The 72089-nt window shown below is 41.8% G+C and overlaps 1 long non-coding RNA gene across 1 annotated transcript; it reads left to right on the forward strand.

The window, feature by feature from the left end:
• Positions 1-11324: 11324 nt before the first annotated feature.
• On the forward strand, positions 11325-53544 carry LOC138763400 (uncharacterized). Its single transcript, XR_011357528.1, has 2 exons — positions 11325-11479; positions 52859-53544. It is a non-coding gene; the product is annotated as an uncharacterized lncRNA (long non-coding RNA).
• The last annotated feature ends 18545 nt before the right edge of the window (positions 53545-72089 follow it).

Consider the following 72089-nt stretch of genomic DNA (forward strand, 5'->3'; position numbering starts at 1 on the left):
GTCCACATTAACCTTCTCCAAAGAAGAGGACTAAATTAAATAATTAATTAAAATCTGTGTCATGAACAACACTTTCCAGCAACCTTTCTTATTTTTCCACTATCTTTCTTTTTCTCTTCTCACACATTTTTTTTTGGGTGGGTGGGGGGTTGGAGGGCTTGGGTTACAACCATCATGCAGCATAAATTTGACTACTTCTGTATACGTTTTTTTTAAAATTTGTATTTGATTACATGTATGGTCTAAAAAATTTTAAATAAAATATTCCCCAAAAAAAGGGTGTTCTGGTTCAACCTCTGACCCATCCCTTTGCAAGAAGATTTGGCATTTGTGTGGTGGGGCTTGGCTTCACATTTTTGGTCTTCTCACATTTTGGATTGCCTCACAGTTGCCTTAGTGAAAGAATCAGCCAATTTTAGCATGCAGCTTGAATGAAATCCCAAGTTAGTTTTTAAAAAAAATGCTCCTGATGCTGCAACGATAACTTTTCTCTCAGTTATTTATCTTTTGCTGGTTCTTAACTGAATTGCCTTTGACATTTCATGATGCCACGAGAGACATTAATTTGATGTATTGCTTTTCTCTTGCATGGTCTAGTTTATTTAACCTATTATATCTGTTGCTAACTTCAGGTTTTATGTAATTTCTGATTTATAGCTGATAACAGAATTAATAAGCAAGAAGCTCGGACAAAACATGTTTCTTTTCATGGTAAATGGACCCATAATCTACTATAAAATTAAATATTAAAATGTCAATGAATAATTTAACTCCTTTACATTTCACTCGCTATTGCTCATTGCCTATGAGTTGCCTTGGAATTACTTAGAACATAAAAACATAAAGAAGGATGGTGGTGCTGTGCCAACTGTGCCAGCTCTACCAACTGCACTAATGTGCTGCCATTGCGTGGCATTGCAGTGAATTGATGTCATCCTGATTGATGTTGAGTCTGGATATTTCACAGCTTTTTACAGGAATTGCTCAGGCCATCGAGCAAACCATCAACTCTGCTTCTACCAGTAATCAAATGTGCTAGAGAAACCCCAACAGGTCATGCAACAGGTACAGGAAGCAAAAGGCAGCTTTCGGTATCTTCAAAGAGACTTGGCAATGGAGCAGATGCTGGGGACTGGTAAACCCTATTTATACCTCCTGCTGCCTTGGGAAAACAACCAACTTAGACTCATCTCACCCTGGCCAACACTGTCCTTCCCCCTCCCATCAGGCAAGAGAAACAAAAGCTCGAAAACACAGATTCGAGGACAGTTCCTTCCCTGCTGTTAGCAGACCATTAAGTTAAACCCTCATGAATAAAATGATGCTGCTCTTGCTCAATTTTAACTTAACATTTTCATTGCAACATTATATTCTGCTTTTATTTTGCACTCTCTGTGAATTACCTGGACAGCGTATGAAAAAAAATATTCACAGTATCTTTGTACATATGATCATAAACATTCCCAATTCCAATAAGGTGGCTGAATTATAGGACCCAAGTGGTGCAAAGATAATGGACGAGTTCCAGAATATATTTTAAATGATCTCTTGATCAGTCGGTGGAGGGGAAATATAATAAGCAGAGGAGATCTCCAGTTAAAATACTCTGGCCATACAAATGCCACCGCTTTGGTATAAATTGTAGCCCATGGCCTGGGCCAGAACCCTAGGAAGGTGCTTGATACTGATGATAAGAGGAATGTCATCTCATTTGATTTCAGTGTTTGGTAAAGCTCATTACTCTCAGCTGGATAAATATCAATCCCCAGGCACAGATGAGTTAGACAGCACCAGGGGAATGGAGAGAACAGTGCTGCAAGTCATTGCACAGCAGGCTGTAGTAAAGAGAATCTAATGAGTTTCAGTTGCACTGGTAACTTAAAAAAAGACAACACTTAGAAATAAAAATGAGCTGAGGAAAGCAACACTTCTGAAGGTATCAAAAATTAAAGATAATTCTACAGAGGTCGTCCTTCCCTCTGGTTATTATCATCTATCATTATTTTGGGACTCACTAAGCATGTGATTCTAATTGCCAAATGCTGGTGTAAATAATAAAATATCATTGTCAATTGGATGATTTTTTTTTAAGGTTCCCCCTTTTCAATATTACAAGCTATATCAAACCACAAGTAGTAGAGGGTCAGAGGCCATGTGGGAGGTGGCAAGGGGTTGAGAGAGAAAAAGAAGCAGAGAGGTCCAAGACAGAGATTGAGAAAGAAGGACCGAGAGATGGACAGGCAGAAAGTATCTGTATTGCTCCTGTAATGGATTATGTTATATTTTATATTGTATATAGATATGTTTTATAAGGAGATAAATTGTGACAGGTTTTTTAGTTTCGGTCGCATACAAACATTTCAAAACAGATCTCATTTAAAATGCCAGAGCTCTGCTCAAGCCAGGTGACTTTGCAAGAACTTTGAAGAATGCCTATAAGGACTTCACAAGTAGGTGTTAATTGGATATGCTGTGGAATAATGGATCATGTTTTGGAAAGCAACAGATGAATGAGCTCAAGATTGGGTCTGGTGCCGCAGTCTGAGTGCAGTTTGCTATTCTAAGAGGGTCATGTGGTTTTCTCTGTGAGAGAGAGAGAGAGAGAGAGAGAGAGAGAGAGAGAGAGAGAGAGAGATAATTCAGTTCTACAGTTCAGCAGCAGCAGCTGAGACTGGAACAGGACAAGCTGGCAAGCTTGTGGAAAAACCCCATTTTGAAGATGGGTTATGAGTTCTTAGTTCAGCCTGGTCAAAGACCTTATGGTCCGTATAAGAGGAGATGGATGGCTGTATAATGTTTCTCTTGAAATAAGGGAAACAGAAAGGAAAGCCCTGATGACCTGAAAGAAAGAGGTTATCATCTGGAAAACCCTGATGAGACAAGTTTCTTCGGCAAGACACTGAAGTGGCTGATCAGAAGGAATCAGTTGAGGGTGTCCAACGAGAAACAAATCTCTCTCTGAAAACCAACAAGAACCTTTCTGAGTGGTAATCATTTACATTTCAAGCACCAAAGCCTGGTGAACTAAATAAATGTTAAATTCTGTGGACAGAATAAGAATTGCCTTCAACCAGTGAACTTGGAGGAATGAGAAGTGAGATTGGACTGTGAATTAATGAACTTTTTTGAACTTATATACACATTACAAACATGTGTGCTTAGAATTAGAAGGGGGTTAAATTAGGTTAAATTAAGTTAATAGTAACAAGTTAAAGTTTGATCTTGTTTCATGTTTAAAAATAATTAAAAGCAACTTTTGTTTAAGTAACCATTTGCCTTGGTGAATTTCTATTGCTGCTGGGTTTTAGGGTCCTCTGGGCCCATTACATTCCACAGATACATACTGAATCTACTTGGAGATTTTGATGGTAGTGAAGACAGCTGTGTTATTATGTATTATAGTTTTGTCCCAGAGAGATTTAATAATCTTAGACAAGGATTTGGGGTGGGGTCTGATTTTTGAGTTGAATCTCCTGTTGATGAAATCATTGTCTCATCCAGGATATTGATCCATACTTCAGGATCACTAGCCTGTTAAGTATGAAAGGTTTCTAGATGTCTAGAGTCACAGGCAACTTTACACATATCTTTAATTACTGGCTTTGAGAGAAGATTATAGACTATTCTTCCATATTCTACAGCAGGGTTTCCCAACCAGGGGTGCTCGCTCCCCTTGGGGGTGCGAGGTAGCATTCCAGGGGTTGCGAGATAACATTTCAGTGTTTTTTATAAATTCATACTCCTTCATTTTGGATAATATGTTGGATGATGAAGAGCTGAAGGAAGATCTTATTGAACTGCGCACAAATCGTGTTCTTGAAATGCAGTTTGAAAGCAAAACTTTGGAACAATATTGGTGTTCGGCAATGGACATGTTTCCAAGACTTTGTGAAAAAGCACTAACTGTGCTCATCCCATTCGCGACGACATACTTATGTGAGTCTGGATTTAGTGCCTTTTTGTCAATCAGGACAAAATCTAGAAATTGCTTGGGTGCACAGGCAGACACGTGGACTGCTATCAGCAACAAAGGGCCACGTTTTGAAAAACTCTTAAGCAATAAACAGGAACAAAAGAGTCATTAAATTTAAATTGGCTTATGAACATTTGACCATTAGTTCTTTAATTTTTTTTAAAGAAATTTCATGCATGGATGAAAATGTAAATTTTTTGTGGGGTTTATGCAACTTTTAATTTCTTGTAATATTTTTTCTTTTCCATATGTTTCATTTTTGTTTTATATATTATTAAAAATTGATTATACAAATTTGTTTTTGTCCCCTTCACCTTTATTGTTAAATAAATTATTACTTTAAGAGGTGCGAGAACATATAAAATCTTTTAGGGGTGTGGGGCATAAAAAAGGTTGGGAACCACTGTTCAACAGTATAGCTGACTAATTGCTGGGCTGTCAATTGTCTCCTATCTTCAAGGGCATTTATAGAAGGACCAGCATTGGGAGGATGTCCATTTTCCATGTACATTATTTGAATTTAATTGGATTTTTAATTTCATTTTGGCCTTCTAGCCCACAGGGTTCAACTGCCCAGTCCTAATGCCAACAGCACCATACAAGCTTTAAACGGTCTGCTAAAGATCCTGCAGACGCAGAGGTTTTATCCCAAGATGGCAGTGCCTATGCTTGGCAACAGCCTTGAGAGGTGTCAGACTCTGGGGGATGAACAGTCTGGTGCAGGGCTTGAGAAATGGGAAGAACATCCCCATTGAGAAGGACAATCAAAGGAGACAACCTTACAGGACAATGACAATGACACGGGACCAGCAAGGGCTCAGCAGCTGAGGGACCATTGCAGTCTGCTGGGGACTTGCAGTTGGGGGTACTCAGGTAGGCAGTGGACTGCTGGAGACAGACTCATGGGAACAAGGTATGGGAACTGGAATTTGAAAGAGTGCTAAGGGCAAGCAGAGCTCATAAAAAGCCTTGGGCGTTGAAGGATCGTTTTTGAGGTTTGGGTCTGGAGCTTGAGTTGCTGATGGATCGAACAGGAGTCTGTGCAGCTACAGAAGCAGGGGTGAGTATGAGGTGAATCCACAGACACTCAGTGATTCTGAAGGGTATCTCTTTTGCTTCTCTTTCTCTTGTACTGCATGGAGTGCTGGGCAACACCAATGGTGACTCTTTGTCTGCTTTATGGCAGGCAGAAGACAATTTTATGCAATATTACATGTTCTGCAATATTACATAATGATAAAGGAATCTTGAATCTTGAATTTTGAAGTATCAGTTTCCATGCACTGAAACTTGGTAACTTTGTCAAATCGCAGCTCTCAGCAGCATCTTTATTTCACTACCTGAGAAGACAAGAAAAAAGAAAAGTAAGACCAATGGGAGGCTGCAGATGTGGAAACTTGGAGTGTAACAGAATAAGTTAATAAAATATATGTTTAAAAAGGGGGAAATAAGATCAGCTAGTTCAGGTCACTTTTCACAAACAAACTTCACATATAAAAAACAGAAAGAGAAACCAAGAGAGAGAGAGAGAGAGAGAGAGAGAGAGGAGAGAGACAGAGAGAAGCTGAAGCAGTCATTGCAAGGCTGCCAGAATGAAAACCCTGCAGAAGACCCCATTTCAAGATGGGTTTTGAGTTCCGAGTTCAGCCTATTCATAATCTCTGTAGTGACTGGTTGTTGTGTTTCTCCCGAAATAAGGGAAAAGAAGAACTCTCCGGTAACCTGGAAGAAGTCACATTTCTTCGGAAAGACACTTCAGTTGCTGATTGAAGGAAATCATTTTGCGTGTCCATCAAACAATAAACCTCTCTGTGCACCCACTGAAGACCTTTCTGACTGGTATAAACTTAAGAGAGCCTGTTGAACTTGGAGAAGTGAACAGTAAATGACTGGATGGTTAAATATTGAGCTTATTATCCTGCATGAAGAAAATAAAGCCAATTTTGTTTAAGGAGCCATTGTCTTGCTGAATTTCTGTTGCTGCTGGTATCTGAGTCCTTAGGGCTCCCGTAACGAGCAACACCCAATCTGCCGGAGGAACATAGCAGGTCGAAAGCATCAGGCAAATTGTCAAAGCGGGAAATTTAACTGCCTTTAAAAGACTGTCAAAAATAGCGAAAAAGAGTTAAATTTTGCATGTAAAAGGTGCCATTACAGTAAAATCTCTGTTATATAGAATTCAAGCAACTGACAACCTCAAGCAATGGGTAAACACAAAAGAGGAAAATAACTAAATAAATCATTAGAATAAATAAAAATGAATAAAAATTGTTTAAAATTGTAACAGTAAATGTTCTCTGAAGTAACACATAAACCTTGAAGATAATGCCTTAGTTGTGGTTTGCTCATAGGAACTGCTTGAACAAAGTTCACAAGACCTCAAGATACAGGAGCAGAAGGAGGCCTATTGGTCCATCGAGTCTGCTCTGCAATTCTAATCATGAGCTGTCCATTCACCCACTCAGCCCCACTCCCCGGCTTTCTCCCCATGAATTTGTGTTGCCCAGGTTGATGCTGCTTGCCATTAGGGTGATTCTTAAAATGTCTCCTAATCCCTGCTTAGTAAGTGTCTTTATTTTTATTAGCATTATTATTAAGTATATTAGTAAGGCTGATTCTCTAAACGTGTGGAGGGTGGGGGTTAATTATCTATAATATTATTGTTCTTTCAGGCGGTTCCATGGAGGGGTGGAAAACTGTAGATGCAGCGACGGTTAAATGTTTTCAAACAATGTGACTGAAAATAAATGAAGGTTTTTTTTCATGCACGTGAAGTTTGTTCAGTATTTTTGTCTTTTAAACTGTTCGGTATATTAGTTAAGCGTTGTAAGAATGAGTCTGGGAATTCAGGTAGACGAGAAAAGTCCAAGGTGAAGACATTAACGTATAGGAAAGATACGCTGACAATGACTGAGGGAAGTGTAATAATCCTTGTAATGGAATAAATGTGTACAAGGTACTGAGGGAGGGAGCCAGAAAAATATAAGGTTCTTTACAATTATAAATGAAATAAATTTCACAGAAATAAACTTGAAAAAAAACATCAAACAGCCAGAAAACAGATTCACAATACATTTTGTGTGAATGAAACTGGGGAAAGGAGCATGTAATGAATAGAGAGAATGACAAAAACAAAAAATCATGTATGAAAGGGGAAGGATTATTAGGAAGCAATGAGGAAATACGACAAATAATGTAAGTATTCTGCAGTCTGAAGTAGGAGAGTAATAATGAGTGACCAGCAAATGAACAAAATGGAATGAAGTGAGATGATTTGAATATAGTGTAGCAGGCTGCGCCCATCTGCAAGCGAACAGGGTCATAGAGGTGCAGACTCACGCGGGATTGGAAGCCCCGAGACACTGGGAGCATTGCCAGCTCTCCAGGCTGATGTAACAATGATCCTGAGGACAGCAAAGTATCATGGAGGTTGTACTTATAAGGTCACATGGGAGTCCCTGTAAAATCAGTTTAACCGACTCACAACGACTACTGTGTCTTTGTTCACTACATTTGATGACCCCCACGGCCTAAATCAGCAAATTTGGGCCTCACAATGAATGATGCTAATGCATTCTCCTTGAAAGTGCCTATATTCTGGACCTCACAGCCTGTTGTCTGGTTCCAGCAGGCTGAGGCTCAGTTTCATGTTAGGCTGACACCACAAAACACTATTACATGGTCAGTTCTCCAGACCAGGAGACTGCCGGCAGGATTGCTGATTTCCTGCAGCAGCCCCCCCACCAAAGACAGGTACGAGGCACTCAAAGCGCTCCTCATGTGCACTTTCGGACTCTCCCGCAGTGAGCGAGCAGCAAGGCTCTGCTGCATATGGAAGGCCTGGATGACCACACACCGTCTACCCTCATGAGCGACATGCTGGTGCTGATGGACGGTCACAGACCCTGCCTGCTGTTTGAGTAGATATTCCTAGAACAGATGCCTGCGGACATTTGCCTGCTCCTGGCTGACAATGACTTTGGCGACCCTTACAGGTTGGCTGCCCGAGCCAATGCCCTATGGTAGGCTAAGCAACCCGGGGAACCTGCCATTGACTACATTGCTACATCACAGGCCAATCTATAATGCAGAGCAGCCATTGACCAGGTTGTTGCTTCATGCCAGGGTGATTGTACTGCTCCAATACCAGAGAGAAAGCCTAACACAACTGGGAATAGTGATGCTACTACCATCAGTGCTGGGGTTCTGCTGCCCTTTACTGCAAACCACCTTGCTTGGATCTGAGAAACACTTTGGCCGACCGTCATCGATGGCTTTGACGGTCAGCTGCAGAGATAGCCTGCTCTATCTTTGGGACTGGCATTCCAGTCAGTGATTCCTGGTCAACACAGTAGCAAAAATCAGCATATTTGCCTCCCTCAAGCCTGGACACTCGTGTGGGAAAAATGGGGCTTTGCCTCACTGTGGCTACCGGCAGCAATATCAAACATTCAGAGTGTGGAGCTTCCCTCGGGAATTCGGCCCCTGCTGGTTTAAATGGACCTTCACACTGGCAGAAATATCGCAACCCCTGCTGGATGCAGACTTCCTCTGAGCCCAATGCTTCCTCATGGTCCTGATAGGGCGCCACTTTGTGAACTCTAAGACCTTCCAATCTTTCCCCTACACCAGGTCACTTTACCGGCACCTCATCTAGACCCAGTGACGTTCTCTCACAATTCTTATGCCAAGATCTTAGCAGAGTTTCCGAGTGTAGTCATCCCCTAATTCTCCTCAGCCATGCGGAAGCATGGCATCCAGCACCATATCCCACAGAGCGACCACCTGTACATACCCGGGCCGGCAGGCTGCCTCCTGACAAGCTGCAGCTCGCCGAGGAGGAGTTCTACAAGATGAGGAAATGGGGATAGTACAATGCTCCAATAGTCCATGGGCATCCCCCCTACACATAGTACCCAAGGCATCTGGTGGTTGGAGACCTTGTTGTGATTATTATTGGCTCAACGATGTCACATCGGCAGACAGAAACCCAGTTCCCCATATCCAGGATTTCACCTCCAATCTTCATGGCACGAAGATATTTTTGAAAATTGGTCTGGTTAGGGGATACTATCAGATCCTGGTGCAACCCGAAAACATCTCAAAAATGGTGCCCATCACTCCTTTGGGTTGTTTGAGTTCTTGTGAATGCCTTTTAGGTTAAAGAATGTGGCGCAAACCTTCCAGAGGCTAATGGACTCGGTAGGAAGTGGCTAAGACTCAAGTTCATAGATGATATTCTTATTGCCATCCGCTCCCATCAGGAGCATAGCACGCACCTGCGCCAGCTCTGCCAGCACCTAAGCACTTATGGACTGGCGGTCAATCCTGCAAAATTCCAGTTCGGGCTTATGATCATCAATTTCCTCAGGAACCACATCGACCAACATAGGGCAGTGCTGCTCCCTTCCAAGGTGGAAGGGCTCACTCAGCCTTCCACAGTCAAAGGGCTGCAGGAATTTTTAGGCTTTCTACCAGCAGCCACTCTTCAAACTACTTTCTGGTCAACCCAAAGACCTGGAGTGGAATGAAGAGATGATTGCAGCTTTAGACAAAGTGAAAGATGCGTTGGCCAATGCCACCATGCTTGTGTACCCATGAGACAACGTGCCCATGGCCCTCCTGGTCGAGACATCAAACACGGATGTAAAAGGCATCCTGGAGCACCTGGTTGATGGGATTTGCAAGCCACTTGCCTTTTTCAGTTGGCAGTTGAGGCCACCAGAGCAGAATACAGTACGTTCGACTGAGAATTCTTAGCCATTTACCATTTCCAGAACTTTCTGAAATGAAGAGATTTCACCGTTTTCATTGACCACAAGCTCCTGACATTCGCCTTTGCTAAGAGGTTGGATTCTTGGTTCGCAGGACAATAAAAGCATCTCTCCTACATCTCGGAAAGCACCACTATGATCAGGAACAGTGCAGGCAAGGGAACCTTATGGCAGATGCACTCTCCCGTACATCCATTCAATCAATCAGCTCTTTGGCTCCTGGGATCAACTACACCACTCTGGCAGCAACACAGTTACAGGATGCTAAGGTACTGCCCTATCATACTGCCATTTCAGGCTCAAACTGGAGAATGTGAGGTTTGGATCTTCCGGAGGTATGCTTCTTTGCGATGGGACTATCAGCCAAGGAGATGTTGTGTGTTTGACACCATTCATCACATAGCGTACCCATCCATACGTGCATAAACAGGTCAGCCTCTAGGCCAGAACTTGCATACACTCCCAGACCTCCAAGATTCAGAGGCACGTCAAAGCCCCACTCATCATTTCCCCTGACAGATGGTATGTCAACCACTTGCACATTGACATCGTTGGTCCCCTGCTGATCTCCATAGGTGCCTCACACCTGTTCACCATGGTTGACAGGTTTACCAGTTGGCCAGAGGTGGTACCACTCTTGGAGACACCCATGACGTTCTACACCAGGGTCCTCATTGCTGATTGGATAGCCTGTTTCATGCTGCCAATGGATATAACTTCAGACAGGGGGCACAGTTCACCTTGACACCATGGTCAGTGCTATCCCAGCTCCTTGGCACCCAACTACATTGCATCAAGGCCTACCACCCACAGTCCAATGGCCTCATCAAGAGGTTTCTCCGCCAACTGAAAATCATTCTGATGGCTTGACTCAATGGCCCCAGTTGGTCTGACAAATTGCCGTGGGTGCTACTGGGAATCCGCATGATGCCAAAAGAAGATTTGCCCTCGTCTTCTGTCAAAGTTGTGTATGGAGCCCTACTTACAGTCCCAGGGGAATTCGTACTACTGGCTTGACGACAGGAAGAATTGCCCACAGCTTTCCTGATGTGACTTCGGGAGAAAGTCTGCTCCCAGGCGCTTGTCCCAACCTTACGCCATGGGCTGACTGCCTACTATGTCCCAAGGGAGCTCAAGGACTGCCAGTGTGTGTTTGTGTGCAGGAGGTCGCATCATACTCTGCTTCAGTGTTTGAATGAGGGTCTTTACAAAGTGCTCCGACACAATGGAATGACATATGTACTGAACATTGGAGGCAGGGAAGAAGCATGCACCATTGATCACTTCAAGCCGGCACATGTTGACCTGGAACAGCAGGTGCTGGTAGTGTGAGGGGAGGTCGCTCACCCAAACAAAAGATCTTTATGCAACTAATGGACTCATCACCTCCTGACACCACCTTCTGAGGGGGGGTGGTGTGGTCATGTGTCAATTGCAAGCAAACTGGGTCACGGAGATCCAGGCTCGCGCAGGGCTGAGAGCCCCCGAGACACTGAGAGCATTGCCAGCTCTCCAGATTGACATCACAATGGTCCCAGGGGCAGCAAAGTATTATGGGAGTTGTGCTTATAAGCTCACACAGGAGTTCCAGTAAAATCAGTTAAATGGACTCACACCGACTACTGTGTCTTTGTTCACTACAATAGCAAGGATTTTCAATCTTGCCTCATTTTTCATTATAGAAGCCTTGAAGAGAAAATAACTGTATTGAACAACACCACAGGACCATAAGGTAAAGGAACAGAATAAGATGTTCAGTCTAACGAACAAATCAGGTCTTATTGCATCAGGTAAGCTAAAATGAAAGAAATTGTCAGGCAACTACACCAAAGGACGATAAAATTTCTGAGTCCAGATAAATTGTATCCACAGGTGAAAAAAGTAAAGAGACTTCAGAAACTCAAGTATCAATCTAAAAAATGTAATAAACTGAAGGAACTGTGCTATGAGACTGCGAACAGAACGTGTAATTTATACCTTCAAAGGGGGATGGGGGGGTGGAGGGGAATGTTAGCTTAACATCAGCAGTAGGAAAATATTGGTGGAAGGATCAAATGACAATGATAAAGAGAGAGTTAAATGAATATTCAGAAGGGTTTTACAATGGGAATACTTAATCAATCTCTCTCAATTTCTTGATGCATGTTTATGTGGACTCTAGCCATGAAAGACCTCAACAATGAAGACACTGTTTACATCTGATACCACACGGATGGCAGTCTCTTCAATCTGAGGCACCTGCAAGCTCACACCAAGCCACAAGAGCAACTTGTACATGAACTACTCTTTGCACACGATGCCGCTTTAGTTGCCCATTCAGAGCTTGACATCCTGTTTTGCGGAAACTGCCAAAATTTTTGGCCTGGAAGTCAGCCTGAAGAAAACTGAGGTCCTCCATCAGCCACCTCCCCACCATGACTACCAGCCCCCCCACATCTCCATCGGGCACACAAAACTCAAAACGGTCAACCAGTTTACCTATTGTTGGAATCTAGGGGTTAAAACAGTATGAAATAAATGATTAATCAATAAGTTTATTTGGACTGCATGAGTCAGGGAAAGAGGAATGTGGCTAAGTGGCTGTCACAGCATGGAGCAAAGTTGGCTGAACAAAATTGGCTGCTCCCAAGATACAGGGAGAGGATATGCATAAAACGATTTAGGAGGAATGCTTAACTGAAGGAGGTGGGAAATAGCACAGGAGACACAGGCCAGATCAGAACAAAGAATGGCCCGCAAGAATCAAAGGGAATGGAAAACCAGTCTAGGAGGAAGATTAAGGCACGAGGAGGTGTTAAAGAGAACAGCAGAAATTGGCCAGACAGGGACCGAATGGTGATTAGAAATATCTGGGGATGAGTTAATTTCAGATCTAAACAACAGGATAGTCTGGCCTGGAGGATTAACATGGGAATGCTACACCCCAGAAATCTGCAAAACAGGAGATGACTTGTGATAACCCTTATGCAAAAAGATCTAGCAGGGAAAACAACTTTTGTTCTGTGTGATAAGATTGACCTATATAAACTGTGCCAACTGGACAATAGGGGTCAGTCTCGGGGAGTAGCTCACTGGCAGGTGACCTATGAACTAACAGACTGACCCAGAGCTCTGTTAAGTTTTATTCTTGTGCTGTGCTGTGCTGTGTGGTGTAATAAACTGACTGTTGAACCGAATACCTTCTCCTATCACTTCATTCAACGAACGCGCTGGACTCAGCTCACACATAGACTAAATTAAGAGTAAATAAATTAAAGCCAGAGTCCAACACTATCTCGGCTGCACCATTTCAATGGATGCAAGGATCGAGAACGAGATAGACAACAGACTCGCCAAGGCAAATAGCGCCTTTGGAAGACTACACAAAAGAGTCTGGAAAAACAACCAACTGAAAAACCTCACAAAGATTAGCGTATACAGAGCCTTTGTCATACCCACACTCCTGTTTGGCTCCGAATCATGGGTCCTCTACTGGCATCACCTACGGTTCCTAGAACGCTTCCACCAGCATTGTCTCTGCTGCATCCTCCACATTCATTGGAGAGACTTCATCCCTAACATCGAAGTACTCGAGATGGCAGAGGCCAACAGCATCGAATCCACGCTGCTGAAGATCCAACTACGCTGGTTAGGTCACGTCTCCAGAATGGAGGACCATCGCCTTCCCAAGATCGTGTTATATGGCGAACTCTCTACTGGCCACCGTGACAGAGGTGCACCAAAGAAGAGGTACAAGGACTGCCTAAAGAAATCTCTTGGTGCCTGCCACATTGACCACCGCCAGTGGGCTGATATCGCCTCAAACCGTGCATCTTGGCACCTCACAGTTCGACAGGCAGCAACCTCCTTTGAAGAAGATCGCAGAGCCCACCTCACTGACAAAAGACAAAGGAGGAAAAACCCAACACCCAACCCCAACCAACCAATTTTCCCTTGCAACCACTGCAACCGTGTCTGCCTGTCCCACATCAGACTTGTCAGCCACAAATGAGCCTCCAGCTGACGTGGACATTATCCCTCCATAAATCTTCGTCCGCGAAGCCAAGCCAAAGAGGAAGATTTTTAATAAAGGACTACAAAGTGGTCCTCATGTCAGTCAGCAGGGTGCTGGATACAAGGGCCAGGTAGCAGAATAAATTGAAGGAAGACTACAAAGCAAAATATATGGTGGAATATAAACTAGTTTCTCAGATTACTGGCAAATGGCAGTTGTGTCTCACAGGAATTCATCTTGGGGACAGTTGGTGTTAATTGCTTTTGTAAAGGAATTAAACTGCAGAATGATGTTCAACTTTCCAGATTGTACCAAACTGAAGAGATGAATATTATATGCAGGACTGCTGCAATGCACAACACAAACAGATTTACTCACAAGGTACAATAAAAGTGAATCAAAGTTATCACAAGTATCACACAGACAGTGCAGTGGTACAGTTAGTCGGGCTCTTGATTTGGCCTCAGTCCTGACCTCTGGTGTTGCCTGTTGGACTTTGCATGCTCACCCTGTAACTGCACAGGTTTATTTTGGGTGTGTTGATTTCCTCTGACTTCTCAAAGTCGTGTCAGTGACAGCTTATAGTGTACATGTCCATGCTGTGAGATTCCAGTGGCAATGCAATTCATTTTTGCTTCGAATGATCAGGGGACCAAATGGTCCAGGCAAACTGTATGGGCCTATCTGAGAAAAGAGTAACGTGAATCATTTATGGCACCAACTGAAGATGGCCATAAAGAGCACAGGCAAAATAAAGGTAGGGTCCCTTCCACAGTGTTTACATACTGGAAATGGGTCATTTACACAAACTTTATTTTTCAGTTGATTCCTAGGGTATAAATATCTCTGACAATGAAGGTATTTATTGCCCTTCACTCTGGCCTGAGCAGGTATAATAGGTATGAGACCACTGCATTGTCAAAAAATGCAGACTGTTTTCTTTCTCTGAAGCACATGAGTGAACACTGTGGGTTTTTGCAACAATCTAAATATGTATTTGTCACGATTAATGAGATGAGCTTTATTTTAAATTCCAAATTTATTTTGGGCATGAATTTAAATTCCCCAGCATTCACAGAGCCTTTCAAACTTGTGTCTCTGAAAAAGTGATCAAATTAGCTGGTCATCTTAACCACTATATCATTGTCCCTCTGTCAGAAGGTAACCCCTACTTAAGTCTCTCCTGGCATCACATCAAATACACCTCAAAGATTCCATGAAGCTTTCAACATTTTCATGTTATCTTGGAAATCTCTGGTGAATAACTGCTCAAAATGGAGAAAACACATTCAGGATCGTAAGGAAAATCTTTGAAACAATCTTTCTTCTCTACTTATCTGATACTGTAAAATAAATAGTTCAATCTTGCATGACAAAAGTGTTCACCCTCACTCTGGCCTTTTCTCAAACGTCCCCCACTCCTCTCACATCCAAAAAAAAACGGCCTGCTCTTTTATCTCTATCTTTTTTTTCCTCTTCAAATCCTGAAACTTGACGCCACCTCCCAAATGCCTACATTTTCTGGTCATGTTCGAATCCTTCATGACATTTTTACCATCATAATGTTGAATTTTATTAGAGTCAGAGAGTCTTACACCAATTAAACAGGCCCATGAGGCCTAGCCTGGTCTATGCCCAACCCTGGGCCCTCCTGCTTTTGTCCCAGTTGCTCGTATTAGGCCCATATCACTCCAACACCCTCCTGTCCATGCAGTTATCCAAAAATTATTAAATTCAACAAAACAGTCCAGTGTGAGATTAAGGTAATTTATGCATTCTTGGCCTCTCTGTAAGCTTTCTACCTGGCTCAACATTCAACACATAAAAACAAATGCTGGAGAAACTCAGCTGGTCAAACAGTGCACTTTATGGAGCAAAGATAAAGATACACAACCAACATTTGGGCTTGAGCCCTTCATCTTCAGTACTGCCCCCTTCCTCCTTCATTCTGGAACTGAGCAACCAGTTCCATTATGATCTATACACTCATAAACAGAAGAACACCTACAGAGTATTCACTTTTCAGTTCCACGTCTTTACCTCAGTTATCCTCTGAGTCACAGGCCTCCAGTCTGTGAAGCAATCATTTACTACAAGTCTCTGGCTTCTCCCATCCAGCCATTGCCAAATCCAGTTTACTACTTGACCATGAATACCTAATGTTGGAATCTCTTGTTTCGTCTTATTTATAATATTGAACACAGAACATGGCAGACCTGAACCAGAACCTTTAGCCTATGTGTCTGTGCCAAATGTGATGTCCAACTTAAAATAAAACTCTGCTGCTTGCACCTGATATATATACCCCTTCATCCTCTTCATATTCATGTGTCTATTGCAATTGTTCTCTAAAATAATTTTTTGCTAAAAACTCCACTATCAGTTATATCCGGGCTTGTTATTTCAGCTACCAAGAACTGTACCTTCCCTCTTGTAGGTGAACTTGAAATTACCCATAGCTCATATCCTGGCTTGCATTAAATCCCTTTCATCCTTTATCTTTCTCACCACTTACATTTCTCAAGTAATGCTTCCATTTCATTCTGATGCACTCTGTCTCTCCAATCTCCCCCAGTGCTAACATCCTCAGACATCTATTTTAATCACTCCACAACGATGACTATGACTTCAATGACAAAAACTCAAAACCCTTGAAATTCCTCTAGAATTCAAAGGACTTTTCTATCCCTTATGAAGCTTCTTAAAACTTATCTCTTTGAACAAACCTTTAGCCAGTGTACTAAACTCATCTTCTCATTCTGAATGTGCCTGTAAAGTGCCTCAGCCTTTTTCACTATTAAATCCTAACCTCACCAATGGTTATAATCCCTGACCTGTTTAATTTTCCCTAAGGCTTAAAATCTCTTGGTTCTAGCTTTATTCAAATGTATCTTTAACACCTGCTCTACTGTGCCCTTATTATTTTATAATTTAGACACCTGAAATATTTGCTGTGTTCACATTGTGGTCTACAGGAGAAACACAGCTGGTCATGGAGGATCCATGGGAAGTAAAAAGCAGACAACATTTCGGGCCTGAGCCTTTCGTCAAGAATCTAGAAAAATAGGTAGATCTTCACACCCCAACAGAGGCAGCCCAACTGCAAATTTATTAACAAAACAGCATCCCCTTCAATCCCCACCATAATGTCTTTTTCCTCACAGTCTGAGGCACTGTGCATATGGTAAAGTTTATTTGGTTTTGCCTTTCATTTTCTTTCCTCTTTGTGTCATATTGGTATTGGAGTTGAACATGGGTAAAAATTAATCACTTGGCATCAGGGCCAAATTACCTGTACCTCAATCAGCATCTTGCCTTACAATTATTTGGTTAAAGAACATAAAGCCTGTCCTGGACATAATGGTGAACAAAATGAAATGAATTAAAGTCACTGTTAAAAAAATGGAATCAATGTTTTAAAATAAGAGACTTTTAGTTTAATTAGTTTATAAAGATGACTACAAGCACCAGTTAATGGTCTCATTGCTGCTACAATTTACTTTCTCAGCTATCCTCTCATCAACAGAAACAAAAGAGTATTTGTGTTAGTGGCACAAGCGTAAATGCAGGAGGCAACACTGCCATAGAAGAATGACAAACAAAAAAAATCAGATGGGCTGCAGTTACATTGCCTCTTGAGCTAAATTGGAGGAATTAGATTCTGGGTCCATCAATACTTGTGATAAATCTAGAAACATGTTGTGTCTTCAACCATTGCCCGAGAGACCGATGAGTGCTACACCCTCTTAGAAAACATGCCAAAGATGAGTTGAAGATGTGGCATTCTGTGCTGATAATTATCTACTAATGTCACACATGATTCAAATATTTGCTTATAAATATAGCCTGGGGATTGTGGAGTACATTTTCAAGCTTAACATTGACATTTCACACTAGCTCTTCTTTGGAGTCTTGCAACCTACTCAGCTATATAATTTTATTTCCCACTGACACTGAATGGGCGATTAAGCCTCCTGTTTTAGTCAGATCAGATACAATTCATCCCTGTTTCACGCATGGATTTAGTTCTAGAAACCATTCTGGAAGGCAAATAAGTCTGATTTTACTGTTGCCATATGCATGTTTACTCTCTTATACTTTGGTGGCAATAAATTCTTATCCAATCAGATTCCAATCATTGTATCCTGCATTAATAAAAAAATCAATTCCTAGTTTAAATAGATTTTACAGGTGAAAATAAACAAAAATTAACTTAACATTAACCACACCATTTAGTTTTGAGTGTTTTGATAAGGGGTGGTGGTGGTAAGATGCTAAATCAACTGAAGATGATGGGACTGGGAAACTGGAATAGGTGTGCTGGTGTGGACAAAGTTGATGCTGTTGGTGGCCATTCAACCTTTCTCATGAACTTGTCTAGGGAGGATTACAAAACAGGCTTTTTTAATGATTATCACAATTGGCCTGCCAAATCCTCTTGGAGGATTCTGATGAACTGGTGCCTGACAATATATCTTCTCAAGGCTCTGCAATCTTGATTCAGAATGTCTGAAGACCTTAGCCAAGTCTTCCATTGTAATCCTTTTTGTGTCGTTCAACCTCAGATGAATCATTTACTGGGCTACATTCTGAGCTTGCTTCATCAACTCTTGAGAGGGGAATCTCAACAACATTTTGACATCACTGACTTTCATCCTTTGGTTAATATGCCCAAAGCCCTTGAAACCACGGCACAGTTTATTCTAAATCCTATTCATACTCATTGACTTTATCTCTGCTCAGGATGCTTCAATTTCCTTGATGATATGGAAGCACTTCCACGATTCTGTTAAAATCTTTCTGTCCTCCCTGCTGTTGCATCATTGTTGCCTCATGCACATACGCCTTGGTCCCTTGTTTAGAAAAGGATGTATGAGGGTTGAAGATAGCTTAGAAGATCTCAGTCAACAAATTCCTTGGAGAAGAGGATTGTCTCTCACGGTCAGCTACAATGGTTAGAGATGCATTCATAAATCTTAAGAAGAGTGAGAGATGATATTCTGGAAACATCAAAAATTGTAAGGGAACATAATATAGATGTTGAGATGCTTTGTGAGTGGGAGAGCCATGAACAAGGGGCAGTCACAAGATCAGGGATGGTCTTTTTAGACTGAGGTACATGGGAAATCCTTCTCAAAGAGTGTTGAATTGGAATTGAATTGAACTGTTGCTTGTCAAGTGTACAGATATTCAATGAAGATCTTTGTGCTTTCCAGGCAAATCATCATAATCTACATAGAATAATGGGTTAGTGCAGGAATAAAAACAAGGTGAACAGGGTATATGTTAAAGAGCTCCGTAAAACAGTGCAGGCATTATCTTTTACTCATTGGAAATCAGTCAAGAGTCTGAATAAAGAAAGATAGAAACTGTTCTTAAACCAGGAGGTGCATGTTTTCAAGCATGTATCTTCTGCCTGGTGGAAGGGGAAAGAGGGTGTGAGCAAGGTGGGGGAAATAAATCTTTTCATATGTTGGCTGCTTTCCTGAGGCAGCATGAGGTGAATGAGGAGTTGATGGAGGGGAGGTTGGTTTGTTGATGGCCTGAGCTGTGTTTACAATTCTCTACAGTTTCTTGATGTCTTCAGCAGAGTAGCTCCTGAACTGAGCTGTGATGCACCCAGATAGGATACTTTCTGTGGGGCATCTATAGACATTGGTATGAGGACATGTGTTGAATCTTTATGCCAGGGAGATGCAGAGGCTAGATCACTAGAGTTACTTCAGGAGAGGTTTGAATGATCAGGACAATCTCTACTTCTTATGTTACATAAAAGAAATATCTCTGGTTTTTTTGGTATGTTATTTTTTGTAATTTTATTTAGTATCTGATTTAATTCTTCCCAAAACATATTTACTTTCGTACATGCCCAAGTTGCATGTAATGTTGGGCAAAGTTTCAGAGAAGAGATGACTGGCCTAGATGTTATTAAATGGTGTTGAAGGCTTGTGCAACTGAATGGCCGACTCCTTCTCCTGTTTACTCATGTTCTTGCAGATAGTTTGAGCAAATATCTGACTTGGGTAACCGGTCTTGAAGATTGTAAATAGCTTTGATCCTCAGTTACAACAGTGGTTTGTTGGTTAACATTTAATCTTCAGGTGACAATCAACCAAACATGCAGAGCATTGTCAATAATCAGCAGGATTTTGAAGGATCCTGTGACCAGGGATTCTCTACTCAAACTTTAGCATTGCTACAAGCAACAAAGTGAGACAATCAAGAAATACAAAGATAACTTTGCCATCCTTAAATGATGTGTTGTTCCTCAAGTTCATGTTTGGACTCAACTTGGCAATGGATGTCATCAATTGAAAGTTTATTTAAAGGATAAATTGGGAAACAGCTTGAGATTACCTGAAGGAAGCAGCTTTGAATACGTGATTACAGGCACAATGATAATTAAAATATTTATAACCAACATGTACATTATGCTGCAAGATAAGGAAAATGAAATAAACTATAAACCTAAGCAGAAGTGGGAAAAGGATCTAAACATAAAGATAAAAAATGAAGTATGGGAAAAGTTATGATCTGGAACTATGAAGAACACAATAAACACAAGGTTACGCATGATACAGTAGAATTGGTTACACAGGGTATATGTTACTCCTCAAATATTAAAAGAATGGGATTCAACATTATCAGATAGATGTTTTCACTGTAAGAAGGAAATGGGAACAACATTACATGCAACTTGGGCATGTACGAAAGTAAATATGTTTTGGGAAGAGTTAAATCAGATACTAAATAAAATTACAAAAAATAACATACCAAAAAAACCAGAGATATTTCTTTGATGTAACATAAGAAGTGGAGAATTAGGCCTCAAATTGGATAAAGTGCAAAAAAAAAATTCATTATGATAGCAAAAAAATGTATAATGTCAACTTGGAAAATGGAAGAGAGCATGAGTATACAGCAATGGTACATGGAAATGAATAAATGTATTCCATTGGAAAAAAATAGCATATAATTTAAAAAATAAAGTCACAATGTTTGAACAAATTTGGGAACCATACATGGAACATATTAGAGAGAGCTTGTCTATGACCTCCACCCCCTAAAATGAGAATGAAAATGATAAGAAGACAAAACAACTAGATTCAGTGTGTAATAAATAGATGACACATTTTTCTTATTTATTTTTCTTTGTGTGAAGATATTGTTTTATGGTTTTATTGTATTGTATATGTTGAATATTTATGGGTTTTGGAGGGGGGTGGGTAGAGGGGAGGGAGGGAAAGGGGGAAAAAAGGGGGAGAAAAGACCACTGAGAAACGTTTGTACATATTTTGGTTGATATGGTACATAGTGTGAGAAATTTTAAAAAATACTTAAAAAAAACTTGGCAATGGATGAGTATATTTGCCCTCACCCTGATAATGGATGAGTTTGACAAACCTTGGCACCTTACATCCAGGCATTGATTTCTCCTCCTTTGCATTGTATTTCCTGCCACTCATGACTCACCACAGAATTTCCCTCCACATCACCCTTCTTAGTTTTAGGGTCATAGCAAAGGCCTTTTGCCTCCTCAATCATCATTCCGTACAGCAATAATTTTGATCATCGTAGCACAGGGTTAACATTGTTGCCACTTCTAAAGAAGCATCAGACTGTAGCTTCATAAATGCAAAGGGTTTCATGGGCACCGAGTCTTTCACATATTCATTAATCTATTCTTTATTCTACACCATGGGTGTTCATAGAGTGCATGGCTGAACTCAGAGTATGTGATAGCAATGTTAATGTTTGCCTGTTTTCACATCATGTCACTCCACCAAGTTTCCCCCTCCAGCCTGATTGCACGTTAATTTGTGTTGCCTTTCAACATAATTGCAACAAAAGTTGAACCCATTTTAGCTTACTGTCCTGCAATACTCATGGTGACTGATAGCAGGGTGAAAGCAATCCACAGGACCTACCCAAGTTGTCTTCACATGCATACAAGAATCTATGAAACTCATGCAAATAGAATCTTCTATGTATGATCAAGTTTGTGCAAACCTATGGTTGCAGACCCTGAGGGGTTCCTGCAGTATACTGAGTTACGTGTGTTTTGACCTTGATGTTCCCATCTTCAATGGCAAGGCAAAGTTAAAGGTTTCAGCCAAGGTAGGACAACAAGGAGGACAGAAACAATCATTGGTTGAACAGGAGGGTCTGCAGACGCAGTGATGTAGTGCAATACATAAAAGTGCTGGAGAAACTCAGCAAGGACACGCAGCATCAAAAGGAAGGCAAGGGTGACCATCATTTCAGCCGGAGCCATCATCTAGAGTTAGTCAGAGTTGTAGCTCTCGCCTGACCTCTGCTGTAAAAGATTGCAACTAAACTCAGGAGAGTGTTCCTGGATTATATGCCTGGCCTGCCTGTCAACTTGTTGTTTTATTGACTTTATCCAAATAATTGCTTTTATGGTGTGGTACAAGGTACAGTATCTGGGCCAATAGCAAGGAGCTGATCTGTGAAGGATTGAAAGGTAATATAATCGCTATTTGAACCATTCTTCAGAGACAAGAAAATGGAAAGCTACGTCAGTGCTTGAACAGAGAATAATACAAAACAAATCCAGAGGAACTTTTGCTTGGAACAATGCAACAGTGCACCTGAGAGATTCTGGGGGGAAACAACCCAGAATCATTCTAAGTCTCCAGTGGTGTGGCATTCCCCTTTCCTGACATTCATTGCGCTCGCATCCTCAGCACCAATGATGCAATCAATCAAAGTAAGCAATCAATCGTACTGAAACATTCTTACAAAGCAAACAAGAAAAGAATCACAAGATAACAAGATATATGAGCAGAAGTTGGCCTATTGCTCCATCGAGTCTGCTCTGGCACTCTATCATGAGCTGATCCATAATGCCACTCAGCGAATTCCTCAGCTTTCTCCCCGTAACCCTTGATGCCCTCACTAATCAAATACCTGTCAATCTCTGCCTTAAATACACCCAACGACCTCGCTGTCTATGGTGACAAGTTGCACAGATTCATGGCCCTCTGGATAAATATTTTTTTCCCATCTCTGTTTTAAATTGAGGTCCTTGTATCCTGAAGTTGTGCCCACTTGTCCTTCACTTCCCTACCATGGGAAACAACCTTTCCACATCTATTCTGTCCAGGCCTTTTTCCATTTGAAATATTTCTATGAAGTCCTCACTCATCCTTCTGTACTCCACAGTACAGTTCAAGAGCAAATAAATGTTCCTCATATGCTCACCCTTTCATTCCTGATATCTTTCTCATTAATCTTCTCTGAACCCTCTCCCACATCAGCAAATCTTTTCTCAAATATGGTGCCCAAAATATTGCACTAAGTTTAAAGGTACTACAACTTAGGACTCACCATTTTACATTTTACGTTTTACAGAGCATCAATTCACTTTTGCAACATATGATTGAGATGAAGGTAGAAGATGAAATGCTAAATTTTGGTTTGAAGTTTTCAGTTGGACTGAAACTATGAAAGTTAGCTGAAAAGGTGATCATTTACAAATTCAAATAAACACTCTTGTATCTGGAAGATATACTGCTGCAAAGCTCCAGTGACCTGGGTTCAGTCCTTGAATGGAAGGTGGTAGGAGTTTGCATGTTCAACTGAATTGAATTTTTCATTGTTGAGTTTCCCAAGATATGGGTAAAATTTGGCTTGGTGTGCTATCCAGATAAGTCCACCATAAAGGGTACAGCAAGTAGTGTAAGAATAAAAACAAGGTGTTGCAATAAAATAAAATTCTGGTTATACGGATGCATAAAACAAAAGTGCAGGGCATAGTGTTAAAAAAAAGTACAGTTAAACAGTGCAAAGCATCATGAGATATTAACAGAAGGTCGAGTCAAGAGTCTATTAGCCCCAGGAAAGAAATTGACCTCGAATCTGAAGGTGTGTGCAATCAAACGTAGCTTCTCACAGAAGAAGGAGTGAGGTGAGTTGTGTATGGTTTCCTTTTACATCCTAAGTACCTGTAATTGAAGATGGGTAGGTTAGTTGGCCATGATAAATTGTTCTGAGAAGATAGGTGAGTTATAAAATCCAAGGGCAGTTGTCGACTGGCTGGGAAAAATAAATGAATGATTCTGGGATCAGTGCAAGTAAGGGCTTAATGGTCCATTCAGAATAAGTGGGAGATGTTTCCATGCCATATAAATGTATGGCTATTTTCTTTTTAAGGGGAAAAAGATGGTCATTTATGACTATGGCAAGAACAACATTTTAAAGACTCACATCATTAATTCAACATTCACAAGGCATTTTATTTTTTAATACCAAGGCAAATTCCCATCAATTCTTTGACTAACAAAGATGACAGTGGAAAAAACTACAAACTACAGACCCTGAGATGCAGCAGGAAATTCTTGAATGCAATTCTGAATTTCCGTGTTGAATTGCACATGCAGAGACTCCAGGTCATTGGTATTTTCAGCTTTCAATGTTATTACCATCATAAAATTCATACCATCATTTCAATGACTCATCAATACTTGAAACATGCTCCCTGAGGGAGATGGAGGAAGCAGTTGGTGATGATTCATTCAAATGCAAATTAGAAGTTTCTGAAAATTATTTTGAATTCAGTAAATGAGTTATTTGACAATTTCCAGAACTTTCACCAGTGAACCAGGGCACTTGATCTAATTGATCTATCATCATATTCAAATTCACACGTGCCCCCAATCTTCCCAGATCTTCCCAGATTGGATGAAGATCCAAACTAAATGTTTCCTTCTCTCCCATGGGCCTACTTTTGTTGTCTTAAATCCATTTTATGGGAATGAGTTCCAAGTTATTGCTGCTCTTGGAGTCAAGACATTTCTCCTCAATTTCCTATCAAATACATTACTTGTAGCGGCCATGTAGCGGGCCGAGCTTGCACGCAGCGCGGTGTCATGAACTGTCGCCAGCACGGTTCTGTGGGCCGTGGAAACAACTAAACAAACAGGTGAATACTCAACTAACGCAGAAGTACTGCGTGCTGAAGAACGGCGCGCTGTCCTACTGAGTATCCTGCCGGAAGGTGCAGGACACTCACAAGGATCAATTTAGCTGGTCCCGTGGATCGGAAGCACTCCTGTAGCAATGTCCCACTTTGTTCCCTGGAGCCCAGGACATGCGGGGTATAAAAGAAGATTGTAAAACTTAAATAGTCAGTTTTGAGTTGACTAATCTAGCATGTGTGTGTATTACTTTAGTAGCTCTACTGTAGTAGCGCTACACACTAACCATTGTGTGCTTTTGTTCTGGGCACTATCTCAAGATGAAATGTGTCCTTCATCTACCTTAGTAAACACTTTTGAGATTTTGTAATCCCTTTCATTTTAATTTTTTGAAAAACGGGTCCTCACCTAATTGGTTTGTCCTGATATGACCTCTCAATTCTGGCAATAATTATCTTGATATATTTTTGCCATCTTTTATTTATGGTCTGATGTGTAGTGTTGTTCCCAAGGTTCTCTGCAAATTGAAAATGACATGATGGCACCATGATACAGTGATCAGTGCAGCTACCTCACAGTAGCAGGGACCCATTTCGCAAATGACCTCAGGTGCTGCTAGCGCTGTTTCAATGTTCTCCCTTCATCTTTGGGGATTTACTCTGGTTTCCTCCCATGTGGCAAAGATGTGCCAGTAATTTATTGGATATTGTAAACAAACCTTAACGAAATAATGAAAAAGGAATTGATGGGTGTTGTGGAAAGAGAATAAGTTACAGGGCAAGGAGAATGGAATTTATCCTATGAAATGGAGCACAACAATAAAGGGGTAAATGCTCTTCTGCTGCATTGTTATATTTTGTGTTCTGATGAAAGTGATTAGTGCTGTGATAGCACCAGAGATCAAGATCAGGGTTCCAATCTGGGATTGTCTGTAAGGTACTTGTATGTTCTCCCTGTGTCTGCATGGTTTTCCTTCAAGTGCTCTGGTTTCCTTCCATCAATAACAACATAAGGCAGGTTGTAGGTCAATTGAGTGTTATTGGGCGTCACGGGCTCATAAGGCCATATTACTGTGCTGTATGTCTCTATGTACAAGAGGATATCAAACTGCAGCACTTTTTTTTAGGTTGCTTAACCCACAGAGTAGTTTTGAATTTTTAAAATTTACAATATTTTGAGTTTTTTGCAATTTCTCCTTCTAGTTGTAGAGGTCTGGAATGATTCTGACCGCAGCTATGACCTTGACCTCGAAGGGCAAAGCCTGTGTGAGGTTAAATCTATAGTGATAGAGGATTAGAGATTTCGGTGAAGATAAGAATGCAATGTTGGTTCTCAAACCACACAGATTCTGGAGTTGAACTGGAATTAGCAGAATCTGGTTCTCTGAGGTTGAAAATCAAACTGCTGCCAAGTTTCACCCATGGCACCACTGTTGTAAGCATTTGGGTGGGCCCTGTGCCACAAAAAAATAGTGTTTGCAAAACAAAACTTCTCTTGGAAAATGCGGTGGGGAATTTTCTGATGTTTGCTCAAATAGTAGCTTCACTTTAAGGCATGACATGAGACAGAATTAATGCAGATCAGGGAAAATGTTACCATTGGAATGGTGTGTTTTGGAGCTGTATAAATCTTGAACAATGACTCCTGGTTAAACTGATTTTCAATAGCACAAAGCTTTTTATGAGTGATTTGGTGAATAATTTTCTCAAATCTGTCCTTTGAGATTCCAAGCCACCTAAATTCATATATTTTCCTCTGCCATAATCCTTGGACTAAGATGGATAACAAGGAATGTTGAGATAGGTTGGGTGTTTAAACCACTGTGAAATGTTCCAATATTAACCAGCACAGTTTCTGTGTGGATTGAAACCATGCAGACCATCTATGAAAAAGGACTCCATTTCAGTCCTGTCAAACAGGAGGCAACTTCTCCATCATCAACATTCCCTGTCTTTCAACTTGCTCCAGGTGCCTGTAGCGAAGATGCAAAAGATTCTCAGGAAGGGAAACCTCACAGCACTGGAGATCGGGCAGGAGGCGGGCCAAGGGATTGGTTCAGTGATTATTAATCAACTTAATGTGAGGCATTGGAACTGTAGGGATGAGGGCGATGCCTTTAATTTGTAGAGTTAGAGTGATAAGATGCAAAATTCAGATTGGATTAAAATGAGAGCCTGAACAGGAAACCATAAAGAGAGCAGAGGTGAGGCTCAAATCCATTTCATCATACACCTCTTTAAATGGGAGCCAAAAATTCTCCTTGACATATCACAGGCAGAGAATGGACCTCCACACTAACCCCACAGTCCTGTTGCAACCCTTCCTGTGCACAGGACAGCTCCGATAGCCAATCTCAGCACCATCCAAAGGCAGCTTTGTGGCTAGACTATTGATCTGTCACTTCCTGCCCCACCATATCTCCATCCTTGCTAACTCAAGCCTCTTAACTCATATCTGTCATAAGTGGCCCTTGGAACACTGAATGGAGCACCACTGATAACTCTGCCCTATTCACTGCTCCTGGTTATTGTCTCCACTATTTCAAAGGGATTCAATGAAGTGTTTGTACTCACTGCATGCAATTCAGCTCTTAAAATATTTGCCTGCAGCCAGAAACCAGTACACTTAGGTCTGCAGTGTGTGCTTCCCTGGTTGAATACTTAGGGTGTGGGAGGAAACAGGAGTATCCAGAGGAAACCTAGGTGGTCACCAAGAGAATCTGGAAGTGCCGCACAGATAACACTAGAGGTCAGGATTGAACCCCGGAGATATGAGAAAGTAATTCTACCAGCTGCCCCTAGGAAAGGCCCTCAGCATGCCACAATAGATGGAACTCACATCACACCTCAACATATCCTCTCCCCAGCACTGCTACTCAGCAAAGGTACTCAAGAAAGATGTGGAGGCATGGTCACCTAACTTTCCATGGCACCATCAGACTTGCAAAGAAACTCTCCAAGGTTTTTGTTTGTTTTGAACGCCATACACTCACACTGCTCTCATGTGTAATGACATTCGAGAAGAAGAACACTTAGTCAGGAAATAAATCTTCTCCAACCACTGTGTCAGACCCTCTCACTGGTCCTCTTCACACATTGTCTGATGTCAACCTTCTCCTTACTTTCTGCTTTTGACCATTGCTGCAATTGCAATTCTGGGTGTTAATTTTATCATCTCCTTTGCACTTGGATACTTGCATTTGTCTGGGAAATCTCAGCCTGGAATATTAACATTAACTTGTTTCTGGTACTGGTGATCAGTGAGGCTGCCCGGAGCATCTTTATCATCATTCCATCCTTCCTTATTCTTCATTGTAACATGGAGATAGTTAACAGAGCGCTGCAATCTGCTCAGAGCCTGGACTCGCATTGTCCCACCTGCATTGCCACTGACATAATTGAACCAGCTCATTTAAAGCACATTAAGATGCTTCCAAATTACAGACATTACTCAATTTGTGAAAACATTTTGTTGATTGCAATTTAGTAAATCAAAAGTCATTTTGTGAATACAGAGCTGAAGGAGAGGAGACAGAGGGGTCCCTTATCCATTGTGTCCTTTCTTCCAGCTCTGCATTCACAGAATTACATCCCCCCCCACCACCCCCCCCCCCCTGCCGCCCCCTCCCCACCTTCCCTGATCAATTCTCAGCTTTTCTCTCCTTATCCATTGTCATTCTTTGGCCTCTTGCCTGTTGGCCAATGCAGCACCCCCACCTCTTCCTTCCTTCTCTCCTCCCCCTACCTTTTTATTCAGGCATCTGCCTGGTTTTTGCTCATACCTTGATGAAGGGTTCAGGTCCAAAATGATGGTTATCTATCTCTGCCTCTTATCGACTCTGTGAGACCTGCTGAGTTTCTCCAGCACTTTTGTGCATTGATCTGGATCATCATGACCAAGGATCATTGCTTTGAAATGTCAACTCTGTTTTCCTCACCATATATGCTGCCTCACCTACCTATTTTATTTGCAAAACCTATGAAGAGAGACAATGCAGCCTTAATAGGGAGACAGGGATGTGCATTCATCTTCAGAATATGGAGAGAAGTTTATGAGGTTTTGGGATTCATACATAGAGCAAAAGAATACAAAAGCAGGATGTACTTGTTGCACCATTATTAAGCAACAGTAAGGCCACAAATGAATCATTATGTCCAATTGTGGTCACAGAATTTGAGGGCAGATGTAGAGGTCCTTGAAAGAGGGTAGAAGAAATTTACTCAAATGGTTACAAGGGTGATGTATCAGATGCATTGTTAGTCTAGAGGTGTTAATATTGTCCGAAATGGAGCAATCAAATTTGAGAGGAGATTCAATGGAGATTATGATTGGTTTTAGAGCAGTGGTTCTCAAACTTTTTCTGTCCACTCAGATACCATTTTGACCATTGCTGCAATTGCAATTCCGGGTGCCATAGGTGCCCTGTGATGAGTAAGGGATTGCTTAAGGTGGTATGTGGGTGAAAAGAAAAAGTTTGAAAATCACCATTTTAATCGCATCTAATTGACTCGTTCTGTGCATGGTTTCATAACTCCAAAGGAAATGGGCCAGTAATTTTTCTCAAGCAAAATATTTCAGTAACAATTGGGTCTAGAGCAGTGGTTCTCAACCTTTTTTTTTCCAATACAGGACCCTTATATAGTATAACCCCTGCTATCTTGTACCTATGGGTTTGGTAGATGCCGGATAAGTTAATCTTCCATTTGCTTGAGATTACGTATTGCGTGGATTGGCCAATTTTAAACCCATATTTTTACTTACTTATTTTCCTCAATTTTTTTGTTGGTTTCTTGAGGTTGCTCGTTCTTGACTTTCGGATAACAGGAGTTTTACTGTACTTTATTATTAGTTAATTTGTTCTTTTTCATTAGTGGAAACCAATATGTCATCCTATCACCTCCATAAGCATTCATTGCTGCTGATTGTCTCATGGTACTACTCTTTATTTTTTTTTAATTGCAGATTAGCTTTCACTGAGGTAATGTTTAATTTCTTGTTACAAGTGATTATTCATGATGAACAATCTAATTGCTCTTTTAACAGCACTGCAATGTAACAATTCAAATTAATATTACATTGATAAAACTACAACATCCTCAAAAAGCATTTCACATCTTTTTACCAATTTCTAAGTTTTGGGTTTGCATTCTTTATGAATTGTAAAATCCATGAGCAGATTTTTCTTCTCAGCTGGTCCCTCCATGTCATAGATAACATGTTTTCACTCTGTCTGATGCCTTATGGGTTCTTATGGGAACTGCACACTTTTCTGCAGATTGGGCAGAAGGAGGTGAGTGATTGGATAAATAGTTTGTGATGTGGTGTGTTTCATTCACCATTCACACATAGCTTCTATATGCTCTCAAAGCATGGCCTTCAAGCTCAAATGCTTTCTCTCCATTTTGACTGGGCACGGGCTAGGGATTCATTCCCACCAATCAGTGGAAATGTTACACATCTCCATCAAGGATGTTTTGAGCATATTCTTGCATCTTTTCCTCTGTTCATTTGTAACCTCCAGCCAATGAAAAAGCTCAGAATGCAGTGTCTTTGGGGATGCAGTGACACGAGGATTCAGTTGAATCTGTTTAATGTAGTGTATCATTTTGAGACTTCTAAGGAGACATCAACCAAGAAAGTCCAAATATTCTATCGACTGGTGATGGTAACTCAAAGTGAAGGGCAACTCCTGAAGCTTTAGTCTAGATGCAAGGTCTTGAAGTCATGTGTCCTTAAGTAACACAAGTTACTGTTGTAGATGTTATTCCCCTCACAACTATCATGTTAAGGAGTATAAATTTGTTGCAAATCAGAACAGTGGGATTTTGACAGATGGGGTTGTTGGCTTACAAGCAGCATTTGGACAAGGAATGAGTTTTTCATAAGAAAGTGAAATCCTGCGGATGACACAGAATTTGGTTTGCTTTGCGCCTTTTGTAAAAGTGACTAGAGTGCAAAACCAGAGATTAAAAGGCCTCAAATTTCAATGATGAAAACCCAGCAGTAATGCATATCAACATCTTTAGACTCTTCCGTGATGAAGCCAGACACATATGAAAAGCAATTTGGATTCACCTTATTTACAAAAAACTAAGATTTGAAATTTATTCAGGTTGTTTTAAACGGCTAGAGACAGATGGAACACACAATATGCTACAAACCCCAGAACATTGAGTTACTCAGAATTGTTGTGGACTGCACTGGGGGGTCCAGTGGTATACATTGTTTGGGGAGAAAGACAAGCTTCTCACGCTGATGTTCTCTGGAGATTTGGCTGTTTCTGGAAATCAGAGTCCAATTTTCACACTGCGCTCGGTGCTTTGAATTTCCCATGATGGTGGTCGGCGACTCAAGGAAATGCATTATTAAAGCAGGTCAATGGACACATTTTGAGAGAATGGGTTAGCCTGGACAAGGGTTCAGATGAAACTCTATTACAATTTGATAACCACTGGTTTGAAGTATCAACTCACCAAATCTATTTAAAAAAGGAAATTATGTGCTTTTTACCTGCTTCAACACAATTAATATTCAGAGAGTACAGAACATGGAAAGTACAGCACAGTGGCAGGCCATACAGCCCAGAATGTCTGTGCCAACCATGAGGCCAATTTAAACTAATCCCATCAGCCTGCCTATGGTCTACATCCCTGAATTTCCTGCTGTCTGTGTGTCTGACTAAATGTCTCTTTTACGTTGCCATTGTACCTGGTTCTATCTCCTTCCTGGGGCGAGCATTGAAGCATTGGATTTACAAGAGTGTGCAAAATGCTATTGGCATGTGTATTTTTTTAAGCTAGGAGAATTATTATGATTAATATTTCTAGCAAATGGTCACATTAATCAATATTATCTAAAGTGGCCAAGGGCACAATGACCCTGGTATTGAAGATTGGTATTTTGTATCCATCTTTGATTTTATTTCAAATTATAACAAGTTTGAAAATGAATTTTTCTCTTTTATGCCAACCAATAATTTCAAATCTTTATTAATCATTCCATTGCCTTCAATAGATTTCAGATTTATTGTCAGAGTAACAACATCACATACAACCCTGAGATTCTTTTTCTGTGGGCACGGCAGAATTACCACTTATTGGTAGTGCAAAAATAACTGTATACAACATATACATTTAAACAAAAAAAGGATTGTAAATAGATAACAAATGTAAACAAATTGACTGTGCAATAAATAAAATCACTAAAATGCACAAGTAAGAGTCCTTAAATGAGTCCTTGATTGAGTTTGCTGTTGAGGTGCCTCATAGTGGAAGGGTAGCAGCTGTTCCTGAAATTGGTGGTACAGGTTTTGTGGCACCTAAAGCATTTCTCTGATGGAAGCAGCAAGAACAGAGTATGTCCTGGATGGTGTGGATCCTTGATGATTGTTTTTGCTCTCCGATGGCAGCGTTCCCTGTGGATGTTCTTAATAGAGGTGAGAGTTTTGCCTGTGATGTCCTGGGCTGTGTCCACTACCATTTGCAGGGCTTGAGAGGGTGAAATCAGAGCACATTTTCCCAATGATGGGTGAGACTAGGACTAGAGGGCATATTTTAAGAATACAGGGAAGGCCAGTTAAGACAGAAATGAGGAGAATTTTTTTTACCCAGAGAGTTGTGGGTCTGTGGAATACATTGCCACAGAGGGTAGTGAGGGCGGATTCGTTGGATAGATTTAAGAGAGAGTTGGATAAGGCTCTTGTGGGCAGGGGAGTTAAGGGTTATGGTGATAAGGCTGGGATTGGTTATTGAAAAGGAAATATCAGCCATGATCCGATAAATGGCGGTGCTGACTCGAAGGCCAATTGGCCTACTCCAGTACCTATTGTCTATTTACACTAAAGGTATTTGTGTCCCCATAGCAGACCATGATGCAGCCAGTCAGCACATTTACACCTCACCTCTGAAGAAATTTTCCAGGGTTTATTGTGTCATACCAAACCTCTGCAAAGTCCTGAGGAAGTAGGCGTGTTGATGTGTTTTCTTTACAATGCCTTTGGTGTGTTCCATCTAGGAAAGATCCTTCGAGATAGTGATTCCCAAGAACTTAAATTTTCTCACCCTCTCCACCTCTGATCCCCCCCAATGATCACTGGAATGTATATCGTTGGTTTTCCCTTCCTGAAGTCAACAATCATTTCCTTAATTTTGGTGACATTGAGTGCAAGGTTGTTATTGGTGCACCATTGAGCCAAGTTTTCAATCTCCCTCCTGCATGCTGACTCATCACTTTTCTTTATTCAACCCACTGCAGTGGTATCTCAGCAAATTTGTAGATGGTTGTATAGAGCCACTCAGTCATAAGTGTGAAGTGAGTAGAGCAGGGGGTGGCTAAGAACATAGATCTGTGGTGTTCCGGTACTGATGGAGATTGTGGAGGAGATGTTCTTACCAATCTTCACTGATTGTGGTCTGGAGGTGAGGAAATCCAAGATCATATTACATAGTGGAGTGTTAACTCCTAGGTCTTGGAGTTTGCTGATCAGTTTTGAGGGGATGATGGTGTTAAATGCTGAACTGCAGTCAATAAAGAGCATCCTGATGAATGCACCTTTACCGTCCAGGTGTTCCAGGGCTTTGTGTAGAGGCAGTGAGGCGGCATCCACCGTAAACCTATTGCTGTGATAGGTGAACTGGAATGTATCCATGTCGCCGCTCAGACAGGAGCTGATATGCTTCAACACCAGCCTTTCAAAACACTTCATCACTGTTGATGTAAATGCTACTGGACGATGGTCCTTAAGGCAGGTTACTCCACTCTTCTTGGGAATATATAGTTCATACAACTTAGTGCAAGTTGGGCCAAGATTTATAGAGTGCATTAGGTGTATTGTAATTTAAGAGAGGAGGGGAAGATGATTAATAGTTTCATTTGTGACTTCTTTACATTATTATGCACAGGCAAAGATTTTTGCCCAGCAGGAGCTGTCATCGCATTCCCATTTGTCAGTGTGAATATCGTGGAAAATGTAGAAGAGTATTGCATGCTTCAAAGGACAGCAAGGTTGGATTTTGCAATATTCCAACCAACTGGCAATGGAACACAGCACAAACCAAATCCGAGCCCGAGTGAAGAGAAGTATGGATGTGCTAAAGGTGCCGTAGCAAGGTGACACCATGCACTATCCATTTGTATCCACTATACATCAGCCTCTTGAACTACTTGAACTAAAAAATACTCCAGGATCAGCAAAAGATACAGTACCTGAGCACGAGTAAAACATTTTTGCGTGAACCACAATTGTGAACTTTCAGCTAACCTTTTATATTCATTATCATTTTGTCACAGTCCATTGTTGTAATTGAATTTCTACTATTGCCATTGGTGAGTGTGATGTACCAGTGTAGCTGTAGCAAGTAAGAATTCTGGTGCATCTGTCCATTGAACTTACGTCTATGACAACATAGTCTTATAATTCCTATGGGTCCTCAACTCAATATCAGATTGCCAGCATTTGAAGAACCAATGCAGTAACATACAGATGGAATAAGCACGCAACCACTCGAGTAAAAGAGGAATCTCTCTCCTTATACGGTAAGCAGCAAAATGCAAAGTGGAGGCCTGAATATTATTACCTTCACTACTGAGAAAATGAACATTACTCAGCCAGGAAGGCAAAAATCAATGGTCTCTCACACCTTATCAGCACTCCTATGTCATTATATATTGGCTGTATTTTGCTTAATAGGAAGGCTTGAAATAAAACTAAAATGCTTAACAGGTCAGAATCATAATTCTGTGATCAAATCATGACTTACATCCGATTGAGAGAGGCAGCACCAAAAGGTTGCTGCTGCAGTTAAAATGTACCTCTCTGCATCTTTATAAATGACAATAACAAATGAGGCTCAATGCAGGCTAATAAATCTGTCAGCAGGCTGGCAATGAATCACAATCAAAGCCTCAGTACAAGAGATCTTCAAAACTTTCTGTGTGTTCTCCTGACTGTGGTCATTGAATAACAATGACACAGATCCTATCTGTAAATATAGATAAAGAGTATCTATACCTACCAAGGCAATCTGAGAAACATCGTGGGAAACTAAAGTATATAACATCCTGTTTTCATAAATCATTCCATGCCTAATAGCTTAAGTGACTTCCCCTGCCCCCCTCCCACCCTCCCATTTATCCTCACTGATTGTGGTCTGGAGGTGAGGAAATCCAAGATCCTATTACACAGTGGAGTGTAAGGAATTTAAGATTACCTTACACATCTAATAACATCACTCATAGTTGAACAAGAACATGGGTTAAATGCAGAATAAAACATTGTCTACCTTGTTGTTTCAAGCACTCTCAAGGTGATCACAATGACATCCCAATTTCCAGGATGGTTAACATAAGAAAACTATGAACAACTGGAACGCAAAGGCGTGGGAGAGGAAAAGGTTCACTATCTATGAGGAATCTCAGGTGCAACTTTTTCACTAGCTAGCAGAGGAAGTATTAGATGTGGGCAAAGTTACAATGTTCAAAAGGCATGGCATCAGAATCAGAGTTCTACAGCCAGGTATCATCAGCTGAAGTATTACCAGCTGAAACACCGGCTGGGGAAAGGCATTTGTCAACTGTAGTGGTGGCGCTGCAAACTGCACCTCTTGAGATGGAAGAACCTATACAACTTGATGTACTGGGAAAACTTAATATATTAAAACCCCGGCCAGCGACCTCCAGTCATTGCTGGAGAGGCTGTGGCTGGGGTTTCCACACGCAGTCATACTACAAGGAAGGCAACCAGAATGAAGGAAGGAACAGAAGATCCTTTGGATATGCTGAAGAAGCAGGAATCTGTTGAGCCAGAATCTCTTCCAATTGAAAAGATTCTTGTGAATCTTGAATCTAAATTATCTTATACACTGCAGGGATTATCCAAGATTATGACTGAACTTGGTACTAGGTTTAATACCCTGGTGAAAATACATTCTCAACAGATGGCTGAGTTTGGAGCTTTTAAGCTTGAAGTGAGAGATAAATTTAATTCGTGTGAAGAAGATATAGACGAAATATTGGATCAAGTTCTTGATGTGACCAAAATGGTTGAAGATTTACAAACTCAAAATAAAAATTTGGTGAAAAAGATTGATTATTTGGAAAACCAATCCAAACGGAACAATATAAAGATTATTGGTTTGCCGGAAGGTATGGAGGGACCAGACACAAGAATATTTTTTACTGAATGGATTCCGCAGGTGCTGGGTCAAGAACATTTCCCGGAAGGTATAATACTGGAACATGCTCACAGAGCCTTGCGTAGAAGACCTATTTCAGGTCAAAGTCCAAGACCTGTTTTGGTTCGTTGCTTGAATTATTACGACAGAGAAATAATTTTACGAGTGGCTATTAGAAATGCACAACAGAGAAAATCACCCTTGATGATTCAAAATAATCGAGTTTTCTTCTATGCGGATTTGAGTCAAGAAGTTATGTTCCAACGACGGGAATTCAATCCTGCTAAAGAGTTGTTGTGGAAGAAAGGTTACAAGGCAACCTTTAGATATCCAGCTGTTTTGAAGGTTTTTCAAGATGGTTGCCAACCAAAGTTCTTTGATTCTCCAAAGGAAGCTATAGCATTTGCTCAAGAGCTGCCAATTACTCAGTTTCAACAGAGACATAGTCCGCCGCGATCTCGAAGGAGACAAGAGATGGAAGAAAAGAGCCGTGCTCCAAGAAGGAATGGTTGCAATGGTGACTCAGCAATTGGAGCTGATTAAAAGAAGAGTTGTCCTTTTTTTTTCTAATGTTTTTTTTAAAAAAAGGAATATTAAATAATGATGATGTTAGTTTAAGATGAAGTGAGAGTTGGGGGAGAGAACTGGATAGGCACTATTTCCTGAAAGTCATCTGCTACGTGTGAGTTATCTCACACCCATTTTTTTTGGGAGTTACCGCATTGCGCGGTTTAGACGGGAGGGGGTATTTTTAACCTCCTACCCGTTTTTTTTTCCTTTTTTTTGTATTATTAGATTAAAGAGTGAAGTGTTTTTTTTTTGTGTTTATAAAAAAAAGCATAAGAAAGTATTTGATTGTTTAAAAAAACTAAAAATTGATGTGGTTTTTTTGGTAAAGTTTATTCAGTAGATAAGGAATATTTGAAATTTAAATGTGAATGGGATGGATAAGTTTTTTATATTTTTTCTTTAACTTTAAGGTGAAAGGAGTGGTAATTCTGGTGTATATTATTTTGCTATTTTAGTTATAGAACGAAGGGAATAATGGTGAAAGTTATAAATTGACTTGTACAATTCTTAATGAGGCTTGAATTTTATTTGTGGTTTATGCTCCATTTGTTGAAGATATAGATTTCGTTGTAGATGTGTTTTTATTATTTGGATATCTGAATTTTAATGTAATGATTGGGGATATTTAAATGTGGTATTGGAGCTTTTATTGGATAATTATTCAAGAGTAAAAGGGAAAAATGGTGGAAGAGTACTAAAATTGAATTGTACAATGCTTAATGAGGTTTGAATTTTGTTTAAAGATGGTGGTTTATGTGACTAATATGATGATAGATGTGAAGTTAGTTGATATTTGGTGAAGGTTTATTTCTATAGAGAAAGTTTTTTTTCATCTTTTTTTTCTCATGCTACAATTTTTTTTAAGAATTGATTAATGTTTAAGAATTTTTGATAGACAATGTTACTAACTTAACTAATTTTTTATATTAAGTTTGAGTTAAATATATGTTTCATCTTAACTCCGTTTGTTAAATATATGCATTTAAGTTTGATTTAAATATGTTTTTTAAGTCTGATATCTTAGTATTAATTACTTTTCTTTTTGTTAGTATTTTAATCGGTTATGTTTTTGTTTTTTTTTGTAAGTGGGTTTTTTTTCTCACATATATTATTAACTTTATTAATTCTTCACTCTTTATTTTGGGGGAGGGGTGGGTTGGGCTAATTTGAGTTGGGTTATTAATGTGTAATAATTATTGGGGAGGGTATAGTTTATTTTGATTACTGATACTGTATTGTAATTTTATTATTTTATTCTTAATTTTTTTTTAATGTAATCCTATATGTTATTCATGTTATAAAATCTTAAATAAAGTTTAAAAAAAAAAGAGTTCTACAGCCAGGAAAAGGCCCTTCATCCCAACTCATCCAGTTGTGTACCTAACCGAATACTACTTGGCCCATATCCCATGCGCCTATGTGACTGCTTTTTAAGGATTACAATTGTTCCTGCCTCTGCATTTTAGCAGTGATATGGATAGAAAAGGGTTTAGAAAGAATATGGATCAGAGTTGTCACAGTGGACCTTTTAGTATCTTTATAAATGACAGTAACAAATGAGGCTCCACACAGGCAAATAAATCTGTCAGCAGGCTGGCAATGAGCAAAGCTGGCTATTAGCCCAGAATGCCAACTTAATGAGTTGGGCTGAAGAACCTGTCCATGATGTTCGATGACTCAAGGACAAAAAAGCCTTCTGCATACTCATGTCTCAGAGCCCTTGTTCAATGAGTGGGTTGGTGACTGCTCTGCACTTCTCCCAAAATAAAACAATTCAATGATAATTATGACTTCAGAGGAAGATTTGTCATTTTCAGTTGGTGTATTAGGGACCAGCCTTTTTCTGAGGGAACTTGCTGGTTCGCTTGTGTTTTGACACCAAGGAAAGAATCGTCTTCTATCAGGCTGCTGGATTAAATTATTATTCTCTGACATGGCTCCTTCCATGGATATGCAACTTTCCTGGGATGATAATGCATCAGGATTTTTAACCTGTCATCACTTAATTCCTCAGTACTTTTCATTGTCTGTAAAGCAGGCAAATGATTGAATACTCTTCAAATTCCTGGATGAATGTGGCTCCAAAAATATCAAGAAGCTCCACGCCATCCATACCTGGCTGCCAATCGGCTCTTGTATGGTATGCCATCTTCATAATGAACTAATGCAATTCCAAAAGGTGTCTTCAATAGCATATCAAAAACCTACAAATTCTGTTGCCTTGAGAAACAAAGGAAAACAACTACCAGCAGATTTTAAAAAAATGTTTATTATATAGCACAGTAGAAGGCACTTCCAGCCCATGAAACCCATGCAGCCCAATTACGCTTAAAGCTCACAAAATATTTTTAATTTTCATTTAGACAACACCTCATCTTCCGACTGGGAACCCTCCAATCAGATGCCATTAATATTGACTTTTCTGGCTTTCGTTAAACCCCATCCCCTGCTCCCCCATCATCTCTCCATTCCCTGTCTCCTTTTGCACAGACATGATCAATTCCACCTGGTCCCTCATCACGTACTATTAACACCTTTTGTTGGTCTGGATTCCTCCCCCATTGTTTGAATTCTGAGACTTTCTGATATATCCTGGTTCAGCCTTTTCTGATTTTTCTCAGGCTCGAAATGTCAGCAATATTATCTTTGTCTCCTAAAGACGCTGAAAAGACTAGCTAAGTTCCTTCAGCATTTTGGTGTTTTTACTACAATCACAGCATCTGCAGCTTATCGTGTTTCATAAGACCTGGTTTCCTCCTTAAACCTCATCATCACTCCCGTTGCACCATATAAAATCCTAGTTAAAATCTACATCAATGACCACTGCCTTTTTGAAATTCAGAAGATTCAGTATATTTATGTATTGCAGTTGACTTATTCATACCTGCCTCCTGAAAGGTGTTTCTGATCTGTCCGACATATTTTTGGGGATTTTTCTTCATTGTGATGAGGATTCTTCTGTCGTCAGTAATGGAGGTGTACCTTGGAATATCAGTCGGATTACTGAATTTACCAGTATGCTCTTTCTTCTTAATGATGTTGCAAAGGGTTGATTTTGGTATTCTTAAGGTTTGAGTGGTGTCTCTTACTGTATTATTCTTGGCTTCAGCCTCATAATGGCTTCTTTGACTTTTATTGGCAAAACTCTGGTCCTCGTGTTGAAAAATGCAACTAAAGTCTTCAAAGGTGATCAAAAGCTTAGAAGCAAGTCATGCAGTCTCTCTCTATACCTTCTTCCACAACCTGACTTCCCCTCCAACACCGTCAACTCACCCCTTACTTGCATCTCCTTCATTTCCTTCTCCTCTTGCCTGTTTCCCTCTGCCCCCAACATATCAAACTCAGGATTCCCCTTGCCCTTACCTACCATCCCACCAGCCTCCACATCCAATACATTATCCTCCTTAATTTCTGCCACCTACAACATGATCCCATTACGAGGCACATCATACCCTCTCCTCCCTTCCATAAGCACCACTCCCTCTGTGACTCCCTCGTCCACCCATCCATCCCCATCAATCGTCCCCCCGGCACCTTCCCCAGTTGCCGCAGGATGTGCCACATCTTCTCCTTCACCACAATTCGGGGCCCCAAACAGGTTTTACAACTGAAGCAATACTTCAATTATGTATCTGCTGAATGATCTACTGCATTTTTGTTTACTTTGTTGCCTTCCCTATATAGGAGAGACTGGGTAGAGAATAGAAGATTGCTTCACTGAGCACCTTCACTCTGTCTGCACCAGAGACTGGGGTCTCCCAGTGGCCAAGAATTTCTATTTTGCATCCCACTCTCATGCTCATGTGTCTGTTAATGGCCTCATGTACTATCTCACCAAGACCACCTGTAAATTAGAGGAACAAGATTTTCCATCTGGGCACTCTCCAAACGGGTGGCTTTAACATCAACTTCTCTTATTTCTGCAAATCTACTCTCCATTCTCCCTCTCTCCCTTTCCCCTTTCCCTTAGCTCTCCTTCCCCTTCCCTCTCTATTCTCAGGGCTATCCCTCCTCCCCTTGCTTGCTGCTGTGCCCTCCCTTATCCACTTATTATCTTCTGCCTTTGGGATGGTGCTCCTGCCCCTGCCTCTCCCCCCTACCATTTTGTTCAGGCACCTGCCAACATTTTTCCATACCTTGATGAAGGGCTCAAGCCCCAAACATTAGTTATGTACCTTTAACTTTGTTATATAAAGGACGCTGTTTGACCTGCTGAATTTCTCCAGCATTGAGCTTTTACTTCAACCACCGCGTCTGAAGACTTCTGTATTTTAATAATGATAATGAGTGTATTAAAAATACAATGTATAAAACTTTTATTTGATAAACTCAATCTGAGTCCTTTTTACAAATAATCAAATCTAAAATCAACTCCATACATTAAATTACTGTATGGAAAAAGATAATAAATATAAATTTATTACATTAATTTATTTGCAGTATTGTGTGCAGTTCCGGTCACCTACCTACAGAAAAAATATCAATAAGATTGAAAGACTGCAGAGAAATTTACAGAAGTTGAGTTATGAGGAAAGTTTGAATAGGTTAGGACTTTATTCCCAGAAGGAGGGCAGGTTTGATAGAGATGTTCAAAATTATGAGAAGTCCACACAGGATAAATGCAAGGAGGCTTTTCTGAACTGAGGTTGGGTGAGACAAGAATAAAATTACATGGGTTGAGGGTGTAAGATTAAATATTCAAATGGAACTGGAGGACACTTCACTCAGAGGGTGGTGACTGCAGATTCCAGGCTTTAAAATGCTTCAATGATGAGGACTACACCTTGTGACTTTAAGGAACAAGACATGTCTCAGACTGTTTAAGATCAAAGGATTTGAGAGATCAATAGGATGGAAATTATTTTCTCAATCTAGAATAAGATGTAAACAAAATCAGGTCCAGGCCTTTCAAAATAATGGACAAAAAAAGACTGCAGATGCTTGAGGATGAAGCAAATTACAATCTGCTGGAGAAACTCAATGTGTCTTTGCAAAGAACTCAACTTGAAGGAGTTTGAATAAGCCACCCCCCTATTCAACATGATCATGGCTGCCCTCAACACCTCTTCTGTGCCAGTTCCCTATTGCCCTCAATTCATTGATATATTTAAGGAGGAGAGTGATACATTTTTAAAATATCTAATAATTTGGCCAGAAATTAATCACCCTGTGAAAGAATAAATTTCTGCATACCTCATTCATAGTCATAGAACATTAAAACAGAATCTTCAGGCCAACTCGTCTATGCCAACCTATTGTTGAAGTTTTACCCACGTCCTGCCAAACCTTTCCTCTCCATTTCCTTCTTTCTCAATATCCTTTAAATGTCACAATTTTATCTGCTCTACATCTTCATCTGGCAGCTTGTTCCATAAACCCACCAGCATCTGAGTGAAAAAGTTGCCCCTCAGGTCCCTTTTAAGTCTCTCCACCCCACCTTCCCCCCACCTCACTTTATATCTAAGCCCACTCATTTAGGACTCACTTACCTAGGGCAAAAGACCATGACCATTCACTTCATCTGTAGTTTTCATGTTTTTATAAGCTGCTATAAGGTTCCACCCCAACTTCCAACACTCGAGGAAAAATTGTCCAAGCTTTTCAGCCTCTTTTGTAACTTATGTCTTTCTGTCCCATTTATGCTCTTGTGAAATTTTTATCACCCTTTCCAACTTAATGATTTCCTTTCTGTTGCTGGGTGACAAGAACTGCACACAATATTCCAAATATCACATCACCAAAATCTGTAACATGACATCTCTATTCCTATAGTTTGTTCAATTGGTTGTTCAATAATTTGCAGCTATCTTCCATTGTTTGTGATCTCCCATTAGTAAGAACATCTCAACATCTACCCTCTCAAGCTATTCTGATCTTGCATGTTTGAATAAGGTCATCTTTCATTCCTCTGAACTCCAAGGAATACAGATCCAAACTCTTTATTCTTTGTAGAATAATCCTCTCATCCCACAAATTATCCTGGTGAATCTCTTTTGCAATGCCTCCAATGCTACCCTATTCTTATTTAATGGGAACCAAAATGGTTCAGAATATTCTTGATGTGGCCTCATCAACACCCTGTACTGCCATAACAAAATCATCCATTTAAACTCCAACTGCCAAAGCAGTTTTTAAAAAGTGTAGCATATCTTTTCATGTCTTTCTTTCTGGATGCTCTCCTTCAATTTTGTGATAGTTTCATATTTTTAGCCATCTTAGAAGCAATGCAGAAATGTGGTTCTTGCATTTATTACATTAGGGGTCCATGAAATAGCAATCCTATGGCAAACTCACTCAAACGTTATTACTTTCAGACTAGAATCAGCATGACATTGTGTGCCAGAGGCAAATAGAGATGATTTTGCTGCTTTATAGAAGTGCTCATTCTGTCCATAAATGCTTCCTTGCTACATTATGAAGCATTTGTGTCAGTTGGTGCTTTTACAGCAGTCAGCTGAGTGCCAATTAGGCCCAGGTACTCGATATGCTGAATGAAACAATTTTGCAACGCTTGCTTCTGATTTAGTTAAATCTGGTTGAAGAACAACAATTCCCCCAACATTTTTTTTTGTTTATTTTGAGTTCACTCTAATATCTGCTTGCTTGCAAAACAATTGACAGACATAAATGAATATTACATGCATATCTCTGTGTGGTTCAAGAAGGGCTTTGAATAAAATTGTCCATCAAACCTCCAGGCTCTGTCTTTGCTGCTGACGTGCAAAATTATACATTTCCTTGGATTCTCAGGAGATCGATGCAGAGGACACACAGTGGTGGATTTAATCTTGACCTCAGGTGTAGCCTGAGTGGGGTTTTTATGCTTCCCCCTGTGACTGCAGGGGTTTCCTCCGAGTGTTCGGTATCCTTGCACTTTCCAAAGAGAGTTGATAAGGAAATTTCTCTTTGTGGACGTGAGTGGTAGAATCTGGAGGAAGTCTATGAGAATGTATGGAAGAATTAAAACAAATGGAATCAAATTTAGATTAATATCTGTCAAAAAAATTAACTGATTCAGAGATCTTGAGAATTGTTTCACAGACTTTATTTCACATACAGTGTATGTGGTAATTTCCACTGCTTACCAACTCCAAAATTTTCTTTTACAAGGATGTATATTAATACAGAGAGACAAACATGCTGTCACAGAAAATAGGATTACATCATGGAATTAACCCATTGAAAACTACATCAAGACCTTTACTACAATTTTTAAATAAAAATCTTAGTTTTCTCTAATATGAAGAAGAGAGGGTCAATAATCTGTTAACATTAACAACCACTGCTAGTTCTTGATAACTGTTAAAGCTCAACTTCTAAATAATATTTTGCCGAATAGATGCTGTATAAAAATGGGCTGTTTGCCAACTCTGTAAGTGTCATTGTCAAAGCTCCAGCACGAGCTTGCTTTCAAAGTAGAAGTGTCAATCTTCATAAAACAGTCAAAGTTCAGATTTATTGTCAGAGTGCAAACATGACAGCACTGTAAAACCCCAAGATTCTTTTACTTGAGTGCAAAAAAAACTGCAGTCAAGTGAAGGTACATAGACACAAGAGAGAACTGTAAACTAAATAAGAAATGTAAAAAAAGCTAACTGCGATACAGAAAATAAATAATAAAAAAAATAAATGATGAGCAAAGTAAAAGTCTTTCCATGAGTCTCTGATTGAGTTTGTTGTTTGATGGTGGAGGGGTAGCAACTTTTCCTGAACCTTGTGGTACATCTTGTGGGACCTAAATCTCTTTCCTGATCACAGTGGCAAGAACAGAACATGGTGTGGATCCTTGATGATTGCAGCTGCTCTCTGACAGCAGTTTTACATGCAGAATTTCTTGAGCATGGGGAGAATTTTGCCTGTGATGTACTGGGCTGTATTTACTACCTTTTGCAGGGCTTTCAACTCAGAGGTACTGGTGACCCCCATACAAGTAATGTAACCGGTCAACACACTAGAGAAGTTTGCCAAGGTTTTCAATATCACACCAAACCTCCGCAAACTCCTGAGGAAATAGAGGCACTGACATGCTTTCTTCACAATAACATTGATGTGCTGGGTCCAGGAATGATCCTCCGAAATAATGACTCCCAGGGAATTTTAATTTGCTTACTTCTCCACCTCTGATCACTGGATTGTACACTTCTGGTTTTTCTTTTCTGAAGTCCACAATCAGCTTCTTGGTGACATTGAGTGTGAGGTTGTTGTTGGTGCACCATTCAGCCAAGCTGACTCATTGCCTCTTTTTGTACTGCCCACTAATGTCGCATCATCAGTAAATTTATGGGTGGTGTTATTGTCGTATCGAGCCTCCACAACTACAGATGTAAAGCAAGTAGAGCAGCAGCTACGATTGCAGCCTCTTGGTGCTCTGGTACTGATGGTGATTAAGGAGGAGATTTTCTTACCAATCCTCACTGATTGTAGTCTGAAGGTGAGGAAATTCAGGATCCAATTACACAGTGGGTTATTAAGGCACAGGGTCTTGGAGTTTGTTGATCAGTTTTGAGGGGATAAAGGAGTTAAATGCCAAACTATAGTTGATAAAGAGCATCCTGATGTCCTTGCTGTCCAGGTGTTCCAGGGCTTTGTGTAGAGTCAGTCAGAGGACATCTGTGGTAGACCTCATGTCAATGGGTGGTGATTGTGTTGGGAATGCATCAGGTTTGGTGGGTTCACAGAGAGAGGAGTCTGGACACAAGTGTCACAAAGGTAACTATATTGTTCACATGGGAAACAAACAGGGGAAGACATCGAACAATATTTAATCACACTTACTACTTTAAAGCTATACAAACATTCACATCGGACCCAGGTTGGACTCCAATGCAAGTGGCCACTCGTCTTCTACATGGTATGGGACAAAAACTATAACAGTGTAAGCAGACACATTGGGTGCAAGGATCCTTGATACCAGTGGCTGCTTACCCTACCACACTCTCCCGCATGTGTACACTCTAACAAGACAGTGACTTAAATGCACACTCCTAGTTCCATGTACCAATAGGGTGTGGTTGGATTTGTGGGGGGGGGGGGGGAAACTCAATGCTAAGTAATCATACATAACCATATAACAATTACAGCATGGAAACAGGCCAATTTGACCCTTCTAGTCTGCAATGATCCAAGTACCCTCCTCTAATCCCACTTACCAGCACTCAGCCCATATCCCTCCATCCATATACTTTTCCAACTCTTTCTTAAATGACAAAATTAACCCTGTCTCCACCACCTTTCCCGGAAGCCCATTCCACACAGTAACCGCTCTCTGAGTAAAGAAGTTCCCCCCTCATGTTACTCCTAAACCTTTGCCCATCAACTCTCAACCCATGACCTCTTGTATCCATCTCTCCTACTCTCAATGGGAGAAGCCTTTCCACATTAACTCTATCTATCCCTCTCATTATCTTAAACACCTCTATCAAATCCCCTCTCAGCCTTCCACGTTCCAAGGAATAATTTGATCAATCTTTCCTTATATTCCAGATGCAGGCAACATGCAGGCAAACCCAGGCAACATTTTTTTAAATCTTCTCTCCACTCTCTCTATCTTGTTAATATCCTTCCTATAAATCGATGACCAGAACTGCACACAGTACTCTAAATTCTGCCTCACCAATGCCTTGTACAGTTTCATCATTACTTCCCAACTCCTATATTCTATGCACTGATTTATATAGGCAAGCATACTAAAGGCCTTTTTCACCACCCTATCCACATGCGCTCCTACCTTCAGGGAACAATGCACCATTATTCCTAGATCTTTCTGCTCCACTGCATTCTTCAATGCCCTCCCATTTACCACACATGTCTTGCTTTGATTATTCTTTCAAAAATGAAGCACCTCACACTTATCAGCATTAAACTCCATCTGCTATCTTTCTGCCCACTCCTCTAAGCAGTTTAAATCCCTCTGCAATCTTTGAAAACTCTCTTCATCATCCACAATTCCCCCTATTTTAGTATCATCTGCATATTTACTAATCCAATTTACCACCCCATCCTCCAGATCATTAATATATTTGACAAACAGCAAAGGTCCCAATACCGAACCCTGAGGTACACCGCTTGTCACCGGCCTCCATCCTGACAAAAAAAATCTACTACTACTCTCTGGCACCTTCCTTCCAGCCACTGTTAAATCCATTTGACTATCTCCAAATTAATACCCAAGGACTTAGCCTTCCTAACTAACCTCCCATGCGGAACCTTACTGAAGGCCTTACTGAAGTCCATATAGACAACATTCACTGCTCTACCCTCATCAACATTCCTAGTCACCTCTTCAAAATATCCACAAGATTGGTCAAACACAACCTTCCACGCACAAATCCGTTTTGAGTGTCCCTGATCAGACCGTGTCCCTCCATATACTTATATATACTATCTCAAAGAACGCTTTCCATTAATTTACCTACCACAGACATCAAACTTACAGGCCAATAATTGCTAGGCTTGCTCCTCGAACCCTTTATAAACAAAGGAACCACATGCGCAACACACTAATCCTCTGGCACTATACCAGTCTTTAATGACATTTGAAAATTCACTGCCAGAGCCTCTGCTATTTCCTCACCAACTTCTCTCAAGGTCTTGGGGAAAATCCTGTCAGGACCTGGAGACTTATCCACCTTTATATGTTTCAAAAGCTCCAGTACTACCTCTTTCTTAAACACTATAGTCTCCATATATACCCCCTTCGCTTCCTTTACCCTGTACAGTTCAATATCCTTCTCCTCAATAAATACTGAGGAAAAGAAATTGTTCAAGATCTCCCCCATCTCTTTTGGCTCCACACACATTTGTCCTTTCTGATTCTCTATTGGACGAATTTTATCTCTCACTTTCCTTTTACTATTTACATATTTGTAGAAACCTTTTGGATTTATTTTCACCCTGCTTGCTATAGCCACCTCGTACCTTCTTTTAGCTATTTTAATTTCTTTCTTAAGATTCTTTTTACATTCAATATAGTACCCAAACATCTTTTTTCCCCTGTTTCTTATATTTATTTTAGTATTCTCTCTTTTTTCGAACCAAGTTTCCAATATCCCTAGAAATCCATGGCTCTCTCAAACTTTTGACCTTACTTTTCAACCTAACAGGTATATAAAGATTTTGTAATCTTAAAATCTCTCCTTTAAAAGACCTCCATTTCTCTATTGCATCCTTCCCAGAAAACAAATTTTCCCAATCCACCCCTTGTAAATCCTTTCACATCTCTTCAAACCTAGCTTTTCCTTTCTCAAAAACCTCAACTCTGGGCCCAGACCGATCCCTTTCCATAATGACCTTGAAGCTAATGACACTATGATCACTGGACCTGACGTGCTCCCCCACACATGCCTCTGTCACCTGACCCATCTCATTCCCCATCAGTAAATCCAACACAGCTCCCTCTCTAGTTGGTACCTCCATGTATTGATGTAAAAAGCTATCCTGCACACATTTTCCAACCTATCCAGCCCTTTCAAAGAATGGGTTTCCCAATCAATATTCAGAAAATTAAAATCCCTGTGCTTATTACAAATATCTTCTATCTCCCTACTATTTTGTTCCTCTAATTCGCGTTCCCCATTCAGTGTACTATAATACACCCCTATAGTTGTAACTTCCCCTTTCCCATTCCTCAATTCCACCCAAATAGCCTCCAAATTAATACCCAATTCTATTCTATTGCCTTCTATTCTATTGCACCCAAGCACCACAGCAATATTTTCTCTAACAAGTAGTGCAAACCCACCCCCTCTTCCCCCCCCCCTCAGTTCTATCACACCTAAAGCAACTAAATCCAGAAATATTTAGCTGCCAGTCACATCCCTCCTGTAACCATGTTTCACTAATCGCTACCACGTAATACTTCCAAGGGTCAATCTATACCTTCAGCTCATCCACCTTCCTTACAATCCTCCTAGCATTAAAATATATGCATTTTAGAGATTTCCCACTTTTTACTTCCTGTAGGCCCCTATCTTTACCAACAATTCTCTTATGATCTTTTGCAATCGACCTCTGTCCATCTTCGTATAGAGCATACCCCTTTTCTATCACCTTCCTTTTCCCCCTCAAACACTACAAGCTTTCTCTGATTGCACTCTAACCTTCTCTTTGCTTTTCTCTTCCATTTTGTTCCCTCCCCCCAGCCATTCTAGTTTAAAGTCTCCTGAGTAAACCTAGCAAACGTCCACGCCAGAATCCTGGTCCCCCTGGGGTTCAAATGCAACCCGTCCTTTTTGTATAAGTCACACCTATGCCAAAAATGGTCCCAGTGATCCACAAACAAATCCCTGCCCTTTGCTCCACCCCTTCAGCCATGCATTCATCCTCCATCTCATTCTATTCTTGCTCACACTGTTGCCTGGCACAGGCAGTAATCCCGAGATTACTCCCTTTGCAGTCCTTTTTAACGCTCTACCTAACTTCCTGTACACACTTTTCAGGACCTCCTCTCTATTCCTCCCTATGTCGTTGGAACCTACATGTACCACGACTTCTGTCTCATCTCCCTCCCCCTTTAGGATGTCCTGGACTGGAGCAGCAATATCCTGGACCCTGGCACCAGGGAGAGAAACCACCATCCCTTTCTCCTTGCTCTGTCCACAGAATTCCCAGTCTGTACTCCTATCGATTCCCCCAGCTGGGCTGCTTTCCCCCAACAGTACCCAAAGAATACCCTGTTGTTGAGGGCCACAGCCGTAGGGGTCCTCTCTACCATCTTACTCTTCCTCTTCCCTCTCCTAACCATGACCCACCTGTCCTGCTCCTGTAGCCCTGGCGTGACCACCTGGCTGTAACTCCTATCTATGACGACCTCACTCTCCCTGACCAGAGCAAGGTCATTGAGCTGCAGCTCTAGTTCCCTGCAGCTCAGCACACCAGGTGCAGATATGGACGTCAGGGAGGCTAGAAGACTCCATGACTTCCCACATCTGACACAGAGAACAGCAAACTGCTCTCACACTCATCTCTTCTCTCTCCTCCTTTCTCAAGTAAGTGGAAATGACTAAATAATACGAAAGCAATTAAGCAGTCTTACCTTAACTTGACAAGCTCGACCTCAGGCTCTGCTCACCAAAGCCTCTTGAGCCAAAGCCAGAATTCCCCATTCCTTCCTCTTGAGCCAAAGCCTGAATTCCCCACGCCTTCCCTGGCCACTCACTCCCTGGCCACTCTTTTACCTTTCCCTCTTTATTTGCCCTCTACCAGTTAATCCTGTCAGTCGCTCCTCACTCCACCTCCCCTGGACACCTCTGAGCCTGACTTCAATGGCTCCCTGTTCGACCCGCTAGGCCCGAGCCCTGGTAAGTACTTTAATTACAGTACTTACCTCTCCTCTTGCTGACCTCCTGCTCCTCTGATCCTCGACACACAAGTACTGCCAAAAAATACTATGATCCTGCTCTAGGTGTGCACCTTACCAATGACTCCTCCAGTGATGTCCATAGTTAAAGAGCAGCATTCGTAGTCAGGACCAAAGAGCATAGAGAGAACATAAAACCCATGGTGTGCTTTTAAAGTGCAGTAAGCTGGGGAGTTCAGCCCAGGTATCAGTATGTGATTTAAAGGAGCCAATAATCAGGTATGCACTTATGGGTGGGCAGAGTCCAACTTTGATTGGCAGGTAATCAGACTTCAGACTAAATTCCAGATGGAGAGGTCACGTGACACTCCACAATCGACATTACCACTAAGTTCCAAAACTGAGGCTGCATCACCCTCCACAATCCATGCTACATTCCACCCCTTGGAAGTCACACCACTCACCAATTATCTATAAACATCATTAACAAATATATAACATTAACAACAAAATGGTTAACAAAAAGAAAATAAATCTTCAACTGACAGTTAACTTTATTTATACTAAATGACATGTACATAAACCATGCAAATTAAAATTATACAGTAAATACAGAGGTAACACAGTGCATTTAAAATGAGGAACAAGGCTCATCAGCAGGGGAAAGTGATGTTTCTGGAAATGATAATCTTCTACCAGCTCTTCCCCTCACCAAACAGGGTCATTGTGTTCTCAATGGAATGGGGTGCTGTGGGAACTGCTCCCATCAAGGGCAAGACTACCCCCTTGAGGTCGGGGTGGGCAGTGGTCACTTGGTGGCACGTGAAAGTGGCTGGTGGTTGCCCTGGCTTCCTTGGGGATATTGCACCTGCAGCATCCTTGTAGATGCCAAGAATGAGAGCCCATTCCCTGATCGTCTTCGTGCCTTCACTGACCATGTGCCACTGCAGCTGACCTTTCACGTCCCATTGCAGGAACATAGGGAATCTATCCCACCCCATAGGGTGGTGCACTTGTCAATGCCAGTGCTGACCGGCTGCCCAGGGTGCTGGCCTCTAGATGGGAGAGGCCCATATGAGGAGTCCCCTCATCTCACAGCCTGAGCAGCCTTGCGGCCAGGAGCACACCTGGCCACCAGTGATATCCATCTCTTAGCCAGGTTAATTCCTTGGTGAAGTAGTCCTGGGTCTCTATGACCTCATAATGGCCACACACTTGTCCATTTGTCCTCTCTTCATTCTCAGCAAACCCTGATAGGAAGAGTCGACGGGAGATCCTCGTGGCAGGTCTGGGACCGTGTAGTCAGGGTCCGGGATTGCAGGATTTCAGGCATGAAATGGGAGACTCAGCCTCCTCATCAGTATCATTTTCCATCCACACATCCCCATCCCACGACCACATATTGCTCTCTTCTCCGTGCATGATAATGGCCCTTATTTTATTGGGATCTGCCTGCCAGCCTGATCAGTGGGCCACCTGCACCTGCCATGATTTGACCAATCGGCAGGCAGCCTCAGTATATTTCGCCTCGAGGCTGCCAATGCATGGCTGGGCAGAGTCCAGTGCCTCTTGCAGTGGTGCTTTAGGGATTTGATCTGCTCATCTTTCTGAGCACCCTGTTTTGGTAAATTCTGAACGATATCCTACTGGTGCCTCAGCAGGGTTATCAACAACCATAGGGCACCCTATAACTTCCCCTGGCTTCAGAAAATCCCAATCCCTTCAACATAGTTCTCTTCCCACATAGTCCCCAATCTTTTCCCTACAGGGCCTATTGACCAAGTTCATTGGTATTGCATGGCCCACCAGCTCAGCCGCTAGCTTGCTGAACCCCTGACTATCATCTGTCCACACAGAGATCCTAAATTCTACCCCTGATTGGGCCTTCTCCTGCAGCTCGTGTGTTTTCGCCCCTGTTCGTGAGGAGGTACACTCCCAGACGTGCACCCAACAGGAGAAGAACACATGCACACACGTTAACGCAATCTCCTGTATAGTTACTGTGCGTGTCTCTGGCTGAAACTCTTTGAACCCTGCTCACCACATCAGTAGCTGCGTTGGGAATGTACAGGTTTGAAGGGTTCACAGAGAGACGAGTCTGGACACAAATACCACAATGAAAGATAACAAAAGAAAGAAACAGGGGAAGATGTCAAACAGGGGAAGATGTCAAACAATACTTATTGCTAATAATTAACCTTATTACACAAAAACTATATAAACATTCACATCGGACCCAGGTTGGACTCTGATACCAGTGGTCATCTATCATCTCCATGGTACAATCAAAAAGTATAACAGTGTAAGCATGCATATCAGGTGCAAGGGACCTCAATACCAGTGGCTGCTTACCCTACCATACTCCCCCACACATGTACATTTTAACTCCCTGTACCAACAACGGGGGTAGTGGGAGGAAACTTAATGCTAAGTACTGCCATGTTATACATAGTCCCGCTCTGAATGTAGCGTACCTTACCAACAACTCCTCCAGCTAGTAGTGGAGAGGGACAAGTACTTCTAATTCCTGGGTGTCAACATCTCAGAGGACCTGTCCTAATGCCTCTATGTTGAAGTTATCACAAAGAAGGCTCGCCAGTGGCTACACTTTGTGAAGTTTTTGAAGATTTGGTATGTCACGGTGCAGGTATACTGTGGAGAGCATTCTGGCTGGTTGCATCAGTGCCTGGTATGGAGATGCCAACTCTCTGGACAAGAATAAACTCCAGAGGGTTGTTAACTCGGCCTGCGACATCACAGGCACCAGACTTCACTCCATCGAGGACATCTTATATGAGGTGATGCCTTAAAAAATAGCCTCTATCCTCAAAGACCCCCACCACCCAGGACATGCCCTCTTCACTCTGTTACCATCTGGGTAAAGGTAGAGGAGTCTAAAAATGAGCACTCAACAGTACAAGGACAGCTTTTTCCCCGCTGCCATCAGAATCCTGAATAATCAATGAACCAAAGACACTCTTACTTTTCGTACACTATTATTTTATTTTTTTTTATATATACTAACATTGTAAGATGGTTATAATATGAATGTTTACACTATGATGCTGTGTAAAATATCGAATTTTGTGACTTGTTCATAACAATACATTCTGATTTTGATTCCATTTCATTTCAACAGTTCACTATCTTGGAGGACCTTTCCTGGACCCAATGAAGTAATGCCATTGTGAAGAAAGGATGTCACAACCTACACTTCCTCAGGAGTTTGCAGAGGTTTGATACGACGTCGGCATACTTGCAAACTTCTACATGGGTGTAGTGAAAAGTGTGCTGACTGGCTGCATCATGGGCTGATATGGGGGGCACTGATTCTGCTGAGTGAAAAGCCCTGCGCAAAGTAGAGGATACAGCCCAGGACATCCACAGGCAAAATTCTCCCCACCAGTGAGAAAATCTACATGGAACATTGCCGTCAGAGAGCAGCAGCAATCATTAAGTATCCACACCACCTAGGACCTGCTCTTTTCTTGGTGCTGCCATCAGGAAAGGGCTGTAGGAGTCACAAGACTTGTACCACCAGTTCCAAGAACAGTTACTATCCATCCAACAACGGACTCAGAGTCTCATTTTAGTGCGTTATTGCAATGCCTTTACAGCACCAGTGATCGGGACCGGGGTTTGAATCCCATGCTGTCTGCAAGGAGCTTGTACGTTTCCCCTGGGTCTTTGGTTTCCTCCCACTATTCAAAATGTACTGGAGTTGTAAGTTAATTAGGTATAAATTGGGTGGCACAGATTCATGGGCCAAAATGGTCTGTTACCATGCTGTACCACTAAATTAAAAAAAAAATCTGTCTCACACTTTTCACATTTTTAATAACTGAATATTTTTTTCTCTATTGCAGAGTCGGTTTGTTTTAATTTACTTTATTTTTATTTCTTTCTCTTGTATACATCACTTTCTTCTTAAATGCAGTTTACATTTACCAATAAGTAGCAATTCTGCATGGATTGCAAGAAAAATGAATCAGGGTGGTGCACAATGTGATGTATACACTCTGTCAAAAAATCTGAATTTTGAACTTTGAACAATGTCAATCTAATTTCAGCTTCAGATGAAAAAAGTCCTAAACACTGTTACTCTTGAAAAGAATGGAATTAAAATGGTTCTGGATATTCAGATAGAAGGAAGAGGACTAACAAGGAGCAGAGAAAATATTAGTCAAGGAAGGTAACTTAAAAGATCTTGCAACACTTTGAATGGAGAATGAAAACATGGGTTAACCATTGCTCCATTTTTGTATCATCTTCACATATTAAAAATAAGAATGAAACAATTTTTCCAAACCTTGTCCATTATGGGTATACCCGGCATAAATCTTGAGCAGCTCAATATGTTGCGACTGCAGTGCACTTACTGTTTGTGGTTGGGAGATCACATTTTTCACGTGACTTCTGCCATTGGTCTTTCTCAGGCAATTAACAGAAATGGAGCTTTCTATCCTTTATTGAAGGAATCTTCTGAATAACAGTGCCAATTGTCACACTGCATCATTAAAAAAACTCTAGAAAACACTGCAAGTTGTCTGACCTGCCACATTGTTCCTGTAGATGCTGCTTTTATTTCAAATTTCAAGTTTTTGAAGAGTTTATTTGATTTTGATGAAGGTGATTATATTAGCATACAATTAAGTATAATGTACACATGCATCAAAATTCCTACTTACTTCAGTCAGACAGGCACTTTTATTTAAAAAAATACTCCAATTAGTACACCTCAATATGGAAAGATACATAAATATTGACAGTTACATTTAGTGCAAGAAGAATAGAAGTGTTTCAATTCTGCAAGCACTTCTTTTTGTAGTGTTGTAGTAGCTTATGAGGAGTGGAACAACCATTAGAAAGAAACTATTCTTGAATCCTGAAGTGCTGTTCCTCAGGCTTTTGCACCTTCTACTGAAGGTAGCAGCAAGAAGAGGTTGTGACCAGGAGTTATTTATGTTAGTTAAAACCACTTGGTCAGCCCAGTTTTAACAAGTATACTCAGTCACATATCAACATCAAGGATGGAGGAAGGAAATCCTCTGTCTATTCAGTATCAGGCACCGACCTCCAGGAAAAGACATTGTAGGAATAGCCTAAAGCTTCTCCAATAACCAGGCAATTCTCAGTTGGGCACAACTGTTAAATGTTCAGATCCATCATCTTGCTATCCTCAATGTAAGTGATAATGAGTTGGAGAAAACAGACCTGCCAAGTAACTTGGAGTGGACTCTAACTCTGAGGTGCCTGACTCTGCTGTTGGCTGCTTTTACACTTGCAAGCTTTCACAATCCATCTTAGCGCCACCTTGTTCCTGTGGTGATGCATCTGGAATATGTGCTGGTAATATTTCCTCTCCCTCAGCCTTTGCTTCCCAGCCTCAACCAAAATCTTTTGGGAAAAGTGTTCTCCAGTCTTCTGTAGTTTTAATGACTTCTTGCCTCAATGATCAATCTTATGGAGGGGGGAACAAAGACATTGGCCTCGATCACAACCACATTGAGTTTGCAATATCTAGGAAGAAGGGAGATGACACATCAAGTAGACTTGTCTGGATCAAGGTAATGGATGATATTGTGGGAAATTTCAGCTCCAGTAATGGAACAGGACTCTTTGGTAGGTCATTGCCGCAATACACCCTTTACCAGAGGATATCAGTTTAGAACGGGGGACATCTGTTTAAGGTGAGAAAGGAAACTTCAGGGGAAATGTCAGAGGTGCATTTTTTAAGCAGAGTAGTGGATGTCTGCAATTGATTGCCGGAGATGGGGTGGTGGGGGTGGGGGGGGGAGATGGGTGGATGGTGGTTTGGTAGTGGAGGCTAGTACAATTACGGATTTTTAAAATACTTTTATACAGGTACATTGATGATATAAAAATAGGCAGTTATGGGTGTGAGGTAGGAAGAATTAGATTGTTGTACAGAAGGTTTATAGAGGTCGACAAAAAAGAGCCTAAAGGGTCTGTACTGTTCTCTAATGTTCTATGTTACTCTAGGACCACAATCTGCTAGTTAGTCATAAGATGTAGAGTCTTCGAGTTGTAAAGTCAAACTGCCTTGACACTGATCCTTTGTCTCACCGTCAATGCTAACCTCCATATACATATGTACTTGATATGTATCTATTCTCTTCCCATCTACCAGCATTTGGATTCCTGATGACTTGATCTCGCTAAAATATCCAATCACATCCTAATGTTACCATCAAGCATATACCGATCTTATTTCTTCCCCTTGTTCTTGTCTTCAAGTCCCTTTCCTTTCCACTTAATAAAGGATGACCTTTTCTAAAGCATTATTCATCTGCAAGCCCAAGAGACTTAATGGAAAAGAATCAAGATATAACCCTCTACCAAGGGCTGTAAGGTTGGCACACCTTGTGGACCATAGCATTTGAAGCAAGCATTCTCCAAAACTGAAGTTGAAATTTGTCAACCCTCTTCCACATGTTCATTTGTAACGTCAATGGGAAAACAAATTCACTTTCCTATTTTTTATTTCTGTTGTCATGGTAATATCATTATTTTGCATCACTTTGAACAAGACCAACATAATTATTCTCCTCAAGTTGGGCTTTCTTCCCACTTCACTTCTCCAATTTCTGCATATTCTAGTCTCCTCTATACTCAATCTAGATCACTTTCCGGGTGATGTAACCCTTTGATTCTTAATTTTTAATTAAAAGCAGATTTCACACTCACATTAATTCTTAGGTTCTCTTCACTCTCAGCTAATTCATCGGGATCTTATCTACATCTTGGGTCATTGATGTTTCAAATTCCCACCTCAGTCTTGTCAAACTCAACCACTTACACAAGGCAGTAGCTTTACATTTTAAACAGGCACAATGATGAGATACATCGCTACAGATGTTTCATGCATCTGCTTTCTGAGGGTCTGTCCTCATTGTAGTTTCTTAGCTACTGTTTGTCCGCATTGTAGTTTCTTAGCTACTGTTTGTTTTCATAAGAAGAAGCAATATTAGGGAGCAATTCCATTTATAACTCCCATTGCCTTAGGAAAGCAGCCAATATATTAACAGGTTCATCCCACCCGTGCTGCACTCACTTCACTTCACCCCTGCCATCAGGAAAAAAAGTTACAAAGAACGATATCATGTTCCACTGAATTCAGGAATAGTTTCTTTCCCACCATTTTCAGGCTACCTAAAATAGTAAAATTATGTTGCATTTTCTCCATATCAACTGACCTCCCTCTGTAAATATACATGATTGTGTCTTACTTTATACTGTGCATGAGATGTCTACTGGCCTGTTTGCAAAACAACTTCCATCACTGCATCTTGGTACATGATTAAATTTGACTGTGAATGCCTGCATTGCACTCATCATTTAGAAACACCCAAAGACCACCTGTTAACGATCAATGGTGGGGAATGTGGAATAGCTATTTTCTCATGCCCTGTGATAACTCAGAAGATTTTCTTCAAGATCAGTAAACTCCTTTGAAGATGGAAGGAGACTATTTGGTCTGTCCGGTCTAGTGGTGTTGCAGCAGGAGGTGCAGCTGTCTGCAGTTTGGAGTTCCAACCTGAATGTGGCAGCTACCTGTGTGAAGTTTGCATATTCCTACAGACTAAAGATATGTGAGTCGATGGGTTAATTGATAAAATACTCCTATTAAAGGTGATAGGTGGAAGAATTTGTGACAAACATGTGTCAGAGAATAAGTTACAGTAAAAATAAGTGAGAGAGCAAGATTAAATATTGAATCAAGAATTGCAAATTGGCACTGAGTCCAATTTAAAGGCCCCACTTCAGAATGTATGAAGCAGATGCAACAAGAAATGAATAGGGCGGCACGTTTAGCATTGCAGTTAGCGTAATGCTATTCTTCTTCTTCTGGCTATCCATCCTATAGGACGATGATGGTTCCTTTCAGTCAGTTTGTGGAGTTTGATATAAGGATACCCCATCCCTCAGAAAGAAACAGTGTGTACGTGAATGGATGTAGATGGGCAGAGGATTGCATAGGTCCAGACCCACCCTCTCAACATTCCCTCCCAGATCCAGTGGCATGGTGAGGTCAAAGATGGCTGGGGGAAGTTCTGTTGCAGTGAATGGCCAGACCAAGCTTCAATGCAAGGGATGCCCTTTCTGCACTTCATAGCATATATTTGCTAGATGGCCGTTGACCCTACAAGAAGGTTCATCTGCTCTTTGACAGGTCTTGTTTTTCTTCCTGCAAGGTGTCTAGTCACCCTCTGCACCAGGAAACCTGGTGGGGGAGATAATTTAGTCACCGACCATGTGACAGGTAGTACTGGTTTTTATGGTACCAGAAGCACTCAGATAAGTGACCTGATACTCGTCAGAGTGCTATTACAGTGACACCAACCTGGGGTCGAATTTGATGCTACCTGTAAGGAGTTTGTAGGTTCTCCCCATGTCTGCATGGGGTTCCCACTGGCACTCTGGCTTTCTCCCACCTTTCAAAACTTGTGGGGGGCTGTAGGGTTAATTTGGATTGTTTGGACAGCATGGGCTCTTGGGGCAGAGGGGCCTGCTACAATGCTGTATGTCTAAATTTAAAATTTAAATTTAAGAATTATTAGCAGAATTACGAATTGGTCCATTTTGCCTTTGAGAAATCAGAGCACAATAAGAAAATTGATCTATTGTAGCGGCTGCTACACACACAGAAACATACCGGTGGATACGGTGGAGGCTTCAATTGAAATATTTATTTGAATTTTGCGCACCAACGGGAGTCCCGCCCAATGTCGGATGTCGGTGATGAACTCTGTGATGTAGGAAAGGTGTCACTGCTGGCACGCTGACCAAGGATCCTTAGACATGGCGAGGGCCTGAGTGAGCAGCTTGTGGTTCATAAAAGCGGTGAACGGTCTGCCCTCCAGGAAGAAGCGGAAGTGCCTGATAGAGAGGTAGAAGGCCAGGAGCTCCCTGTCGAATGCACTGTACTTCAGCTCGGGTGGTCGGAGGTGCTGGCTGAAGAATGCCGGCAGGTGGCACTGCCTGTTGACTTCTTGCTCGAGGACACCCCCGATGGCCGTGGCGGACGCGCCCACTGAGAGTGCTGTGTGGGCATCGGGCCGGGGGTGGGGCAGTAGGGTGGCATTAGGGAGTGCGGACTTAGTCTGTGCGAAGGCTGTCTCAGCCTCTTTTGACCACTCGAGTGTCTTTTGCTTGGTTGAGATCAGAGCAAAGAGTGGGCGCATTATGCGGGCGGCCCCCGGGAAGAAGCGGTGGTAGAAGTTAACCATCCAGGTGAACTCCTGTAGGTCCTTGAGGGTGTCTGGCCTGGGAAACTGTTGTTTGGCCTTGACTTGTCCTGCGACGGTGCTGCGCTATCCGCAGTGATGGTATGGCCCAGAAACTGCAGCGATTCCTTTCCAAACTGACATTTAGCCATGTTGATGGTGATGCCGAATTCAGCCAGGCAGGCAAACAGTGTGAAGAGATGGGTATTGCACTCATTGTGATCTCAACTGGCGATGAGGATGTCGTCGAGATAGATGAACACGAAGTCCAGGACTCTACCCACTGTATCCATGAGCCGCTGGAAATTTGGGCTGCACTCTTCAGGCCAAAGGGCATCTGCAGGAATTCACAAAGGCCAAATGGGGTGATGATGGCGGTTTTGCCAATATCATCCGGATGTACGGGGATTTGATGGTAGCCCCTCACCAAGTCGACCTTACAGAAAACCTTGGTGCCGTGCAAGTTGTCTTTAAAATCCTGTATGTGGAGGATAAGGTACCTGTCAGGCATGGTTGCATCATTGAGCCAGTGGTAGCCCCCACATGGGCGCCAACCCCCAGAGGCCTTTGGGAACATGTGCAGGGGAGAGGCCCAAGTACTGTCCGACTTGCGAACTATGCCAAGTTCCTGGAGGCAGGAGAACTCCTCTTTCACGAGCTGCAGCTTCTCCAGTGGCAGTTGTCTCGCCTTGGCATGGAGTAGGGGGCAATGTGGCAATGTGGTGGTGGACTTCATGCTGGGGCATGGTGGCAGTGAATTGTGGCCGTAGAATGGCAGGGAACTCTTTCAGGATGTGGGAGTACTCATTCTGGGAATGCAGACGGTGGCTATCCACGGGCTCTGCGTGTTGGATGGCTCGAGTCGGAAGGTCTGGAAGGTATGGGCATGCATGAGTCTCTTGCCTTTCAGGTCGACCAGCAGGTTGTTCGCTTGGAGGAAATTGGCTCCTAGCAGTGCAGTTCTCATGGTGGCCAGCAGGAATTCCAGCAGTATTTGTCTGGCCCAAGGTGTACCTGAATGGTCCATGTGCCGAAGGTCTTTATGTCGGTGCCGTTTGCTGCCCGCAGGTTGGGGCCTCGTGCTCTTGTGAGGGATTTGAGAGTGGTCAGGGTAAGCATGCTTAACTCTGTTCCAGTGTCCACCAGGAAACACTGTCTGTTGATCTTGTCGACCACGTGTAAGAGGCTGTTTGTGTGGCCAGCCATCGCAGCCATCAACGTCTGCTGGCCTGGTCGTTTCCCTGGTATGAACATGGCTGGCAGCACTTACGGGCTTGGGCTCCCCAGTGTTGGTGATAGAACTCCCCAAGTTGTTTGGTTCTCCTCTGGCTTCTGCCTGGGAGTGTGCTGTGGTCGGCTGGGTCCAGGGCAGGTGACCTGATTCATGGCGGCCTTGTTCTCCCATTTGGTTCTCCACAGCAAGTCGGCGTGGGTTGCGACATTCTGGGGGTCCGAGAAGTCCTCGTCTGCTAGTAGGAGCTAGATGTCTTCCAGCATTTGTTCCAGAAAGGCTTGCTCAAACATCATGCAGGATTTGTGGCCTTCTGCCAGCGCAAGCATTTTGTCCATTAGCGTGGACGGGGCTCTGTCCCCCAAGCCATCAAGGTGCATCAGCCTGGCCGCACACTGCTGACGGAAGAGACTGAAGGTGCCGAGGAGGATGGCTTTGAGGGTGAAATACTTGCCCTCCTCTGATGGATCGTGGATCAGGTCGTCCACTCTGGCCATGGTTTCTTCATTAAAGGTGCTCAGCACATGTTAGAACATCGTGGAGTCAGAGGTGAACTGTCTGAGATGAAACTGCGCCTCCACCTGCCCGAACCACATGCGAGGTCGATGGGTCCAAAAGGGCGGGAGTTTCATGGAGTCAGCACTGATCACTGATGAATCCATAGTTGGAGATCAGATAGCGTCTGGGCTCTGCGGGGTCACCAATGTAGCAGCTGCTACACACACAGAAACACACCACTGGACATGGTGAAGGTTTCAGTTGAATTGTTTATTTGAATTTCGAGTGCGGCCTTTTAAGGTCAATGTGAATTCTGCCTCGCACAGCGGTGATGTCACCACATTCCCCGGGGCGCGAGCTGTGGCCTAAGCCACAAGGCACTCAGCAAGTCCTGATGGCACCATCTTTCTGCAGCTGCACCGCCAACGCAGCGATCCAAGCAGGGCTGGTTCGCTCTCAGAGAAGTGCGTCACCACACTATCCACAAATAATTGGTGAAGGATGCTATCAGAATGAAAATGAGAAAATATCATGAAACTCTCTAACAATAAATATAAAAACTTAAAAAATGCAGAAGGGTGCACCTCAATAAAACATGGGATCAAAGAAATTAACAAGGATGGATTAATAATAGGGAGTAAGCAAATGATAGAGATATTAAGCATTTGTCTTCATGCATAAACTGAATAAAAAAGCCATATGCTACAAAGAGGGGCACATTAAGTCTAGATGCTCAAAGAAAAGGGAAAATAAGCAAAAAGGAGGATCACCCCAAGAAAGGAAATCAGAAGATGAGAAATAAAATATGCAGGATAAGGAACCTCAAGGAGGAAGAAGAAGGTTCTAACAAAAGTCTGAGCAACATCCCAAGTGGCTCTGAAGAGGACAAGGCAATGGAAATGTATGTTAATAATGTGACAAACTGAAATTTGGAAGTCTTGATTCCCGTTAACATTAACAATGAACCAGTTCAGCTGGAACTGGATACTGGGTCTGTGGTCTCATTAATGCTAACGAGCTTAAAAACCTAATCTCAAAGAAACCGGAGAGAAAATCAAAGTATTGGGAAAATGCAAGGTCAATGTTGAATATAAGGGACAGACATCTAAAAGATTACCCTTTGTCATCGTGGACACAAAGGAAGAGATTGGATATCACAAATCCAATTGGATTGGAAGGACATTGGGGCAATAAAAAATGTGCAGAATCAAAACTGGAGCAAATGCTCCGAAAGTACTAGATAGTATTTGGAAAATATCTAGGGAAAACCCAAAGAGTCCAGGCCAGACAGTACTTGAAACCTGAGGCCAAACCCAAATTCTTCAAAACAAGGATGGTTCCTTTTGAGATGACAAAGGGAATCGAAGCTGAACTCAACAGACTGGAAAATGAAGGAATCATTGAGAAATTGCATTACAGCGAATGGAACACCCTGATAGTTCCTGTTAGAAAACCCAATGGCAAAATTTGAATTTGTGGTGACTATAAGGTCACCATAATCAAGCTGAAAGCACCCCAACATCAATTCCCAGAACAGAAGACTTGTTTCAAACATTGAATGTTGGTAAGAAGTTCATGAAATTGGATTTATCACAAGTACATCTACAAGTTTAATTGAATTCTGAGTCGAGAAAATATGTGGCAATCAATACTCACATGTATACTAAGATGCCTTTCAGAATATGAGCAGTACCCACAATATTTCAATAGATAATGGATAAGTTGTTGCACAGAATAAATATTGGATGTAACCTAGATGACATTATCATTAAGATACTTATTATCAGCACCCTATCATCTGAGTACAATGGAGAAGTGGAATGCTTTATACAAACTTTTAAGGCCCAGAAGTCATTAAACATAACATGGTATCATAAGATTTCAAATTTTCAGTTATCATACAGGACAACTCCGCATTTTACAACAAAACACACGCCAGCAGAACTGATGTTTCGATGCAACTTGAGAACTGTACTTTCCATGGAGCTTCATATCCAGCAAACAACATCTTTTGGTAAACCAACAAGAACTCTAGAAGTTGGAAAGCAAGTATTGGTGAGAGCTTACTGAGAGAATAAAGAAACATGGATAAGAAGAGTGCTTCTGAAAAAAATTGAGCCCATGTTGATATTCTGTATAGGTTAGAGAAATAATATGGAAATTCATATCTCAACCAATTGAGAGCAATGATACTCCAGGGTCAATTTCTGAGGTGCATAATCTCTTTGACAAACCAGACCAAAGTGGGTTATGCCAGCAAGGACATGTTGCATATGACCCTGTTACCAATTCCAGAGATACCCTCGCTTTTGGGTGCACAGGAGAATGATGAGCTGCCATTGGACATCCCAACAGTAGCTACCCAATCTCTAAGGTCAGCTAATGAGGAAATGGTACTTTCTCCTGTGAGACCAAAAGTTTCCCTGGAAAGACCAAAAGTTCTCCTGAGAAGTCAAAAAGTCCTCCAAGTCTTCAATCACTGAGGAGATCTAAATGCAAGAAGCATCCTCCATTATATTTGAAGGACTATATCCCATGATTGATTGAGAAATATCATGCTTTGTAGTTTAATTGTTGTCACTGACTTATGCTGTTGGTATTTTTAGCTTAGTTTTAGTTTCTTTGTTTTTTCGGGATAAGAGTGTTATGAAACACGCATGCATGTGACGTCAGAAAACAGCTTTGTATTGTGGGACACAGTAGAACTATTTTAGATTAAATAAAGAACACAAAAGATTAACCATGTCTCATGTGAGTGTGTTCTACAGTGGAAGGAATATACAATAGAATTAAAGGTTAATATATTGGAAAGAAGAAAGGATTGGTGAGGTTGACAACAGAGAGAGTTGAAAGAATAGTTTGCAGATTAGCAAGATCTCATTCTTGGGAGGCATTAGGCTAGCTTCTCAGCTATTCATGATCCCAATTAATGCCTTAAATCAGTGGTTTTCAACCTTTTTCTTTCCACTCACATACCACTTTAAGTATTCCCTATGCCATGGGTGCTCTGTAGGGATTGCTTACGATGGTATGTGAGTGGAAAGAAAAAGTTTGAAAACCATTGTTTTAATCATATCTAATTGATGTGTTATGTGTGTGCACAGTTTCAAACTCCAAAGGAAATGGGCAGTGACAATTTTTCTCAAGCAAAATATTTCAGTAACATTTGGATCTATAGCAGTGATTCTCAACCTTCCTTTCCCACTCACAAACCACCTTAAGCAATCCCTTACCAATTACAGAGCACCGATGGCATAGGGATTACTTAAAGTGGTAAGTGAGTGGAAAGAAAATGGTTGAGAACCACTGCATTAAATGAAGTGGCCGGACATGATGTATAAAGATCTCCATACAGGACAAACATTAGTGAGAAAATGAGCAGTGGAGAGAATACAAGCTATTGACAAAGGATTAGAAACCATCAAATGAAATAATATAAAGATAGCAGATGGAATATAATGTAGAAAATGTGCGATTATCTATTTTGGTAAGAAGAACAGTAGAGCAAGATATTATTCTGATGGCATTAGACTATTGAATATTAGCATTCAGAGAAATCTAGTGTCCTCATGCATAAAGAATGAGGTATATGAGAACACCAAATTACCTGAATTAGGTGCAGCAAGCCATGAGGAAAGTAGATGCAATGTCTTCAAGGGGGAAGGAATGTCAGAACTGAGACTTCTGACAACAACTGTTCAAGACTTTGATGAATCTGCACCCTGCAGTACACTGGACAGTTTAGGTCTCTTGACTTAAGCAGGGATATGTTTACCTTTATTGTGGTAATTCCCTCATTTCATCCCTAGGATGAAGTGATTGTCCTTTGATTTGTAATTAACTTTTGGACTACATTAAAAACAAAGGTTTTGAGGTCTTGGCAGGTTAGTTGTGAGCATGTTTACCCTGGTTGCAGAGTCTGGCACTAGAGGGCAATATCTCAGGGTGAGGAGATGCCCACTTAAGGTTGAGATGAGGAACTTCTCTCACAACATTGTGGAATTCTCCACAAAACAACAAAGACAAATCATTAAATCTGTCCGCAACAAAAGTGATCTCCCTGGAGCCAACCACTTCAATTCTGAGTCACACTCTCAAGCTCACCTATCTGTCCATAGCCTTTCACACTACCCCACCCTGAAGACCCGCAGATTGGAGGAACAACACCTCATTTTTCATCAGGGCATCCTCCAACCCCAGGGCATAAACATTGAGTTCACTGAATTCCACTAATCAGCTTCCTTTTTCCCCCTTCCACCCCTTAGCTAGTTATTCTAGTTCCTACTTCCTTTATTTCTCCACCTAGCCTAGATTCCTCCCCCCTCACAGTGTTCACCCCCCTCCAACCTCACCATCCCCCCTCACCCTTTTGTTCAGACATCTCTCATGTTCCCCCATACCTTCATGAAGGGATCAAGCCCGAAACATTGGTGATGTACCTTCACCTTTGCTACATAAAGGCACTGTTTGACCTGCTGAATTTCTCCAGCATTTGTGTGTTTTTTCACTTAACCAACGGTGTCAACAGAATCCTGTTTTACTCCTTAAATCCATTCAAAGCTAAGATAGAGAAATTCTAGGACTGAATGAGGATCAATGATTATGGGGATCAGCAGGTAAATGGAACTGAAATCCACAGATTTCATCAGCTGCAACCTTAGTGCAGTACAGTTAGCGTAGCCATTAGCGCAACGCAATTACAGCGTCAGTGATCCATGTTCAAATCTGCCCCTAATCTGTAGAGAGTCTGCAGGTTTCCTTTGTGTTCTCTGGTTTCCTTCTACATTCTAAAGACACATGGGTTAATCAATTAATTGGTCACATTGGGGTCTTTGGGTGGCTAGGACTCATGGCCCAGAAGCGCCTTCTATTCTGCTGCATTTTAAAATTAAAGTAATGAATAACTGAAAAGGTTCAAGGGTCAAAATTAATTTGAATTGAATTTTTCTTGTCATTTTCACAAGATGCAGTCATGTGCTATCCAGGCAAATTAGCCCATATTTAAATACAACGTGTAGTGTAATGATAAAGCAAAAATACCAGTGTAACAGTTGGTGGAACAAGTGCAGGGTATAGTGTTAGATATGTCAATAGTGCAGAGAGTAGCATTACAGAAAGTCAAATAGTGCAGAGTCTAGCATTAGAATAAGTCAATAATGCAGAATGTAGTGTTACAGTAAGTCAAATTGTGTTGAGGGTAGTGTTACAGTAAATCAAAGAGTGCGGGGTAGAATGTTACAGGAAGTCAATAGTGTAGGATGCAGTGTTACAGGAGGAAGTCAAAGTGTGCAAATGTAGAGCTACAATATGTTGTCAAACTGGAAAGGTTGCCAGGACTTGAGATGCCTGGGCTATAGGGAGAAGTTGAATGGGCAAGGGCTTTATTACTTAGAGTTCTGGAGGATGAGGGTTAATTTCATATAGGGACATAAAATCAGAAGAAAAGATAAGATAACCTTTTATTGTCATTACACAAGTACTACGAAATTGAGTGCACTTCCTGACGGTGCACACATGCATCAAACAAATATGATATAAAAACAACAACACAATAAAATAATATAATATTCAATGTTTGTGGTGTTCAGTTCACATATGGCTCTGGGGTAAAAACTGTTTTTAAGTCTGTTTATCCGTGATTTAATGGACCTAAACTGTCTACCAGAGGGCAGCAGCTCAAACAGATGATGACCAGGGTGGTAAGGATCTTTCAGAATTTTGGCTGTGCTACTGAGGCAGCAAGATCTGTGTAAATCCTCCAACAACTGGCAAACCATGTCGGAATGCATTAGGCCAGCACACTTGATGGAGCAGCAATAGAAGGACACCAGCAATTTCTCCCACTGTGTGATCTTCCTGAGAATCTTCTGGGCTTGGGGTCGTTGTGCTTTTGTAATGGTATTGGTAGTCCAAGACATGTTTCAGCAAAGAAACCTGGAAGCAGTGACCCTTTCCATACAATCCCCATTGATATATAATGAGTTTGGAACTAAACTGTTCCTCCTAAAGTTCTTCTGTTTTTAAGGAGTTCAAGATGAGGTTGTTCTCTGAATACCACGTTGTTAGTCTTTGGACTTCATCCCTGTAGGCTGTCTTATCTCCTCTTGAAAGAAGTCAAATACAGTCGTGTTGTCCACAAACTTGATCATGATCAGATATCAGATACTATTTACTGTGCTGTAATTACATGAAATAGCCTTTAGTTTACCATATCTTCTTCTTCTTTGGCTTGGCTTCGCGGATGAAGATTTATGGAAGGGGTAAATGTCCACGTCAGCTGCAGGCTCGTTTGTGACTGACAAGTCCGATGCGGGACAGGCAGACACAGTTGCAGCGGTTGCAGGGGAAAATTGGTTGGTTGGGGTTGGGTGTTGGGTTTTTCCTCCTTTGCCTTTTGTCAGTGAGGTGGGCTCTGCGGTCTTCTTCAAAGGAGGTTGCTGCCCGCCGAACTGTGAGGCGCCAAGATGCATGGTTTGAGGCGATATCAGCCCACTGGCGGTGGTCAATGTGGCAGGCACCAAGGGATTTCTTTAGGCAGTCCTTGTACCTTTTCTTTGGTGCACCTCTGTCACGGTGGCCAGTGGAGAGCTCGCCATATAACACGATCTTGGGAAGGCGATGGTCCTCCATTCTGGAGACGTGACCCACCCAGCGCAGCTGGATCTTCAGCAGCGTGGACTCGATGCTGTCGACCTCTGCCATCTCAAGTACTTCGACGTTAGGGATGAAAGCGCTCCAATGAATGTTGAGGATGGAGCGGAGACAACGCTGGTGGAAGCGTTCTAGGAGCCGTATGTGATGCCAGTAGAGGACCCATGATTCGGAGCCAAACAGGAGTGTGGGTATGACAACGGCTCTGTATACGCTTATCTTTGTGAGGTTTTTCAGTTGGTTATTTTTCCAGACTCTTTTGTGTAGTCTTCCAAAGGCGCTATTTGCCTTGGCGAGTCTGTTGTCTATCTCGTTGTCGATCCTTGCATCTGATGAAATGGTGCAGCTGAGATAGGTAAACTGGTTGACTGTTTTGAGTTTTGTGTGCCCGATGGAGATGTGGGTGGGCTGGTAGTCGTGGTGGGGAGCTGGCTGATGGAGGACCTCAGTTTTCTTCAGGCTGACTTCCAGGCCAAACATTTTGGCAGTTTCCGCAAAACAGGACGTCAAGCGCTGAAGAGCTGGCTCTGAATGGGCAACTAAAGCGGCATCGTCTGCAAAGAGTAGTTCACAGACAAGTTTCTCTTGTGTCTTGGTGTGAGCTTGCAGGTGCCTCAGATTGAAGAGACTGCCATCCGTGTGGTACCGGATGTAAACAGCATCTTCATTGTTGAGGTCTTTCATGGCTTGGTTCAGCATCATGCTGAAGAAGATTGAAAAGAGGGTTGGTGCGAGAACACAGCCTTGCTTCACGCCATTGTTAATGGAGAAGTGTTCAGAGAGCTCATTGCTGTATCTGACCCGACCTTGTTGGCTTACGTCCAGTTGGATAACCATGTTGAGGAACCATATAGCAGACAAAGATTCGCCATAACCATTAGGCATTACCCGGTGCTTCTTAAAATCAGAGAAACTGAAACAAAAGGAAGTAGCCTCAAAGTCACGGAGTGTCTGTGAACTTGCCTCCAGTCCATCTGCAGCATCTGCAGTTGCACACGACTCCAGTTCAGTTCAAACCATTGGCAACCCAAGCCCAGATCCAAACCTCCGACACAAAGGGGAAACCTTCAGTGAAAGCCCTTTGGGAGCACTTCTTGCCCTCAGCATCCCCTCGAATCCTAGTTCTGATACCAGGTTCCCATCAGCCAGATCCAGCAACCAGAAGATTGGTGCGAGTCCTTTGAGTTTAAGTCACCAGCAGCCTGTGGAGGTTCCTTGCCTGCATGTCACCAACAATTTGCTGTTTATGTGTATCCTTCAGCCACAGAACCCCTCACTTGTATGCACCATGGTTACTATCCTTAGGCTAGTCTCCTCTGCCTCTCCTTTTCAGTTGGGGATGTTCTCCCCATTACTACTGGCCTGTGCCAGTCTGCTGCTCTCATGAAGTCTGCAGCCCCTTGAGGCAGTTGCTGAACACTGGCACCGCCAATTTAGGCCCAGACACTGTGCTTGCATGATTTTAAATAAAACATTGCCTGCTCCTTTAACAGACCATTTAAAGCCTTCAGGAGCCACTGGCAATTGGGTTTGGCAGGAGGACTCAACTCTCCGCCTTTCTTGGCAGCTCTGGCTGTGCCGCTATTTCTTTTGGAGTGGAATAAATCCGGTTTTTTACCCAGAGTGGGAGAATCAGTAACCAGAGATCATAGGATTAAGGTGAGGGGGGAGAGATTTAACAGGGACTTAAAAGGGAGAGATTTAACAGGCACTTAAAGGTTTACAAAGAGGGTGTTGGGTATATGGAATGGGTGCCTGGAGGAGGTGGTTGACGCAGGTACCATTGCAATATTTAAGAAGGATGAATTTAGAGTGGTAGGTGAGATTTGTATAGGTCGGAGTGGGTAAGTTGGGCCAAAATGCCTGTTTCCACTCTACATAACTTGAAGATTCAAAATCCAAGAGTTTAATGTATATTGTTACAATATGTCGAGGGTGGGGTGGGGGGGGGGATTGTTGGTACAGGGTATATTATTGCAATAAGTCAAAGGGTACAGGATATAGTGTTAAAATAAGTTGAGGAGTTCAAGGTTTCAATAAGTCAAGGGATGCAGGAATATGTTACACTAAGTCATGGGGTATAGGATATAATGCTGCAATAAGGGTACAACCTATAGTTTTACTGTAAGTCATGAGGTGTAGGGTATAGTGTTGCAATAAGGGTACAGCATATAGTCTTACTGTAAGTTATGGGGTGTAGGGTATAGTGTTGCAATAAGGGTACAGCATATAGTCTTACTGTAAATTATGGGGTGTAGGGTATAGTGTTGCGATAATGGGTACAGCATATAGTCTTACTGTAAGTCATGGGGTGTAGGGTATAGTGTTGCAATAAGGGTACAGAATATAGTCTTACTGTAAATTATGCGGTGTAGGGTATAGTGTTGCGATAATGGGTACAGCATATAGTCTTACTGTAAGTCATGGGGTGTAGGGTATAGTGTTGCGATAATGGGTGCAGCATATAGTCTTACTGTAAGTTATGGGGTGTAGGGTATAGTGTTGTGATAATGGGTGCAGCATATAGTCATACTGTAATTTATGGGGTGTAGGGTATAGTGTTGCGATAATGGCTGCAGCATATAGTCTTACTGTAAGTTATGGGGTGTAGGGTATAGTGTTGCGATAATGGGTGCAGCACCTAGTCTTACTGTAAGTTATGGGGTGTAGGGTATAGTGTTGCGATAATGGGTACAGCATATAGCCTTACTGTAAGTTATGGGGTGTAGGGTATAGTGTTGCGATAATGGATGCAGCATACAGTCTTACTGTAAGTTATGGGGTGTAGGGTATAGTGTTGCGATATTGTGTGCAGCATATAGTCTTACTGTAAGTTATGGGGTGTAGGGTATAGTGTTGCGATAATGGGTACAGCATATAGTCTTACTGTAAGTTATGGGGTGTAGGGTATAGTGTTGCGATAATGGGTGCAGCATATAGTCTTACTGTAAGTTATGGGGTGTAGGGTATAGTGTTGCGATAATGGGTGCAGCACCTAGTCTTACTGTAAGTTATGGGGTGTAGGGTATAGTGTTGCGATAATGGGTACAGCATATAGTCTTACTGTAAGTTATGGGGTGTAGAGTATAGTGTTGCGATAATGGATGCTGCATACACTCTTACTGTAAGTTATGGGGAGTAGGGTATAGTGTTGCGATATTGGGTGCAGCATATAGTCTTACTGTAAGTTATGGGGTGTAGGGTATAGTGTTGCGATAATGGGTACAGCATATAGTCTTACTGTAAATCATGGGGTGTCGGGTATAGTGTTGCGATAATGGGAACAGCATATAGTCTTACTGTAAGTCATGGGGTGTAGGGTATAGTGTTGCAATAAGGGTACAGAATATAGTCTTACTGTAAGTTATGGGGTGTAGGGTATAGTGTTGCGATAATGGGTGCAGCATATAGTCTTACTGTAAGTTATGGGGTGTAGGGTATAGTGTTGCGATAATGGGTACAGCATATAGTCTTAATGTAAGTTATGGGGTGTAGGGTATTCCTTTCCTTTGGCTTGGCTTCGCGGACGAAGATTTATGGAGGGGGTAAAAAAGTCCACGTCAGCTGCAGGCTCGTTTGTGGCTGACCAGTCCGATGCGGGACAGGCAGACACGATTGCAGCGGTTGCAAGGGAAAATTGGTTGGTTGGGGTTGGGTGTTGGGTTTTTCCTCCTTTGCCTTTTGTCAGTGAGGTGGGCTCTGCGGTCTTCTTCAAAGGAGGCTGCTGCCCGCCAAACTGTGAGGCGCCAAGATGCACGGTTTGAGGCGTTATCAGCCCACTGGCGGTGGTCAATGTGGCAGGCACCAAGAGATTTCTTTAGGCAGTCCTTGTACCTTTTCTTTGGTGCACCTCTGTCACGGTGGCCAGTGGAGAGCTCGCCATATAATACGATCTTGGGAAGGCGATGGTCCTCCATTCTGGAGACGTGACCCATCCAGCGCAGCTGGATCTTCAGCAGCGTGGACTCGATGCTGTCGACCTCTGCCATCTCGAGTACCTCGACGTTAGGGGTGTGAGCGCTCCAATGGATGTTGAGGATGGAGCGGAGACAACGCTGGTGGAAGCGTTCTAGGAGCCGTAGGTGGTGCCGGTAGAGGACCCATGATTCGGAGCCGAACAGGTGTGTGGGTATGACAACGGCTCTGTATACGCTTATCTTTGTGAGGTTTTTCAGTTGGTTGTTTTTCCAGACTCTTTTGTGTAGTCTTCCAAAGGCGCTATTTGCCTTGGCGAGTCTGTTGTCTATCTCATTGTCGATCCTTGCATCTGATGAAATGGTGCAGCCGAGATAGGTAAACTGGTTGACCGTTTTGAGTTTTGTGTGCCCGATGGAGATGTGGGGGGGCTGGTAGTCATGGTGGGGAGCTGGCTGATGGAGGACCTCAGTTTTCTTCAGGCTGACTTCCAGGCCAAACATTTTGGCAGTTTCCGCAAAGCAGGACGTCAAGCGCTGAAGAGCTGGCTCTGAATGGGCAACTAAAGCGGCATCATCTGCAAAGAGTAGTTCACGGACAAGTTTCTCTTGTGTCTTGGTGTGAGCTTGCAGGCGCCTCAGATTGAAGAGACTGCCATCCGTGCGGTACCGGATGTATAGTGTTGCGATAATGGGTGCAGCATATAGTCTTACTGTAAGTTATGGGGCGTAGGGTATAGTGTTGCAATAATGGGTACAGCATATAGTCTTACTGTAAGTTATGGGGTGTAGGGTATAGTGTTGCGATAATGGGTGCAGCATATAGTC

This window comes from Narcine bancroftii, chromosome 5, assembly GCF_036971445.1.
Source record: "Narcine bancroftii isolate sNarBan1 chromosome 5, sNarBan1.hap1, whole genome shotgun sequence".
Taxonomy (NCBI): Eukaryota; Metazoa; Chordata; class Chondrichthyes; order Torpediniformes; family Narcinidae; genus Narcine; species Narcine bancroftii.